Genomic DNA, 72,089 nt, shown 5'->3' on the forward strand with positions numbered 1-72,089 from the left:
GCACATGGAAGTTCCCAGGCCGGGGGTCAAATCGGAGCTGCAGCTGCCAGCCTACACTACAGCCACAGCAACACTGGATCCATGCCTCATCTACAACCTACACCACAGCTTGTGGCAACACCAGTTCCTTAACCCACTGAGCAAGCCCAGGGATCAAACCCGCATCCTCTTGGATACTAGTCAGGTTCTTAATCTGTTGAGCCACAAAGGGAACTCTCTTTGAATATATTTTAAATAGCTGATTTAATACATCCTAATATTTTGTTGGAAACTGGATATTTCAAATAATATAATGTACCAACTCTGGCAATCAGATTCTCTCCTATTTCTGATTTGTTGATGGTTTAGTGACACTTTTAAAATGATTTTATGGTCTATATTCTTTTTTGTATGCAGCCACTGGACTCCTTACTCAGTTAGCTTAGTGGTCAACTAGTAACTGGAAAGAGATTTCCTTAAATGACTGAAACCAATACATTTCTCAATCTTTCCTGAGAAGTTCTGTGGTTGGAGTTCCCGTCATGGCTCAGTGATTAATGAATCTGACTACAAACCATGAGGTTGCAGGTTCAATCCCTGGCATTGCTCAGTGGGTTAAAGATCTGGCATTGCCGTGAGCTATGGCGTAGGTCACAGACGCAGCTCGGATCTCACGTTGCTGTGGCTCTGGCGTAAGCCAGCAGCTACAGCTCCAATTAGACCTGGGGAGCGGCTCTAGAAAAGGCAAAAAGCCAAAAATAAAGAAAGAAAGAAGTTCTGTCGTTATATTGGAATACAGCTTAAAATTTATCCAGGAGGTTTGCAACTCTGCCTTAATCTTCACTTCTTGTTTGTGTAGAGTGTCCAGGTCAGAGGTGACAGTTTAGGGCCTTCTCGGGTCTCTCCTGACCATGTGCACAGCCCTACTCAGGCACATGGCCTCCTAGATCCCAGGAATATGTTGAAACTTCCAAAGCCCCATGGTCAATTCATTCCACAGCTTTTCCCTTTTAAGATTTTTGGTTAATCTATTGTTTGGCCCAACTGTGATTGAGGCTTGCTTTTAAGCTTTGTTAAGTGTGATTGAAAAGCTTTTAGTCTATAGCAATGTTTTTCCAATTCTGAGGCAACACCCTTCTGAGTTCTCTATGTTTTGTCCAGTGATATATTTAAGTTTTTCACTCTGGTTGGTGGGAACACAAACTATTCCAGTCCTTTTGGAGCCTCAGGAACTGTTCCTGCTAATAATTTCAGGAGGTTCTTTTGCTGCCCTTGGTTAGTTTCTTCACATGCACAGGATGATCAGACTCATCTGAAAACTCAGCGAGACCCTCTGCAAATCTCCATATTCTCCCTCTGTGCAGATCTTTCCTCTCTGGTACTCTGCTCTGAGAATTCCAGCTGGGCTGGCCCTCTAACTCTCAACTCCATTTCTTCAACTCAGTGAGACCACTAGGCTTCTGTTGAATCCCCTTCTACTGCACTGTGACCTGGAAACTCCCCAGACAGTAAGCTGGAACAATCACAGGGCTCACCTTGGTTGTTTTTCCACCTTACAGGATTATTAACCATGACAATGTCCAATACTTGAAAATCATTGCTGTATATATTACATCCTGTTTTTCAGTGGTTTCAGATGGCAGGGTAAATTGAGTCCCTGCTACTCCATCTTGGCCAGTAGCAGAACTCCTCTTGCCCTTATTACTGCTGTTATCTTCCTGTTTCTACCTGTCCAGAGTCTACTACCAACAACGTAGCTAAAATAATCCTTTAAAAATGTAAGTTAGATCATATTACTTCTCTGCTCAAAAACTGTCCAGTGCTTCTCAATTTCTTTCAAAAGTAAACAATGTCTCAGAGTTCCCGTCATGGCGCAGTGGTTAACAAATCCGACTAGGAACCATGAGGTTACGGGTTTGATCCCTGGCCTTGCTCAGTGGGTTAAGGATCCGGCGTTGCCGTAAGGTGTGGGGTAGGTTGCAGACCTGGCTCGGATCCCGAGTTGCTGTGGCTCTGGTGTAGGCCGGTGGCTACAGCTCCGATGAGACCCCTAACCTGGGAACCTCCATATGCCGCGGGTGTGGCCCTAGAAAAGACAAAAAAAAAAAAGTAAACAATGTCTCAGCAGTTATTTATTTATTTATTTATTTTTGTCTTTTTGCCATTTCTTAGGCCGATCCCGAGGCATATGGAGGTTCCCAGGCTAGGGGTTGAATCGGAGCTGTAGCCACTGGCCTACACCAGAGCCACAGCAACACAGGATCCAATCCGCATCTGCAACCTACACCACAGCTCAACACAACGCGGAATCCTTAACCCACTGAGCAAGGCCAGGGATCCAACCCGAGACCTCGTGGTTCCTAGTCAGATTCGTTAGCCACTGAGCCACAACAGGAACTCCAGTTATCTTTTTTTTTTTTTTCCGGTCGTTTTTTTTTTTTTTTTCAGGGCCGCACCCATGGCATATGGAGGTTCCCAGGCTAGTGGTTGAATCTGAGCAGTAGCCGCTGGCCACAGCCACAGCAACTCGGGGTCCAAGCTGCATCTTCGACCTATACCACAACTCACAGCAATGCCGGATCCTTAACCCACTGGGCAAGGCCAGGGATCGAACTCACAACTTCATTGTTACTAGTTGGGTTTGTTAACTACCGAGCCATGATGGGAACTCTTTTTTTTTTTTTTTTTTGTCTTTTAGGGCCAAACTCACGGCATATGGAGGTTCCCTAGCTAGGGGTCAAATTGAAGCTGTAGCTTCTAGCCTACACCACAACCACAGCAATGCCAGATCCAAGCCGTGTCTGCAACCTACACCAGAGCTCACGGCAATGTCAGATCCTTAACCCACTGAGCAAGGCCAGGGATAGAACCTGAATCCTCACTGATGCTAGTCAGATTCGTTTCCGCTGAGACAGGGCAGGAACTCCTCTACAGTTATCTTAAGGTCCTGTTTGATCTGGCCCTTCATTCTCTTTCTTCTACTACTGCCTTCTGTGCTCAATCCATATTGGCCACATTTCTGTTCTTCCCACATTCCAGGCACCCTTCTAGCTTAATAACATTTCCTATTTACTATCTGTTTCCCCTACTGTATTATAAAGTAAAGGACAGCAAGGATTTTGGATTTTTTTTTTCAATGATTTAACCCAACAAAAATAGCGTGCAGCACATAGTAGAGCCCTTAAATATTTGTTGAAAGAAAGTCTGAGCCCAATCACAGAAACTTTGGGGTATTAGGAAGGTTGACAAAACAGGCACTCAGCCATAGGGACAAAATAGAAATCCAAAGATCAAAAATGAATTATAAATGTCAGAGTCTTACCAGGAACAAAGATACCAGGAACAAAGATAATTTGATGCCAAGTGTTATTGTTGGATGAGAGATATCTAATGTGTTTTACCAAGGACCAGAATTTAACCTTGAGATTGGGCTGAGATGGGGATAAGTGACGCAAACTGTGGAAAGCAGGACCTGATATTAAGCTCAGCCTGAAATGCCTCAAAAACATGACTACAAAGGGCAAAAATGCCTAATAGCAGAACTTCAGGAAGACTTTGGATGTGTACTTAGAAAATATTACTCATACTAGAATTATTTGAAGACTTACTATATAATACCATCATTCTTCTTTAAAAGCCGATTTGTCAAGATTTTTTTTTTTTAAGGGCCACACCCATGGCATTTGGAGGTTCCCAGGCTAGGGGTCTAATCGGAGCTACAGCTGCCGGCCTATGCCACAGCCACAGCAACTCAGAACCTGAGCAGTGTCTGCGACCTACGCCACAGCTCATGGCAACGCCAGATCCTTAACCCACTGAGGGAGGCCAGGGATTGAATCCACAACCTCATGGATCCTAGCCGGGTTCGTTAACTGCTCAGCCACAAAGGGAACTCCCCTTTCCACCATTTTAAAGTCTAGAGTTCAGTGGCACTAAGTACATCACATGGCTCGGCAACCAACATCACCATGCATCTCCAGAACTGTTTCAATACTACTGTTCCTAAATGCAAAACAATGTACAGCAATAATTTTTTTTCTAAAAGTATTTATCTACCTATATAATTGTTGACTTAAAAAGAAACTGCTTCTTTCAATATCCTGAAGAGATTAGTAAAAGCAGGAGAAAGCCCCAATGAATACCAGAGACCCTTCCAATTCCTTGTGTGTACAGTCAAGCACATCTCATGTCCTGCCTTGAAGCACAAGGATTTATGGCTCCCTTTGTTCAAGAAGAAAAACATGTCCTATAATCAATCCTCTTTTATAACATCAGATCTCATTTTTCTTTCAAATATACCTTTCTAGGAAGATGGCTTGACAGTTCCTCCCCCGCCCCCGCCTTTTACTTTGTGATAGTGGCCAATACCAATTCTCCTGGCCTGAGAAGGGCAGAGTTCTACACAGCAGGCCACCTCGTTTTGAAGCTGGCAGCAGTCTGTGGGCTGAGGTCACTGACTGCCGAGAATAGTGGTGCATGGAGTACCCATAGAAAATCTCAAACATGCTTTTGCTTTTCAGGGTAGTAATTATCTTGTTTTCATTTAGGCCACAGAATTATAAAAGGTACAGGATATTTATTGTCAGCCATCCTTTGGCCATAAATTGACAAGTTCAGTTTCTCACAACACACATCCCAGCTGCATGGAGAAAGTCATGTCTTCCTCAAGTCCTTCCAGACTCCTATATAGAGTCCCTCTTCCCCATTCCTACCCCCCACTTCCATCTCCCTGTCCTCACCTCTTGTCTTTCCCATAAATTTGTTTCTGCTGCTTTTCTTCTTGGACCTGGTCGTTGTGCACTTGCAATACATTTTAGTTCTTGAATATATTTATGTCACCGCTTTGGAAAGCTTATCATCCCTCCCAGGTTTAACGACATCCTACGACATATAATGACATATTTAATATAGAAGGTTAGAGCTAGAAGGGACATCAGGATTAACCCAGTCCAATTCCTTTTTTTTCCAGGTGAGGAAAGTGAGGTTTCTCAGAGTTAAGGGATTTATCTAGGGTTACTCAATGGCTGAGGCAGCACATTGTACTCTTTCCTGATCTTTCAATCCAGGGTTCTTCCCATTACACAATGCACCGCCCTAAATCATTCAATGCCTAGACCTCCTCTGCCTGTGAAGCTATAAGCTATGCCCAGCATAGTTTATCCTACCATCAGATGAGGCATCACAATTCTGCCATAGAGCCTATCTACTATAAATATTTATATAGTATAAAATGTATGTATACATTATATTAAAATATATCAAATATATAATGTGTAAACATTCATATAAATACATTTAATAGGTTAGAGTGATTTTATATACATATTTTTACTGTACTGGCTTCCTGTTGCTGTATAATTCACTTCCACATGGTAGGGATTTGAAACAACTCACATGTATTACCTCAACATTTTCCTGGGTGGGGAGCCTGGGCACAGGTCTCATTTGAGTCTCAGGCTCCTCTTCCAAGTTCCAAGCATCAGTAGAATTCGGTTCCTTGTCAAAGGACTGAAGACTTTGACTCAGAGGTCACTCACTGTTCCCTGCCATATGACTCTGTTCTTCCCTCCATAAGGCAGTTTGTTCCAAGGCCAACAGGGTATCTCCACTGCTGCAAATCCCATTTCTCCTCTTTGTCTTCTAGAGCTTCTTTTAAAACCAGCCCACCTGATTAGGTTGAGCCTACCACAATCTCTTTTTTGAATAACTGAAAGCCAAATGATTAGAGGCCTTAACTGCAAAATCTACCTTTGTCCTGTAATGGTGGCCTAGTGGATTAAGGATCCAGTGTTGTCACTGCTGTGGCTTGGGTTTGCTCCCTGGCCTGGGAACCTCTGCAGGCTGTGGGAATGGCCAAAAAAATTTTAAATATATCCCATCATACTCAAAGGTCCCATTTAAGGGAGTTCCAAACATCATGGCTCAGAGGAAATGAATCTGACTCGCATCCATGAGGACACAGGTTCAGTCTCTAGCCTTGTTCAGTGGGTTAAGCATTTGGCATTGCTGCGAGATGTGATGTAGGTTGCATTGCTGTGGTGTAGGCCAGCAGCTACAGCTCTGATTTGACTCCTAGCCTGGGAATCTCCATGTGCCACAAGAGTGGCCTTAAAAAGACAGGGGGGAAAAAAAAAGGTCCCATTTAAGGGGAGAGAGCTAGATAAAGTATGTACACCAGGGAATGGGAATCTTGGGGGCTTCATTAAGGAAGATACATCATTCTTCTTACATTCTGAGTATACAGAGCTATTACAATTGACTTCCTAATTTACCAGATCATCATAAAACAGACCAAAATGCTTGAAATCTCCACTCTGAGAACAGAGACTAAGAGTTAACCAACCACAGGGTAGTTGTTTGTTTTTTTAATATTTTAGCTTTGCTATTGTGTGACCTTTGGAAGGTCACTTAAATCCTCTGTGTCTTAATTTTTCAACTTTTATCTGTTAGTAAGAAATAATAGTCTATATTAATATTCTCCATCTTCATTCTGTTAATTGTTTCTTCCATCTTTTTAGGGAAGAAAACTGTCCCTTTTCCTTTCATTCCTGTGGGAAAATCATTCTATGTGTATTAGCAGGGGCTGATCCATCTTGCCAAAACTCATTAGCCATCCTACTAGGCTTGAGGTGATATCTCATTGTAGTTTTGTTTTGTACTTCCCTAATCATTAGAGATGTATCTTTCCATGTATTGGCCATTTCTACATATTCATTACAGAAATGTTGTTCAGATCTTTTGCCCATTTTTGAATCAAGTTGTTTTCTGTTGTTGAGTTTTAGAAATTCTCTATTCTGGATATTAATCCATTATCAGATATAGGTTTGCAAATATTTTCTCCAGTCCTGGTGGGTGGCCTTTTTATTCTGTTGATATTGTTCAAATTTACTTCTAATTGTTAACAAGTATTTTTCTTCTCTCCATCTCCTAGCAGAATCATAGGCTAGTGGAGGACACACTGCCACTTACAGTCTTTTATTATTGTTCAGTGCAAAGGGAAGAGTGAAATTCTAGGAGAGCCATTTATTTAATATCAGTTATATTCCAAACTCTATTTGGATTGCTTTTAAATCAAAGAAAAACCTATCACTGATCATTTCTGCAGATAAAAAAACAATGAGCAAAGAGAAGTTAACTTCTTCATATTACAGAACTAGAGTGTGGCAAAGTTGAAATTTAGACTCAGTTCTAACTTGAGTTTTCTCACTCTACATGACAATACTTGTCAAATGATTAGACTAGGGTTATTAGAAGCTATTGGACAACTAATAGGCTTGACTGGTCTTATTAGTTTACTTCAATTGCAAATTCCCTGAACTGGGAAATCTGTAGAGATCTACTCTGAGTAAAATGTATTTATGTTATCTAAAGTCAAGTCTGTCCAACTAGACTAGGTCCAATATATTCAGGCTCTTTGGCAGAGATGCCTTACATAAAGTGGTCTGGAATTATGCTACTTCATCTGCTTACACACAAATTGAATTTATAAAAATGTTTATTACTTGTGCCAACGAATATATAGTAAATGTTCCTGACTAATGTTGGCATGTGTTTTCACTTAAATGAATTCCTGTAGACTTAGAGGTGGAAGGAGCATATACTGAAATAGAGAGATTATAAAAATTGTTTTTAAAAATATTGAATTGGTTGGCAGGCTTTCTTTTTTTTCCTGCTTTCATTATGATCCCATACCCTAATTATGCCAAATACTGATTCTGAATATGTTCCTTGAGTGTGTATTTAAATACTCAATTGATTTTTATTGAATTGGTACAAATGACTTCACTATTCCTATTGGCACCTTATAGTCAGTCTCTGTGTGTTCATTAGACTTGGCAATTCTCTGATCCTACCATAACCCTATTACATCCTCCATTAGATCTAGTGCCACTCAGGCCAATCCAAAAGTTCACCTGGTTTGTAGAATCAAGCCATTACTTTTTTTTTTTTTTGTCTTTTTGCCTTTTCTAGGGCCGCTTCCCACTGCATATGGAGGTTCCCAGGCTAGGGGTCCAATTGGAGCTGTAGCCACCAGCCTACACCACAGCTCACGGCAATGCTGGATCCTTAACCCACCAAGCAAGGCCAGGGATCGAACCCACAACCTCATGGTTCCTAGTCAGATTCATTAACCACTGCACCATGACGGGAACTCCCAAGCCGTTACTTTTTAAATCAACTCACATCTTTTTTTCGCATCTTTTGATAATTAATCATATGACCAAGTTGTGGGATTCACTTTAAATGTAACCGTGGAAAGCATCTCTAGTTTTCCCAGGTACAATTTCTTTTTTACCATTAGTTTACATATCCTGCACCCCCCCACCCCCGCCAAAAAAAAAGATTAGCTCTTCAGTAACACTCAGTTTGTGTTCAAATAATTTTCAATTGATTATCCTAAGAAAAATCTCTTAAAGTTTGTTTTCTTGTTCTCAGTCTCCTCTATCAGAATTTTTTGCTTGGATGTACTGAAACCACCTAAACAAAGAAGGAAAATCTGGAGTTTGCATTGTGGTCAGTGGATTAAGAACCTAATTAGTATCCATGAGGATGCGGGTTTGATCCCTGGCCTTGCTCAGTGGGTTAAGGATCTGGCGTTGCCCTGAGTTGTTGTGTAGGTCGCAGACGTGGCTCAGATCCCAAGTTGCTGTGGCTCTGGCATAGGCCAGCAGCTGTAGCTCTGATTAGACCCCTAGCCTGGGAACTTCCACATGCCGCAGGTGTGGCCCTAAAAAAACAAAAGACAAAAAACAAACAAAAAAATGAAGTCAGGAGCTCCCTGGTGGCCTAGCAGTTAAAAGTCCCATGTTGTCACTCCTGTGGTACAGGTTTGATCCCTGGCCTGGGAACTTTCCGCATGCTGTAGGTATGGCCGGTAAATAAATAAATAATTCAGAAATTCTGGTAGGATTTACGAGAAAATTTTAACAGTGATTCTCTCTAGGGAATAAGGTCAGGAGGAGGGGAAGAGGTGTTGGTGGATTTTACTTTCTCGTTTATTCTCTTCTTGAGAACTATTTATCCACCATGAGCACTGTGGCAGCCATACGAGTCTGTCAGTCAGACCTCTCTGTGAAAAAGAATGGCTTGCTGGCCTCCAGCTGCCATTCTTTGGGATCCACTTCAGTATTTGCACCAAGACCATCCTCTTCCTAGTTTACGCCTAGCCAATGACTGCACACAGCAGGGGCTAGGGCTCAATACGTAATATACATCCAATGATATGGTAAGTGAATTTTTTTCCCCCTACCTTCATCAAGAAAGAAGACTAGAACTAGTGGAAGGAACAATTCATTTATTTTCTTGTTCTCTGTCTCCTCTCTTGTATTAGAATTCTTTGCAGGAATTCCAGGGATATGTTAACCCTTACACTTTTGATGATATAATCTAAGTCACAGGCCATTTGGACATTTCACAGGATAGCCCATAAATGCATACATCAGTGACATCATACTTATTGGATATCTGAGCTAAAGGAAGCTTAGCATCCCATAGGCCTTACTGAGAAATATGTTCCAGAGGGTGGAAAATCAACTGTACAAAAATCCAGGGACCTGCTATTCCTATAAAGTTTTTAGAAGACCTGTACTGAAGGCCATCTAAAACATCTTCAAAGTAAACCACAGCTTGCTATATTTGCATCACTTGCTACGAGCACAATACCTGATGCATGTCCCTCCAGATTATGGAGGCAACACATTTCTCCCAGAAACACCATCCCAGGAGTTCCCTGATGGCCTAGCAGTTAAGTACTTGACATTGTCACTGCTGCAGCTCAGGTCCAATCCCTGACCAAGGAACTTCCATGTGCTATGGGAGGGGACAAAAACAAAACAATATATATCGTAGCCTATACATGGGATGATATGAAAGGTAACTAAGTTGGGTAGGGGCATATGGAGGTTCCCAGGATGCAATTAGCCCTGCAAGTTGAGCCATATAATCTGGCAGACCTTATGGTACTGTAGGTGCCACAGGTTAGAAAAGATGCAATGCAGCTGTTTATGTCAGAGCCTCATGGAACTGAGAAGCTGCTCCCCAAATTTATGTAGGAAGAGGTCTATGCAAACATATGAGAGATGGAATGTGGTTGCCACAGGTGTGCCATTCAGATCTCAAGACAACCTGATGTGAAGAACAAAGCTGGGACCACACTTCCTGATTTCAAACCTGTATCAAAAAGCTGTAGTAAAAATAGTATTGGAATTCCCATCATGGCTCAGCAGTTAATGAACCTAACTAGCATCCACGAGGACATGGGTTCGATCCCTGGCCTTGCTCAGGGGGTTAAGGATCTGGCATTGCCATGAGCTGTGGTGTAGGTCGAAGACGCAGCTGGGATCTGGCGTTGCTGTGGCTGGGGTGTATGCTGGTGGCTACAGCTCCAATTAGACCCCTAATCTGGGAACCTCCACATGCCGTGGGTGTGGCCCTAGAAAAAACAGAAAGACAGGAAAAAAAAAAGAAAAAGACCAAAAAAACCCCTCCTTTTATGGACTCAATGAACATAGACAATATTTTAAGTGATAAGTGCTAAAGAAATATAAATTGGGAAAAGTGAAAATAATGGTGCAATAGAGTTGAAATTTTTTTTTTTGTCTTTTTGCTATTTCTTGGGCCGCTCCCGCGGCATATGGAGGTTCCCAGGCTAGGGGTCTCATTGGAGCTGTAGCCACCGGCCTACGCCAGAGCCACAGCAACGCGGGATCCAAGCCGCATCTGCAACCTACACCACAGCTCACGGCAACACCGGATCGTTAACGCACTGAGCAAAGGCAGGGACCAAACCCGAAACCTCACGGTTCATAGTCGGAGTCGTTAACCACTGCGCCACGACGGGAACTCCTAGAGTTGAAATTTTTAAACTTAATTTTATTTTTGTCTGCCATGCCACAGGTATGGCCCTAAAAAGACCAAAAAAAAAAAAAAAAAAGTATGGCATTGGCATAACAACACGATACATAAGCCAATGAAAGAGAATAGATAGCCTAGGAATAAACCTGCATATATGTAGTTAATTTGCAATGGAGGAGCCAAGAATAGACAATGGGGGAAGGACAGTTTCTCTAATAAATGGTGTTGGGAAAACTAGACAGCCACATGAAAAAAGACTGAAATTGAACCCCTAACTTAAGCTATACACAAAAACCAACTCAAAATGGATTAAAGACTAGAGCATGAGAGTCGAAAAAATAAATCGCCTAGAAGGAAACATAGGCCATAAGCTCCAATGGTCTTGGCAATGATTTCTTGGATTTGACACCAAAAGCAACAACCACAAAAGCAGAAATAAGTGGGACTACATCAAATTAAAAAGCTTCTGCACAGTGAGGGAAACTATCAACAAAAGGAAAAGGCAATGTACTGAAAAAGGGAATATTTACAAACCATATAGCTGACAAAGGTTTAATGTTGGAAAAATACATAAAGAACTTTCACAACTCAACAGCAAAAATAATCTTATATATATTTTAAAAAATGATCAGAGGAATTTGTGGCCAACAGTACATGAAAAGATCTTCAGTATCACTTGTCATCAAGAAAATACAAATCAGGAGTTCCTGTCGTGGCGCAGTGGTTAACGAATCCGACTAGGAACCATGAGGTTGTGGGTTCGGTCCCTGGCCTTGCTCAGTGGGTTAACAATCCGGCGTTGCCGTGAGCTGTGGTGTAGGTTGCAGACACGGCTCGGATCCCGCGTTGCTGTGGCTCTGGCGTAGGCCGGTGGCTACAGCTCCCATTCAACCCCTAGCCTGGGAACCTCCATATGCCGCAGGAGCGGCCCAAGAAACGGCAAAAAGACTAACAAAAAAAAAAAAAAAGAAGAAGAAAAGAAAATACAAATCAAAACTACAGTGAGCTATCATCTCACACCTGTTAGAATGGCTAGCCTCAAGAAGAGATATAAATGCTGGCAAGGATGTGGAGAAAGGGAGAGCTCAGTGCATACTGGTGGGAATGTAAATTGGTCCAGCCATTGTGGAAACCAGTATGGAATTTCCTCAAAAAATTAAAAACAGAGCTACCATATGTTCCAGCAATCCCACTTCTGGGTACATATCTAAAGGAAACATTCTTTACAATAGCCAAGACAAGGAAACAACACAAGTGTCCACTGAAGGAGTGACTGGGTAAAGAAAATGTGGTAGAGTAACATTATTCAGCCGTAAGAACAATGAAATCTTGCCATCTGCAGCAACATGGAACTTTGGCGCATTATGCTAAATAAAATGAGTCAGACATAGAAAGAATAATGCTATATGATCTCATATGTGAAAATCTTAAGCCTTCACCTTTAAAGAAGTCTTCCTGTGTAATTAGTAGCTTCGTACAGAACCCAAAAAATTATACCAAGGCCATCTGTAGGATTGAAGTCCTTACCTACTGAGCTTTCAAGTCTTAAGAACTTTGAAGGATTCAGTGCCTTAATACTTTTTCATCATACAAGTTCCATCTGTTAGATATTTCTATTTTAGGCTAACTTACGTATCATCTATTCCCCCTTCTTTAAATGAACCAGCATTCTTGGTTCATTTAAAGAATTTTCAGTACTTCTGTTTCCCTAGCACAGCAAATAACCTCAAACTCTCCTGCTACCAAAGACCAATTTGTTTGTTTATCGTTGGGGTATTTTTTTAGCACCACACTTATGGCACATGAAGTTCCCAGGCTAGGGGTCAAATCTGAGCTGCAGCTGCTGGCCTATGCCACAGTCACAGCAACTAGGAATCTGAGCTGTCTGCAACCACATCACAGCTCACAGCAACACCATATCCTTAACCCACTGAGCAAGGCCAGGGATTGAACCCAAATCCTCATAGCTCGTAACCCACTGAACCACGGTTACTTGTAAACTTATCAATGATGGCCATTCTGATCATCGTGAGGTGGTACCTCGTTACAATTTTTTTTTCTCATTACAGTTTTGATTTGCATTTCTCTAGTATTTAGTGATGTTGCGTATTTTTTTTCATGTGCTTACCGGCCATTTGCATTTCTTGTGTAAATGTTTGTACGAGCCTTCTGTGCAATTTTCTGATTGGGTTGTCTTGTTGACTTGTATGAACTGTATATTTTGGAAAGTAAGCCCTCGTTGGATGCTTCATTTTAAAATATCTTCTATTCAATAGGTTGTCTGTTTTATGGTTTCTCTTGCTGTACAAAAACCTTAAGTTTGATTAGGTCCCCTTCTCTCAAAAAGAGAACATTTTGTCAGGGAATGTTTTGCCTATGATCTCTTCTATGAGTTTTACGGTATCATGTCATGTTCAAGTCTTTAAGCCATTTTATTTTTGTGTATGATGAGAGGGTGTGTTCTACCAAAGAACAGTGTCCTTTTTTTTTGCTCTTTAGGGCCGCACCCACAGCATGTGGAGGTTCCCAGTCTAGGGGTCTAATCGGGGCTATAGCTGCCAGCCTATACCACAACCACATCAACTCAGGATCTGAGCCACATCTGCAACCTACACCACAGCTCATGGCAGCGCCAGATCCTTAACCCACTGAGCAAAGCTAGGGGTCAAATCTGCAACCTCATGGTTCCCAGTCAGATTCCTATCTGCTGTGCACTGGTGCTGACAAAAGGCACTGGTGCTGACAAAATTTAGGGCAGTGGTTCTCAATGAATAAGTCATATGAGTCTGTCAAAATGCAGATTCCTGGCAACCCCAAAATTCAGGTTTAGGGCCCTAGAATCTAATATGTAACCTATATGATTATGACATTGGTGGTTCTACGTGACTTTGAGAAAAGATTTTTATCACTGGATCAGCTCAGACCTTCAAAAAGACTGACGCAGTGATGTTGGTAGATTATATTTTATTGTCATGATGTTGATTTGCATTGTGGGTATCTCATGATCAGGAAACATTTCTTTCCTTGCACAGTAAATCTGCTTCTATCTTAAGACTTTCTAATTATTTTATTCACCTCTCTGCCAATTTTGTTCCACCTCTAAGCAAATGAACCTGTTAGCATATATTTGCATTCTTAACCTTTGTTTCACCTTATTTTTGTTCTCTCTTTTGGCTTTATCCCAATCTTCTCTGCTTTAATATAAATGTATTAAGTCTCTTCAAATTATTTTTGGAAAAACAAGTCATATCACAGAATTATTCTTTATGGTACATGGTATGCACTGCCCTTATTTAATTCTCTGTTTAGGAGCAAGAAAACAATAAGGACTAATCAGTGTCTATCACTCACACACACAAAACGATCCAACCACAAGATCATGTAAAAGGAGCTTAAATAAGAAAACTGAAAATAAATCAAGAAAGAAAACCTTATAGACTTCAATTCTGAAATGAAAAGATTCAGTAGGTCTTGGTTAAGGTATGGATAACCAAAATTTACTATTTATTAAATACTCAATTATGTCCTAAGCACTATACATGTATTATAGCTGAGCTAAACCTTACACATTAACCTAGTAAAGTAGGTACAATTACTTATTTATTTTTTTACAAACACTCCTTTATGGCTTACAGAAGGTGACTTGTCCAGTGGCTAAACAGTAAATAATGAGATCAGAATTACTATCAGTATCTGATGACAAAGCCCATTCTTTGTCAAAATTACTAGGGCTGCCTCTGTATACACACATATGTTATCAGATCCCCTATAGTTCAAATAAACTAGATCAGGCATGGTCTCCAGTCTCAAAATTAAAATGTAGTGAGCACTGCTTATGACAAATGTGTGCCAAGCCTTGACAGAGTGAAACAGAAAAAAAGGCTGCACTTTTTCAGAGATTAAAAAAACAGCAACAATTATTCAGCAAGGACAGATAAACTGAGATCAAATGGGCCGGAGGAAATCCACATAACACACATCTTTGTGCCAAAAGGGGTAATCATATCAGAATATATTATAGAGAAATCAGTCTATCAAGAACCAAGGAGTTTCATCTTGCAAAAAGTAAAGAAAAAAAAAAAAGAAGAGAGAGAGAATGTCACATGTAAAGCTAGACAAGTCCAGATGTATGGGCTGAAGTGAATTCATCAAAATGGAGTGGGTAGAAATAGCTGCAAAGAGAACAAATCATACTCCATGATACTTCATTTCCAGTCTGGTGTCTTTATTTTAGAAAACACACTGAATTAAACAGGTTAGAGCTACTGCTTCCTTGTTCTGTGTATTTCTATCCTCCATTTGAAAAAACATATGGTCAAATCTATCTTCATCCATTCTGTGAGATCAAAAGAACCTGGGAGAAAACACATACAGCTCACTTATCACAAATTTCAACCATCTTTTTAATTAGAATGAGAAGAAAAAGAAAATAAAGAAAATTTAAAATGTGACAATTTAAAAAATTACAAATTATCTAGATCACCAAAAAATAAAAATAAAATCACAATCAGTTTTTTGAAATTACATCTCAGCTGACAACTCTGACTTGTAAGATATCTGAGGTTCTTATTATTAAAAATTAAAAAAGCTTGGAGTTCCCATCATGGCTGCAGCATATTGAACTTCCCAGGCTAGGGGTCCAATTGGAACTGTGGCTGCTGGCCTATGCCAGAGCCACAGCAATGCCAGATCCGAGCCACATCTGTGACCTACACCACAGTTCACGGCAACACTGGATCCTTAACCTACTGAGAGAAGCCAGGGATTGAATCAGAGTCCTCATGGTTACAATTGGGTTCATTAACCACTGAGCCACGACAGGAACTCCTTAGCTCAGATCTTTCTCACAATGGGCCTGGTGGATACTCCGATCCATTCTGGTTATTTTCCAAGTTCCAAATGCAAACTTGGATTAATATACTGTATAGCTGGCAGAATATCCACATTGGCTCACCTGTGGAGTGAGTGCTTTTATGGTGGGAAAGGCAGAGTGGGAGCCATCAGAACTGGCTCTACCAGGAGCTTCTGTCGTGGCTCAGTGGAAACAAATTCAGCTAGTATCCATGAGGATCTGGCGTTGCTGTGGCTATGGTGTAGGCCAACAGCAGTAGCTCCTATGTGACCCCTAGCCTAGAAACTTCTATATGCTGTGGCCCTAAAAAATCAAGGAAAAAAAAAAAAAGATTTAATCTTTGTTGGAGATCAATTCATTTTCCAAAAAAGAAATGAAAGGTGAGCAAGAGAAAAGGGAAAGGATTATCGGTAAAACTGATTTCATTCCTCTTCCCTCTTGACCATAAAAGAAAAACTTCTTTGCACTTTCTGTTAACCAGGGACACTTATTATCAAACCCTATAAAGATTCACCCATTAATTCTATGTACCATCTAGTATGGCTATCCAGAGACTGCCTAAATCTTTTTTCCTTTTCTTTTTAGGTATATACTTGTGGCATATGGAAGTTCCCAGGCTAGGGTCAAATCTGAGCTGCAGCTGCTAGGCTATGCCACAGCCACAGCAACACCAGATCTGAGCCATGTCTGTGACCTATGTCACAGCTTGTGGCGATGCCGCATCCTTAACTCACTGAAAAAGGCCAGGGATCGAATCCACATCCTCACAGGCCCTATGTTGGATTCAACAGGAACGCCAGCAGTGACAATTTCTAACATCACAGTGCTCTCAATGCGGAATACTTCACTTTTTCAGTGACTACAGTAGATTTTGAAGGGTATATAGTATATAATGCACTATGTTGGTAGTTAGGAGACTCGGATTGTAGTCCTGGCTCTGAAGTCTCAGCTAAATTACTAATTTTCTGCAAATCCAAGATTATATATAATCTTGACCTCTAAGCTTTCTATTTTAAAAATTCTAACCCTTCATGACAGGCCTCTGTAGGCCAATATCTCAATCTATTACTACAGATATTGATATATAAATAGCTATGTATAATTTATAAATCTAAAATATGAGTCAGAACTTTTTTCTTTTGCTTTTTACGGCCGCACCTGTTTGAGCTACAGCTGCCGGCCTATGCCACAGCCACAATAACGCCAGATCCTTAACCCACTGAGCAAGTCCAGGGATCGAAACTGCATTCTCATGGATACTAGTCAGGTTCATTAATCACTTAGCCACAATGGGAACTCCAGGACTTCTTTTCTTTAAATAATTACTTCTCATCTAGACATCCTGTTTTCACCATCTATAAAACCTGAAAGCAATTATCTATGTGCTACACAATGTATTAATACATATGAGTACTAATATACTAACAAATACTTCTAAAATGTTCATATTTATATCCTAGAAAACTTGCATTTAACTTTAAAAGACTGAAAATTGATTTTCTCCAATTACAAATAAGTCATAGGGATATAAGGTACAGTATGATGACTATGGTTAAAAATAATGTATTGCATGCGTTCCTGTCGTGGCGCAGTGGAAACAAATCTGTCTAGGAACCATGAGGTTGAGGGTTCGATCCCTGGCATGGGTGAGTGGGTTAAGGATCCGGCATTGCTGTGAGCTGTGATGTAGGTTGCAGACGCGGCTTGGATCTGGCATTGCTATGGCTCTGGTATAGGCGGACGGCAATAGCTCTGATTGGACCTCTAGCCTGGGAACCTCCATATGCTGCAGATGTGGCCCTAAAAAGACAAAAGACAAAAATACTCAATCATTATGTTTTAGACCTGAAACTAGTATAATTTCATATCGATTAACATTTCATGTTAATTTTCTCTAATAACCATCTATAAAATACCAACTTTGCCCATTTTCTTCTGATTTCATAATAAACTTTAAAAAAAATCAGTCATTTTGAAGTTAAAAAGACTAAGATATTATAGTAAGAACCACGTGACTTTCCTTCTTTCTGAACTTCCCTATACACCACAGTGACTTAGGGAACAGTGCTAGCAGACTGAAAGCACATATTTGAAACTAACTTACCATGCAGAGTCAAGATTTAGGAATCTTAGTCCTGTTTCCATTTTTGCCCCTCCTGCTTGACATGGTCTGTCAAATTGTCAGCAGCCATCAATCTGAAGAATTCTTCTTCTGCTGCCACCTACCAGTTTATTTCTCTGCTGCAGCAGAAGGGTATATAGAAAAAGTTCTTGCTTACTATTCAAGTTAAAAGAGAAAAATTCATTTCTTTAACATTTCATATTTTCAGATGTACATGAACTTCCTGTTTCCCTGAAACCTCCCCACCACAAGTTAAAACAAAATTCCCAATCACAGAAAATCAAAACATGTATGATCAATGCTCATGCTAAGCTGGGAGGAAAGGAGACTGAGACCCTCAGCAGTTGCCATCTCAAGTAGTCATTTCTTTTCTGTTATACTTTCCTTCTTCACCTATCTCTACAAATTCTTACAGGGTAGTCTACAAAGCCAGCAAAGACTACCAAACACTTGTGGAAGACATAGCAATAAAGGAGTTTTTTAAAGATAATTCTAGAAACTAAGGGTGCTTTACCTGCTTGAGTTTCAATGTTCTGGACTGCTTATTGCACAATGGCTCTGAATACAATAAAACACGAACACATACGCCACCTACATTTAAAATAGGGTAGCATTTGTATGCCCATATAAGCAGTGGGTATTATTTTTTACAAAAGAGTAATAAATGCATTAAGTCCTTTTAAAAGGACTGACCACAAATGCACATTTCCTCAAACTAGATACATACATAAAAGAGCGAGGGCAGAAAAAGGGAGACAGAGTGACAAATGCAATAGCCATTGTACAACTGGAAATCAACACCACATAAATGTTTTCTGTTTGTTAATATCCTGAAATTCATTTCTAGTCCCATTCTTATTATTGGGGTCTAGATTTGTCTTCTGTAATAACTACTAAGTAACAATATCCAAGAATGAGCTAGTATTAATAATGAACTAGAAACAATGGTTTGTTTCTGTTCTACCCTCCCACTACCTTTACCCCCAAATTTAAAAAAAAAAAAAAAAGAAAAAGCCAATTTAAACACTGACATAAGCAACAAATGCTTGTCAACAGTGGCATGGCACTGACATTGTTTCTGCTTTCTCATTCCTTCCCCCGATCTTAAACCCCACCCCTTTGACCTCTGTATATGGGATGAGCCTGAGCAGGAGAGGTGGTGATGTCAGGACTGCGCCGTTCCCACGGATGCTCCTAGAGGCCTGCTGTGCTTCTGGGAACTGGGGGCACAGGGATGGCTGTCTGACTGAAACCTAAAACAACAACAATTCACCCACCCCTCATGTTCCCAATACCCACAACGGCAGCCAGATATATATGCTACATATGGCCCAGCTAATATAGTCTGAATATGGTAAAATTTGGAAGCAAGATCATTCTTAACATGTCGTGGTCTTCACAGGGCAGCAGAGTAGAGACTGACAAACACTCCACATCCCATGCAGCCACACAGTGCACACGTTCTAACGCTGGCCCTTCTTACCAGCAAGAGAACAAGGTCCTTGCACACAAGCCTATTCAGTATACGTCACAAATTACTGCAGGGGTGTGGCTTGGATTTCCTTCTTAGTATATTTCAAGATATAAATATTTTTACCTTAAGATACTTAGGGGAATGACTTTCTATACCTCATTTGAGTGAACTGAGGCACAAAACAGGTTAATGATTTATCTTATGCCTTCAGCTACAGAAATAGCATTATAAGCCAGGATTTCTTATTCACAAAATAGTGGGTTACTGGACTTACGGCCTCCTTGGATAGGACAGGAGAGTACATATCCTGAAAAGGTCCTAACTACTATCACTAAAATTCTACTTGTTAGAAAGCAGATTATCTCCCAAAATGATATTAACTCATATTAGAGATAAAATTTTAGACAGAAAGGGAAAAGGAGGAAAAAGGGTAAGTGGACTGGGGTACACAGGAGGTGATAGTATATTAACTAACAGGAAGGCTATTAAAATGGATTATTTGTATTCTTATTCCTGCTACTAAATTTGTTCTTGGTTAATCGGCTTCATGATCTTGTGCTTCACAAACACTCTTCAATCTGCTCAAGCCTGTTAACTTTTGAATGTTTAAACCATTATCCTACTGCTCAAACTGCTGACATCTACCTCTTTGTTAGAACTAGTGTCTCAGAAATGCTAAAGTGATTAGTTCTAAAATCACACTGCTCCTAAAATAACCGAACTGTTTTCTTCTATCTTTGGCTCATCATTCCCTTTCATTCTTATAGTGAAATCACAGAAAGAGAACCACTAAAGTAAACTGAAAGCTATGGTGGATTTTTACCTTATATATAACCTAGAACCTAATTTTACCTTTTCAAAAGGCTAGTTTTCCATACCTGTCAACTCCTAATTGATGTCTTTATACTGTGAGCTCACTGTGTATTCGGAACACCAACCCCTGAAAAAGCTTAAGCCAGAATAGCACAATGGAAGAAACAAACAAACCCAAAACAAAAACAAACCCAAAAAAGTCACACTCTGAAATACTACAGACATATATGCAAGGAATGGAGAGGTCTAAATGACTAAAGCAAATCCCAAAAGACAGTCCTGAGTTCATCCCAACCAATTCAAAATTTACCCCCAAAGTTCTTCTATAATCAAAATTATTTGTTACATATATTTATATATTGCTTTTTGAAATTAAAATTATTACAAACCCATGAGTGCCTTCAAAGTACATCAAGAAAATAAATTTTTAAAAGAAAGTAAAGTTAGCCTTGTGATTAAAAAAAAGGAGAAAGAATCAAATTACCTGCCAACAGGCGGGGGCTGTGCCTGAATCCAAACCGCTGCATTTACCATTCATTCTACAGCTGCATTATTGGGGGAAGGGGAGTTTAGAAGGGCACTGACCCCGAAAGTTCTCAATACTTCTCACTCATCATCAGGAAGGGGGAAGAAGGAAAGTTTTTTCTCTGGGTATTTTTTTGTTTGTTTGTTTTTGTTTTTTTGGCTCCTGAAAAGGCTGGCAAAGAACAGTAATAGTGCAAGCAGTTAGAATATTTCTTTAAAAACAAATTAAAAAATGCAAAACATTAAGGAATTTAAAACACCACATTTTCGTTAATATAGAAAGAATTTTCACTAGAGTTAGGCAGCCACCCGAAAAACAGCATGGCAAAAGGCCATTGGTATAAAGGAAATAAAATACCACACAAAAATCCAAAACAAAACTAAAAACATTTCAAATTAAACCTGGAAGACTAGAAGATTCCAACAGCAGATTTCTTTCCACTACTGAAACATTCCAAAATCGAAGCTTCAAAGGCGCCTAAATGTATCTTAAATGAAACTTTTTGTTTTTTAAGAAAAAAAAGAAAGAAAGCAGTGAACCTTGTTATAAATCCTGCAATATATTACATTTTAAAACATCCTAGTACAACAAAAACAAATTTTAAAAGAAATTAAACAAACAAACAAACAAATAAAAACAGTAGCAGCAGAGGTTACCTGTCTGAGCACCTACATTTTCTTAGGAGGGGATCGTGTCTCACCAGCCATATAGCCCATAAACCTTCTCAAAAAGAGTGAGCCAGAAGAAAAATGTAACACAAGATTTGATTTCACAGTGTCTCTAAGCTCCCCAGACCCCAAACTAGGGATTCACTGAATGAAGAGAATTTCTTTTTCCATTGTTTTCTTCTTGAGAAAAAGAAGAGATGATCTTGACAGCCAAATTACTTCTTTCAATGCCTTCAGTACCTTCTCCAAAGTCTGACAAAGTGCTTCATGAAAGCCAAGTCTCTTGAATGTTGACCCAGGGCATTTTCGTAATTGACAGCATATACAGAAACATTTCAAAGTTCAGTGGAGTTAAAGTCAGCAAAAATGACCAATCAAAAGAAAATAACTATTAAAAAATTTAAATGCAATAGTTCATATTTGTGTGTTTGTGTATACATAGTCCACTTTTCATCATGGGTGACAGAAAAACAGTATCAGAAAGAATTACTTTTAAATACAATTCAGAATTACAATTGTAACAACACAAAATAGTTTTACAATAATTCAGATTTTGGCATGACAACATTTATACATATTTGATAAATACACATTTTTACCTCTCATAATAGCAATAAAGATTATACAAAAGTTATTAAACAATATGAAAATATATTTAACTTTCATTTAAATACCTGGGCTGTTTAATTTGGGTTCTTCCAGTATGATTCGTTCATATTCTTTACCTTACTTTGAGGGAATTCAAGAGGATAGTCATGTTTTTAAAGGCTTAAGATGACCGTTCCTGCCTTTTTGATTCTAACATGAGCGTATGATCCAGAAATAGGTTGCTAACTGTTTTCATATAGTAAGAATGCACAAAAGATGGATAGTGAGTAAAACTAAAGATGAAATAATCTCAGATACTTCTTATAATTATTTGGTTAATTCGATAACTTTTTAAAAGGCTACCTACATTTTTCCTGGTGCCTTATCCCACTCAACACAAACCTTGCTTGAGATTTTCAAATGGAGGTGTGCCGTGTTTTAAAATTCATTAATCTATATATATGTGATATGTAACTATGCAAAGTACATGTATCATAATCTACGTGACAACCAGATGGTCTCTAAACACATACGAATGATGATTTAATTAACCAGTTCTTTCTTCCTTGTTTATTTCTCTATCCCAAATAGTGTGAATCTTCCAAAGCATGGTCATTCAGCAAGTACCAAGTGAGTCAGAGGTACTTATGATATTCCACAATACGTCCCATAATAACCCTGTACAAGTCAAATTCTTTTAGATCAGATTAGAATATCCTAAAATAAATTAGAAACTCTTACGTATATTTTTCTAAGGTGAAATGAGACACTGCACAGATTAGAGGTACTATTCTATTTGTCAACAATCAACCTTTCACTCAATTTTAATATTATTTAATTCTATGGAAAAAACAAATTTTATTACATTCCTTTTTTAAATGGGGGAAAACTGTACAAGTAAGCATGATCAAACCTCTGTTAGAGCTGGTTAATACTGATTTTTAACTACTGCCTCAAAGTCTCTCTAGTAGTGTCCAAGAAATTATGTTTAAGGTCCATCTGAAGGGAAAAAAAGCACTGAAGAGGCAAGAAAGGACTCGGGTAAAAGCTTCAGAGGATTGGAGGGAGATGGAACTTGCTGTTTAGAAAAATTATGATGAACTCTGGAGCATCTCGATTTCTTAACACACCTTCCAAACCATTCACTGTGATAGCTTTACCTATGTTTAAAGGCTCATATATGCAGTCTTGGGGCTTTAATAAATTGAGAAACAAAGAAATAAAGAGTGGAGAGTACTGAAGGCTTGAGAGTAGGGCTATAAGAGACCCAATACCTTCCCAAACAAAAATGTTCAGTCCACCCCACCCCACCGCAAAACCTATGTGTAACAGGAGAAAATGTACAGCAAGAAGCACTGCAGAAAAGCATGTAGCCTTGAATAAACCAAACAATGAACAGTCTAGAACCAAAGGAAAAACCAAAAGACATACATATACACAAAAGCCTAAGAAGCATCTACTCTCCTTATGCCTTTAGGTATGTATGGGTACCTTTGGATAGTATGTCTACCCAGTGGAGTACAGTAAGAAAAAAACTTTCCCATCATAGATTTTCTTTCCACCTATCCTTTTTGATTGGTTGGTGTAAACAAAAAGCAAAACATATACACATGCATGTGTACACACAGGCGAGTGTACACACACACACACACACACACACACACACACACACATGCACGCGCATGTGCGCTCCCTCATTAAATGTGAAAAATGCAAATATATAACGCTGGTATTAGAAATCACTTCAGCTTTATACTTATAGGCCCTTGATTTGGCCCCTTAAAAATATTTTTCCTTGTCCTTATTCTTTAAATGCCCAACCACCAAAAGAGAAAAGGAAAAATAAAAGGCTTTAAATGCACATGTTTCAAGTCAGTGTCTTGTTAACAAAAAAGGTAGCATTTTCTTCACTTTGGCCATTGTTAAAGATGCAGGCATAGATCAGGGAATGTTAAGACTAGCATGTATTAAAAAAAAAAGTAACATAACAGCATATATCTTTCAAAAAAAACTAAAACACAAATACAAGTCAATGCACATATTTTAAACTAGTGCAATTTTATCTACAATGGAGTAAATGTTATTTTGTGTGCCAGACATTGCAATACTGTTCATTTCCCTTTTATCATGCAAACATGCCAATTTTGTCATTAAAAATCCTTTATTGGGTCACATTCACATTGCCCTCCCATCCAAATCAAGGGAAAAAAAAAAATCAGTAAGCATCCCTCAAGATTTCATAAACTATGAAATAAAGCTGCTAGTTAATAGAGTATAGACAGAATTTTTAGATTTGTATAAAAAACTGTAATTTAGGTAATGTTTTCCTCACCCATTATAACACAATGTGAAGTTATGCTACCAATTGTACAAAAACAAAGCAAGGGACCATGAAAAAAAGTTCTTCATGGCCTGAGAACCTACACATTGAGTAATTTAAAAAGGTAACTATGAAAGCCTGAAATTTTTCTCTATCTCACCTCTTCTGCCTCTCTCTGTAGGATTTGTAAATTAAGGTCAGTATCACCTTAAGAGCGGTCTTGTCTATCTCCCCCTTCTTTAACTAGTCCTACTCAATTTTTTCTCATCTTCCTGAGCATCTTCCATGAACAGCATTGCAAGTTGGTTAAAAAAAGAAAAAAGAAAAAAGAATAAAAAAAGGAAGAAAAAGAAAGTTTTACAAGGGTTTTTGTTGGTTAATTATTTACTGGTGGAATCACTCCACCAGGAGTTTGATTTCATTGGCTAGCAGTTGGTTCATGTTGAATAGGCCCCCTGGGAGCTTGGTGAGCAGCTCTCGCTCCGTGGTTTCTGGGTCACTGTCGACAGAGCTGGAACTTGCGCTCATGTTGTCGACAGCAGTGCTGGCTGGGGGACCCAGCTCCGGCTCACTAGTCTCACTGGCCGTGGACACCACGGAGAGCAGGGACATACGCCGGGTGAGCCGGCCAGAGGGCAGAAGGGAGGCGGCATAGTCCGCTATGATACCAGCTACATCTAGATTACAAGCCTTATCAAAGGCGATGAAACCTACATTTGCATTGGCCTCGCAGACACAGAAGGAGCCGTCGTCTTTCATCAACAGGTCAATGCCACATACATCCATTCCCAGGATGTTAGACACCTGGATAGCCAGCTGCTTCCCTTGTTCACTCAATGAGCACATCATCCCCACACCACCTGAGAAACAAGATAAGAACAAAATAATAAATTTTGAGTAAACTAAAGCTGGCTAACCCTTTAATTAGTCACAAAAACAAAGGTGTTATTCTAGTGTAAAACTGGGATTTTGAAGTCGAAGTTTCTTTCATTAGGGAGTCCCCTTCCAACCCAGTCTCTCAATAAATTGACAACTTTTCAGTGTGCTATTATTTCTGAAGAACTTTCACCAAAGCCTATCTTACTTGCAATAACATGCAACTTTTGCATAAACACTATAGCTGGCTGAGTGTAGGTAGAGTCTTGAGTTTTTCAGGAAGAAAAGCCTACATGGAAGAAAGAAATTTGAAAATAACATATAGATGGCATTTAAAGCCAAGAGCTAGGTAAGATTATTAAGAAAGTGAAATACAGAAGAAAAAACTCTGAGGCGCTTCACCAATAAGAGCTCTCAGAAGATACACATTTAAGCGAGTCAAAATCAGCAAGATTCTTTGGACCAATGGGTTAGGTAAAATGGTTAGAACACAGCTCCCAATTATACACAAAATAATATCTATTACCAAAGAGGGAATCTGATAGACATTTCATACATATGTGAATTGGGTTACAAATTCAGGCCTGGTTGAAAGCAAATTTAAGATTCAAAGAAATCCAACTTCACTACTAGAAAAACAACTCTAATATTTATTATATTCATGGTAAGCCTATTAATCATATTTACATGTTAAAGATATTTTTCAAGATCTGAGTTATACACGAATACTCACTGAACAAGCTTAAATAACGTTACTTTATATCCCAGAAAGACACCTGCATTGCTTTACCTAGTGAGCAGTTGCTTTGCATCCTCCCATCTGTTGAACAACGTAACATGGTGCCAACCACACGGCCTCCCACGACAATGACACGTACATCCCTTCCATGAGACTCTTTAATGTACTTCTGGAATAGGTACGGAGCTTCATGGCGAATAAGATGGCTTAGGTCAGCCAAATGATGTTTATCACGAGCCAAGAACACAGCTTTGCCTGTGATTGAAAAAGAATTAAAAAATGTATGTAACTCATCAAACCATGAGCAGTTGATACATATTACCTGGATCTTTTTGTGTCCCAATGTGCTCTTTCAGAAGCAATTACTTTTTTTTTGGCTGTACCCACAGCAATTGGAAGTTCCCAGGTCAGACTGAACCTGAGCCACAGCATCAGCTTGGGCAGATCCCATTAACCCGCTGTACCGGAGAATTCCAAAAACCAATTACTTTTTAAACAAAGTGATAGAGTTATGATAATTAGCAAGACAATGTAAAAACATGTATAAAGACAAAGTTAGTAACTAATCTCCTATTACCCCTTCAAGCCCCTGAATCTAGACTTTATTTTGATATGTACTATGAGGTGGTATTCTTCCAGGTTAGCCAATAATACCAGCCTCACTTAACAAAACATTTCTCTGAGTTAATGTTATAAATATGTAATATTTTTTTATATTTTATACATTATATATTATAAATATATAACAAATATGTAATGTTATAGAAATATTTTATTTGTTATAATAAAATATACTAAGATACAACACAGTAAAACAGCAATATGTTTCTTGTTTTATTTCTGAATTCCCCAGGCCTGTTTCACTGAGCTATTTTTCAACCTTTGTGCCACTAGAAGGGTTTCCTTTTAAAACGTTCCCATTGCAGTTCAGTGGTACCAAACCTGACTAGTATCCATGAGGACATGGGTTTGGTCCCTGGCCTTGATCAGTGGGTTATGGATCTGGCATTGCCATGAGCTGTTGTGTAAGTTGCAGACAAGGATTAGATCCCACGGTGCTATGGCTGCGGATCTAAAGCCTAGGAACTTCCCTATGCCACGGGTTCAGCCCTAAAAAAAAGCCAAAAAATAAAACAAACAAATAAACAAAACAACATGGTTATAAATCCTTTGACATTGTTCCTATCTAGAGGAGGGGGGAATCAATCGCCCATTCCTTGAATCCAGAAGGGACTGTAATTGCTTCAACACAGAATACAGAAGAGGCAACTGTAACTGACTTCTGAGGCTAGGTCATAAAAGTTCACATAGAGTCTTTGTTCACTGGAGCATTCACTGTAGGAACCCTGAGACCTCTTGGATGTCACAGTGGAGAAGCCAATTAGACACGATGCAATCCAAAGTCCCAGCTGAACCACGATCCAGCTATCACTGTCAAGGCACTAAACCTTGTGTAGCACCTGAATTTATGAATCATGTTATGCCTGAACTTATGAAGATATTTTTATACACTGTCTTCAAACTGTATAAACTAAGATGGGATGATAGAGTTAGTGATCTAAAGTTCTTGTATTGTTGAAGACGAAGACAAGGATATTAAGATTCAGTCCACATTAAGTATGCATCTTAAGGAGTTCCCACAGTGACTCAGTGGTTAACGAATCCGACTAGGAACCATGAGGTTGTGGGTTCGATCCCTGGCCTTGCTCAGTGGGTTAAGGATCCTGTGTTGCCATGAGCTGTGGTGTAGACTGCAGACTCGGCTCGGATCCCGTGTTGCTATGGCTCTGGCGTAGGCCGGTGTACAGCTCCGATTCAACCCCAGCCTGGGAACCTCCATATGCCACGGGAGTGGCCCTAGAAAAGGCAAAAAGACAAAAAAGAAAAAAAGCATCTTAAAATTTCTAGCAAAACCACTAAATGAACAGAAACTGATCATAGTCAAACTGAACAATTCACAGTACCTTCTATAAGTCTGAAGTACTAGGCACCCAGCAATTTCCCTCTAACAATTCTATTGAAGGTGTAAATTTTTTTTTTCTTTTTGCTATTTTAGCACTGCACCCAGGGCAAATGGAGGTTCCCAGACTAGGGGTCGAAATCAGAGCTATAAGCTGCCAGCCTACACCACAGCCACAGCCACAGCAACGCAGGATCCGAGCCACATCTGCAACCTACACCACAGCTTACGGCAATCCCAGATCCTTGACCATTGAGTGAGGCCAAGGCTTGAACCTGCATCCTCATGGATCCTAGTTGGGTTCGTTAATCACTGAGCCATGAAGGGAACTCCTGAAAAGGTATAAATTTGAATTGACAAGACTGTTTAGTCAATAATCATGAGCAAATATAAGGAAGATCTAATTAAGCTTCTTAAATATCTATTATAATCACTCTCATTAACTCCCAAGAGAAACTGCAATATTATGAATGGTAACAACAGCTCATACACACCTCTATGACCTCGTGTATTCTTCACAACCATTGGGAACTCCAGTACTTCTGCTTCATCAATCATTTTAGCAAAATTTTCATGACCACCTGGTTTGAACAAAGAAGAAATTTAGAAACAGTAACAGTGGTGTTTTGTAATAAATTCTACCCTAAGTTAGTAAGATAAGGGAGATAACCTGATGGCTAAATTTTGTTTTTCTTGGAGAAAGAAAGTTCAGTTAACTATCAGTTTAAAACAACCACATCTTTTAAAGTGTAAGTATTCTAATATCCAAGAAATTAAGTATCTTTCAGTTAAAACAAAGTATCCTAATTCTATAACATTTTTCATATTTTTATTACTTATTCCCCAACCATGCGAATAACAGAAGCCCCCAAATCTACTTTAGTATATAGAATTCTAGGCTTGGATTAAGAAATAAGAATGAGTCACTGAGAAGACTCATCCAAAGGTGAAAAGATGCTCCATGCATGCATACACACACATTCACTTGCTCTCATCAAATACACAAATTAATTTTTCTTATCTCCACTATATATCAGTTATTTCTACAGTGAGCCATCAGTTTCCAAGGGTTATGTCTTATTCTTTCTGTCCTATTGCCTAGGAACAAATGATACAAAAGCAAAGCTCATGCAAAAATGGTAGTTGTAAAAAAACAGCAAGACGACACAGAATAAATATACTAGAAAAGTTCATTAAACACCTGTAATATTTGGAGTTCCCGGTGTGGCTCAGCAGGATCAGCAGCATCCTGAGAGTGCTGGGACAAGGTTCAATCCCAAGCCCAGTGGGTTAAGGATCCAGCGTTCCCACAGCTTCAGGTTAGGTTGCCAACTGCGGCTCGGATCTGATCCTTGGCCTGACAACTCCATATGCCATGTGGTGGCCAAAAAAGGGGAGGAAAAGCAATATTATAAATTTGTAGCTTAGAGAAATTAAGATGATCCAGCCTCCAAATTCTAAATCGTCACCATTAGAACCTAGATAATGTTCATTAATTTGGTTAATATATTTTTCCTTTCCATTCTCTTAAAAATAGAACTATAAAAATTATAGATGAAATAAGCTATAATACATCAAAAGCATCAGGAAGAGAGAACTCTCAAACTACTCATATTTCTCTTCTTGTGCAACTGTTAAAAACTGCAATTGTATCCATATATGTCATACAAACGTGGGGAATTCCCTTCTTTAAAATATTAAAAGAAAAGGACAGCAATTTCTTTTTAAATCCTCATTAACTCTCCAAGCATTCCATTGGACATTTATCTGAAAAAATTGTTATGAAAAACTACAATGATTTATATTGTAAGTCTGACCCTTTCCAAAATAGAATAACTTGAATATCAGGAAATATATTAACAGAGCATTGTTTACAGCAGTGCTAAAGCAGTGTGGTCCAGGAACCCCTCCTGTTCATTTTTTTTTTTTTGCTATTGATGTGTCCAGATAAATACATTATTAAGAGTAAGCATAAAAAAGCAATTTGGCATTGCTCTGGTATTTTTATAGTACTTTATGTGCATTGATCAACAGCAAGTATGTTCTTTAAAAATTAAAAAACGATCCTTTATGACAGATGATTTTAGAAGCACTGGTCTAAAAGCATACTAGTGTAGTGGCATTTTCTTTAAAAATAAAAAAACATTTGAAGCATTATCATGAAAATGGTAATGAAGATAATCAGAAATTGTAGAGATATCAGATTCTATTACCTCAGGAGTTGCCAAATTAAGGACAGATTTGACACATACTCTTTTTTGTAATAGTTTTAGTGGGAAACAGCCATTTCATTATTTAAGATTTGTCTACAGCAGCTTTTCAATACAACGCTTTACTGGGGGTCACAAGAGAGAACTTATGGCCTCGAAAGCCCCAAATATTTAATACCTGACTCTTTACAGAAAAAGTTTGCTAAGTCCATTATACCCATACCACACGCAGAATAATTCTCTGGCCCAGATTGTTAAAACTGAAAGACACTCCTTGTTCTTTCATGATTATAAACTTCTTTACATCACACAATTCTATTAGTTTAGAATGTCTTTCAAAACTACTGGTGCTCTAAAATTTAGGCCATGAATACTTTCTTCTCTTTTTACGGCCTCACTTTTGGCATATGGAAGTTCCCAGGCTACAGGGTTTCAAATCAGAGCTGCAGCTGCCGGCCTACACCACAGCCACAGCAACACAGACCTACACTGCAGCTTGTGGCAACACCAGATCATTAACTCACTGAGTGAGGCCCGGAATCAAACCCACACCCTCATGGATACTAGTTGGGTTCCTAACCCACTGAGCCATAATGGGAACTCTAAGGTTATAAATTCTTACCAGTTAACTCACCATAAGAGAAAGTATCTGGCAGAGGAACACCATGACCTGCCAACTCTTGAAATGTCCAGAACTTATTAACACAGTTCAGGATGGCTTGAGGTCGGTTCATCAACCTGCATCCCATTTTCTCTAGATGGCGCAAAACAGTGATGTCGCTATCACTTTGCACCCATGGGGTTGGTACTCTAACTACCACCACCTGGGGGTAGGCAGTAATTAATTCTCCATTGATCCGAAGACCTGAAATACACAGAAGTGAAACCAAAACCATTAAAGGTGAATATACAATAAAATAGAGGAATAGCTATATACCAAAGCTTGGGTCTCAAAACTAAATGTACAATTTTGTTAACATTTCACTGGGACAGAGAAACATTCTTACTTAAATTATTTTCTTTTGCAAGAAAAATAAAACTTAATGAGAAGAATTTCTGTACTTGATAAATATGGTACATGACAACACAACAAAATATTTCATATTAATTAAAAATATCATAAATCACCATATTCAAAGATGGGAACTGCTAAGCAAAAGATAAAAATAGATTTTTGTAAAGAACATGCAGGCACTATCTATCCCAGCGATCCAATTTATCATCACTGATGATGGCACAAACTATCATTTCAGGCCTCCCAGTTAGGTGTACCATGAAGTATGTATCATTACCTAAGAGGTAATTGTGTGTACAAAATGGGTAGCCTGTACCTGATCAAGCCAACTCAGAGGAAGCTTTAGGAGACAGATATCACACACAAAAAACCACCAGACAAAGCCAAGATATAAAACACTAAATTGCTCTAACACTTCAAAAAAAGTGTCACTGAAAAAAATAAAGGTGGAAAGAATGTTCTAGAATTAGACTTGGTATTACACAGCCCAACTGGAAAGGCTATTTTGGTTTTAGGGTTGTTTTTTGTTTTGTTTTGTTCTTTGTCTTTTTAGGGCTGCACCTGCAGTATATGGAAGTTTCCAAACTAAAGGCCAAATCGGAGCTGTAGCTGCCAGCCTATGCCACAGCCACAGCAACACAGGATCCAAGCCGCCTGCATCTGTGACCTACACCACAGCTCACAGCAACGCCCTATCCTTAATCCACTGAGTGAAGTCAGGAATCTCATGGATACTAGTTTGGTTACCGCTGAGCCACGATGGGAATTCTTGAAAAGCATATTTTGGAACTAACTGTGACAATTTGATTCTACAGTACATATTAGATGACATTAAAGAGTTTAATTTTCTTAGGTGTGCTATGTTTAATGATATATAACAATATCCTATTTTTTGGCCACAGGTACAGAAATATTTGGTGCCCGACTAGTATCCATGAGGATGCACATTTGCTCCCTGGCCTTGCTCAGTGGGTTAAGGATCTGGCATTGCCGTGAGCTGTGGTGTAAGTCGCAGATGTGGCTCAGATCTGGTGTTGCTGTGGCTGTGGTGCAGGCCAGTAGGTGTAGCTCTGATTCATCCCCTAGCCTGGGAACTTCCATATGCTACGAGTGAGGCCCTAAAAAGCAAAAAAGAGGGAGTTCCCGTCGTGGCGCAGTGGTTAACAAATCTGACTAGGAACCATGAGGTGGCGGGTTCGATCCATGGCCTTGCTCAGTGGGTTAAGGATCCTGCGTTGCCGTGAGCTGTGGTGTAGGTCGCAGACTCAGCTTGGATCCTGCGTTGGTGTGGCTCTGGCGTAGGCCGGCAGCTACAGCTCCGATTAGACCCCTAGCCTAGGAACCTCCATATGCCATGAGAGCAGCCCAAGAAATGGCAAAAAGACAAAAAAAAAAAAAGGATTTATCTATCTACTTCTCTTCTCTCTCAATGGTTTCTCATTCTTTCTCTCACCAAAAATCCACTCACTGTTCTGCCAATGCCCCATTTCCTTTGTCATTTATGTTTCAAGTGTTACTACTGCAGTCAAATTATTTGTATTAGTTCCAGTTTATCTATTTTAGGACATTAATAGAAGATTTGAGCAAGAGGGCTTAGGTCACACAGAACTGATGTTCAACATAAACATGAACTGATGTTTAGCACAAACAATCTGCTTCACATCAGAAATATCCTTTTTGTAAAAATCACTGGCTTGTTTCTCAACCAAGCCCCAAAATAATAAGTAATTATCTAAATTTTGATGGTAATAGGACTATTGGTAATGGGTACCAAGAGTTATACAAAACACTACAAAGTTTTATTAAGGCTGGCTTAGAACTCATACATCTAGTAATTATCAAATATCAAAAAACAAGTATAGTATAAGAATCCATTCTTTTTGAGAAGATACATGTGTTTTTAATCTGCCTGGCTGCTTCCTAACAAGATATATTTTATGTTTTCTATGATGCCTCTTTAACATCCTTAGTAATCCTTTGCCTGTCCAATTTGTTTCCAAGCCTTACCTAATAATCCCAGATACCAACAAGTTTTTTTCTTCAGTGGTATCCTCTTTTGGGAAAGATGAGGAACCAATATTCCTTTCCCAGGCCCCTCATCAGTGGTACAGAAAGAAACAAAAGAGATTCTACTATAATAGTGCACCTCATTATTACTGAGCACTGCCGCCCTGCAGCTGACAGTCATGTGTTTCAAAAAAGAGAATGGGGCAAAGAAAGGAGAAAGAGATGAGGAAAGCAAACAAGCAATCAGATTATGTATCTTTTATTGAAGGAAATGACTGGCCAACTTCTGCTTTGAGTACCTTAAAAAATAAAACTCTACCCCAAAAATTGGCAAAAGGAGGTCAGAATATCAAATGTAGAGAAATGCGATGTCACTAGCTAAAATAATTCTTAAATTTTATAAATGCTGACATTCAAGCTTGGCATGTTTAAGCACATTCTCTTCACCTTTTTTGTAGACAGAAAAAAATGGCTTAGGAGAAAATACTTCATAAAAGTCATAAACAGATTATTATACCTTTAAAGGACTCATTCATTTATCCATTCATTCTTTTACTCATTCAAAAAGAGGAGTGCAAGGAAATTCCCATTGTGGCTCAGCAATAATGAGCCCGACTGGTATCCATGAGGATGCAGGTTTGATCCCTGGCCTTGTTCAGTGGGTTAAGGATCTGGCATTGCCATGAGCTATGGTGTAGGTCACAGGTGTGGCTCAGATCTGGTGTTGCTGTGGCTGATGCATGGGCCTGCAGATGTAGTTATGACTAGACCCCTAGTCAGGGAATTTCCACATGCCATGGGTGCGGCCCTAAAAAGCAAAAGCAAAACGTAACAAACCCCAAAAAAAGAGGAGCACATACTCTTTTTGCCATACTCAAGTAGGGCAAAAAGCTAGCCCTACTTGAAAGGTTTAAGGAGGATAATGAGGAAAAACGCATGTCTTGTTTTTTTTTGGGGGGGGGGTTGGTCTTTTCTAGGGCCGCACCACCGGCATATGGAGATTCCCAGGCTAGGGGTCAAATCAGGGCTGTGGGATCCGAGCCGCGCCTGCGACCTACACCACATCTCACGGCAATGCTAGATCCTTAACCCACTGAGCGAGGCCAGGGATCAAACTCACAACCTCATGGTTCCTAGTCGGATTCTTTAACCACTGAGCCACGACGGGGACTCTGAAAAATGCATGTCAAGTATTTAATTGACACAAAGTAAATGCTTAGTAATTGTTAGTGGCTCATAGTTTACAATGTTGGGTTTGGATAGGCTGATGACACATGTACTATCTGTTACTAGCAATACATTTTGAGAACTTCAGTCTTTTCTTTTTTTGTTGCATATGGAATTTCCCAGGCTACGTACAGGTCACAGTCACAGCAATGTCACATCCAAACCTACACTATAGCTCACAGCAACACCAGATTCTTAACCCACTGATCGAGGCCAGGGAACAAACCCAAGTTCTCAAGGATATTACTACTATTAGTTTGAGAGTCTGCTCTCTACCCTCAAACTTTGATGCCTAAGGTCTCCATATCAGAAGCAAAAAGATGTAATTCTATTTTGCTAATTTAGCATGAAAACTTGTTTTTTTTAAGTGTTTTTCTTGCTATTCTCCAAATATGAAACACTGTATCTAAACTAATTATTACATTTTATTCCCCCCAAGATGGTACTCTACATGAAAATGGTTTAAAAAAAAAAAAAAAAAAAACCCTGTACAGAAAAAAAATGGGTAAATGTGTGTGTAATTTAAGCCACTATTAATGAAGTCAGTCATAAAAATGTACTGCAGTATTCCAGCAACAGACTAGTGTAGACTGAGGGGGATGAAGCAAAATATCTTTGTGATAGCCTTTAAATGTCAAGTCCCTCTGTCCACTTTTGAAAAAGAGTAACTCCAGGTTAATATTTATTCTATCCAACTTTTGGCAACCAAGAGAAGCTGATATTTTCTCAATACAGCTGTAAGTAAATATAAGAATAAATTTACATATTTATACACCTATATATAAAACATAAGCTTATTATTTTTATAACTATATTTACATAATTTTAAATAAATATTGATATTAATTCAGATCAATGGAATAATAAAGAGGAAAACTCTCTAAATACTGAATTCTGGAAACTATAGGGAAAGTAAATTATGGTTTTTCCATGAAATGTTTTATTTAGACCTCAAATAGCAAGGTGACAATGATGAGGGGATAGGAAGACAAAAACAGATTCAAATCTTGCTACCACCCTCTCTACTGTGTAACTTCAGGCTAGTTACTGTGCCTCAGGTTCCTCATCTGTAAAATGAGAATAGTAGAAATAATTCCTTAATAAAGTTGTGGTGAAGATTAGCATGGTGAACATTAGTGAAAAAGTGCCTGGCACATAAGCACTCTCTGCCATCCATTTTCCCCTTTTGCAAAAGGAAAACTGAGAGCTAGAGTAAGCAGAAAGTTCCCCGAGAGCAGAAACAGGACTATCTTGTTCACAGCTATATCCCCCAGCACTAGCAGGCACACAGACTCAACTGATACTTACTGAAATTTGAAACTGTCTCAGTTTTTAAGAAGCAGAGCAGGTGTTTATAGTCTGAAGCTATGTGTCTAAAGCAAGATTTTCCTTATAAATGCTACAGAAAAACTAACCAACTCAAATTGAAAATACCAGAAAGTAAAAAGGTGGCCCCTAGAAATTTTTAAAATGAAATCACCCATTTTCACAACTGTCAAAAGTACTGTGCACAAGAAGTAAAAGAATATCATGTTTCTTAATTAACTGATTATTTACTATGTGTCAGACACCATACCAGGGCATTTTATATACATCTCAAGCCACCCTGAAAACATAGAGCAGGCCTTTTGATTTTTATTCCTACTTGCCCAAAAGAGAATTTATCAACAGGCTTAATTTAGCAGTAGGTAAATGAAACAAGACAAGCAGTCTAACCAACTGCAGTTTAGTTTTAAAAATTAGATTACCCAGGACAAATAGATGTAACTAGTTCTCAAGCTGAAGCTCTTTTCATTACAGTCACATGAATTCCCACCAAACTCCTGGCAGTATGACTCCTTTCAGTAAAACTATACTCTAATGGTTAGGTTAGTCCTAATTAGTGGAAAACCCCTGAATTCCATTATTTGCTTTGAAGGAAGAATTCGAGCTCATCCTCATCCCAATGCTTTCACAAGGCCATTCTCGTCTATTTCCAAATGCCTTACATTCTTTAAAAAAGTTTTCTGTGACAGCACCTAGCAGATTCCCAAGCTTTACTATCTTCACAATAAGACTAAGGACCCAAATGAATAAAAGTAATTACTTAATTACCAGTTTCACCGCTATGTGAATTATCATTATTATTATTATTAGATTCCCATTCTAGAATAATGGGTAGTCTTAATTGATTTCTGCCCCATCTTATGCCAGATAACCAAGTCTCTGAAAGTCTACTGTTGGCAATATGCTCTCTGGAATTAATTTCTCTACTGGTTAAGGTTATTTGATTTCTAAATTATTTCTAGTTAGCTTGAGCAGGAAAAAAATATTAATTCGAGTGAAACAACTTAGAAACATTTCTAAAGCAGTTATTTCTAAAGCAAAAATAATTGCTGATACAGTAGAAATTACAACACTGTAAATCAACTATATACTTCAATAAACTATAAAAAAATGAAAAATGAAAAATAACTGCTGAAAAGATACTGAGAATGGAACCAAAATGTTTAAGAGAGCAGAGTGATTGTTTACTAAAAGATTCTACTTATTTAAATCCATGATATCATGTTATTAATGAGTCAATAGATGCTGGATATTAAATAGCCCATGAATGAAATTACCCTACAAGAGGAGATTTGTACTTTGCATTATTGTTAATTCTCACAGTACCACCTTTTTCCATTTCCTTGGTGAGGAAATTAAATATATGGCCTCATTATGATTCTGGCCACAAAGCAAGTAAGTGATCTAGAATGTATTAAGTATTTGTCTTATATCCTTACCCAATACTATCACTAAACAACTAAGCATTTTCTAAAACTTAATTTAAAATGCTACTTAACATGTTACCATATAACTCCTGAACAGAAATAACCTTTTAGCTGTAACAAATCATAACTCTTCCAAAGCACAGATGCAAAGATTTCTGAAAGTCAGTCCTAAAAAATTTCTATACATTTCCAAAATATTTTCTGCTATCGCCATGAGCTGTGGTGTAGGTCACAGACACAGCTCAGATCCTGTGTTGCTGTGGCTGTGTTGTAGGCCAGCAACTGTAGCTCCAATTTGACCCCTAGCCTGGGAACCTCCAAATGCCGTGAGTACAGCCTAAAAAGCAAAAAAAATAATAACAATAAAAATAAATTAGGACATAGGACACCATTACTCAAAAAAAAAAAGTATCATGCACCATATGCATAAAGCATTTTATAAAGAAAAAAGAAAATAAGAATCACACATGGCTTTTGATTAATTTTCTAGAAGGACCCTGAAAGGGTACAAATTTCTGTAGAAGCACAAGGCATTTAAAACAAGAAGACAACAATAATGGAAGAAAACTAGGTTATCTTTAATTTTTACTTTAATTCTCAACTACTTCCTAAATAATACAATAGATGTTTATTTAATAAATACTGGCGTTTCCATTTCTTCCATAAAATATACTAGATTTTTAGATTAGATACTTAAGGCTATTAACAAATTATTTGCCCTAGTTATTCCTAGAACATGTAGGTTCATTCAACTATAGACTTACCTAGGTTTCCTTGCTCAATTGTTAGCACCACCTCGTCCATCACCACAGCCCTAAAGTCCAGTTCCTCTTCACAACATTTGGCCTTTAATGCTCGTAAGATCTCTTTCTGGGGATAGTCTTCCCTGATTCGACGATCTGTCAAAAACCATAACTTGGCAGCCACAGAGCTACACATCTTGATCTGCCTGTTTTTCCTTTTCCGGGATTATTTCCTCCTGAATGTAAACTCTAGATGGAAAAGAAGATACACATACAAAATCAATCAAGAAATCTAGTCAATTTTTTGCTTTCATGCAAATAAATACTGTGATTATATGCTAACTATAAAAAATAGGGAAATCCAATATCCCCATCTTTTCCACTACTACAATCTCCAACAAATTGTGCATATTCACATATATGTAGTTACTGTTCAATTTCTTCCCTTATTTCATATATATGTATATGTGTATATTACAAACATATATATGTACATACATGTATCATAAACATATTTATAGGCTTGTTTAAAAATGAGATGGTAAATTAAAAAATAAAGAAAAGAGAAAATAAAAAAATAAAAGTGAGATGGTAGCACCTTTACTACTTGATGAGCATCAACACTGAAGTCACTGACCTAGCAACTAAGTAAGTACACAGAGAATGTGGGGAAAAAAACTTTAAATAACCAAACTAAATGCCAAAGTTCATTCACAAAAAATTGTTTATTTCAGTCAGGAGACAGCATGCTCTTACTCAGTGTTTTTATTCTATTTTTAATTTTTAAAACAAACACAGCTTGTTTACTAGAATGCCAAAAAAGGGTGCTGCTTCTCAAGAGTTTATATCATGAGCAAGCAACTGCTGAAAATCATTTTCATGATAAGTTTTAATAACAAGCTTAATTGGTGATTTCAACAAAAACAGTATTATTCCAAATGACAATGGGAAACAAGGGTGAGGACTAGAGGAAGCAATGGCCATAGAGATGGATGGCTTCCAGCACTTTAGCAGCTGAAACTGGTCCCTCTTATACCATTCACATGCTTTCCAAGTCTCAGCCAGAAATGCCTGCTCCACAGACGCACAGAGTATAACCAGGTTATGGGGCACTACCACATAACATACACATACAAACACACACCACACCACCCCTCCCTCAAAACCTTAGCTTGTCCTGACTATCCAAGAACTAAGGTCTCAAAGGTATCAGTCACTAGAAAGCAGGCAAGGGAGTAAAGGAATGTGGAATACGCACTAGAAAGGGGCTTGGAGCTGTAAAAAAGCAAAGGAGAAAGGAGCTCTCAGCTGTGGCAATGCATTAGGGAGAGACCCAAGTAACTAGCAAAGAGGATTGCTGATGCCCAGAGCCTCCTGGCTCTCTGCGCCCTTGTTCCACAGTTGTCCTCAAGAACATACCCTAGGCTAGACAAAGTAATAACTCAATTTACACCCTAGGAACATGGAATGTGACCTTATAGGGCCTTCTAGGCCAGTGGAAAGAGTCTCACTCAGAAGGAAAAGCTCACAAGTCACACCAGAGTACCTAATAATGTAGAGATCCCGTTTCCCTTGAGAAGGAAGCTACAAAAATGCCCTTTAAAATGTTAACAATTGGGCTGGTTTTGACACACCCTGTCATTGACTTGCAATATTCCAAAGCCACCATCTCTGTGCCTCCACTGACACTTCGTTCTTGACCATCATCTGTTCATATGATCGATTTCACTGCATGAAATTGCACTGCATTACTAGGGCAGTTGTGGCTCCAACAGAAATCAGGATGGGGAGAAAAAGTAATCAGTATGGGAACTGGGAAGTGCTTATGGAATGTGAGCTTTCAGGAAAATGCCCATGCAGCAAGAGTAACACAACATGGTGTTCTCAGCGATTCTATAACAGAAAATAAAAATACTCCAGAGCAGCAATCTCACTGCTGTACAGCAACTCCTGAGAGATAATGCATGAGCGTATCCATCTTGCCCAGTTCTCAGCCCCACCTCTGATCTCTCGTGGGGCATGTCTGCACCTACAAATCTGAAAATAGATAGAGGAAGGCTCTCACCCTGCAGAACACTCTATGAAAGAGGTAAAGACTATGTTGAAGGTGTCAATGGTTGTGGTTGCTCAAAGCCCCCCTAAGTGGCAGGCAACATGGGGGCTCTCACCTTGTCATGATTTTCATGTTCGATCATGTAGAAAACATTTTCTTTATCATCTTCAAAAGATTTGTTTTATGCCTTGCTTTTCCTATAAAGATTTGTAGAGGTTGTGTTGCAACTCATTTTTCCTATGCACTAAGCAAATGACATCACCAGTTTATAAAAGGAAAGTGTGCCTAACAATCCTCAGTTTACTGTTCCATTGGTGTCGGTATCTTCAAGTGACACCTGCCTAGATTTTTCAATCCACACTATAATTTTAGTGATCTCTAGAGACCAGTTTATTGTTAGGGAGTGAAAGGGCACAACCTCTTTCTGCCCAATGGTACACGGTTTCCTCAGAAGGATGAATGGCTGACCTACCCTCGTCTCTAAGGATGCTGCTGTATGAAATGGCCATTTGCCTTTTCCAGGCTGTTCCTTTAGGATTCACATCTAACAATACCACAAAGAGAGGTTTCAAGTCCCCTACCACCTCCACCCCATGGCCCTCCTGGCCTGTGAGAGGCCACCAATACATTCCTATAAGCCAGGCAAAGACCAATAGGCTGGTGTCTCCTCCCCTAACTTTTATTTTAAAACATCTACTTTTGGAGTTCCCGTCGTGGCGCAGTGGTTAAAGAATCCGACTAGGAACCATGAGGTTGCAGGTTCAGTCCCTGCCCTTGTTCAGTGGGTTAAGGATCCGGCGTTGCCATGAGCTGTGGTGTAGGTCGCAGACGCGGCTCGGATCCCGCGTTGCTATGGCTCTGGTGTAGGCCGGTGGCTACAGCTCCAATTCAACCCTGAGCCTGGGAACCTCCATATGCCGTGGGAGCGGCCCAAGAAATAGCAAAAAGACAAAAAAAAAAAGAAATCAAAACATCTACTTTTGTTTTATTCCAATCTGTTAACATCAAGGAACAGACAAAAAAAGGTGATAAGAAGTCAGAAGTGTAACAGTAAATCTACACAACCTAGGAGCCCAAAGTATGCCAATAAAATGACAGTCCTGAAGTTCAAATCATATCCACTTTTTGTTTTTTTGCCTAGGGCCACACCCAAAGCATATGGAGATCCCCAGACTAGGGGCTGAATCAGAGATACAGCCACCAGCCACAGATCCGAGCTGCGTCAGCCACCAGCCAACAGCCACAGATCTGAGCTCGTCTTCGACCTACACCACAGCTCACAGCAATGCCGGATCTTTAACCCACTGAGCGAGGCCAGGAATCGAACCTACATCCTCATGGATACTCATCAGATTCGTTTCCCCTGAGCCACGACAGGAACTCCACATTCACTATTTTAAAGACAGGCAAGAGTCCCCTGTAAAATTCCTCCCCATTCCTGCAGACAATTAGTAAAGTGGGCTTTGCTACCCAATAATGTAACAATATAAATACAGCACTTGCAAATATTCTCTACACATTTCCCCCTAAAATATAAAATCAGATCTACTAAATCTCATCTTTATTTCCCTCGAAGTATCAAGGAATATGATGTATAAATATCAGATACTACTCATAAACTACTAAACTAGCCTATCTGAAATAGAAAAATTGATAAAATTTAATTCTATATTAGAGATAGTTTTCCCATGTAAACTTCACATCCATTTTTCTTGTGAGTCCCTTTCCAATAATGATTCCAGTAGGGAAAAATCAAAATCACAATCTGCCATCTGATATCAAGAGCCTCTCTTACTACTAGAAAGACTCTTTATTTCAGATAAGATATACCATATGAACTCAGAATCAAAAGAATATTAGGAAGAAAAAGATACATATAAAATACACATTTATATATATATATATTATAAAAATAGAATTTACTCCATTTGGCAATTACTACATATGTCCTTTCAGCGATATCACTCTGTCTTGGTTGTAAAATATAGGAGCTGGATTGAGTTTGTAGAGAAACATAAAAATGTATAAATAGGCACTCCTTCAGTATTATTTTCTGTTAACTCTTTTCTCCCAGCAGCTCTCCTGCTGTACATAATGCCCCGGGCTTATTCTTAAACCTGAGTCTTTTTTCTCTGTAAGCCCAGATTCAACTACTATCATTGACTTACTAAATATATTTTTCCAACCAGGAGTTTTCAACTGAATTTCAGATCCTATTTCAATGGGCATCCATAACTAAATGGAACTCACTGTTGCCTCAGTTGAGCAAGTAAAAAAATGAATATTTTTATTCACATAGTTTCAACACCTGGACCTTCCATTGAGATGGTAACATTTTATGTATTAGCTTGGCTAGGCAATGGTACCCAACTGTTTGGTCAGACACTAGTCTACATGTTACCATGACAGATTAACTGTGAATAAAGGAGATAAAATGAGAAGAAGGACTTGAGGTAGAAGACTCATAGCATAGAGATACTCCCTGAGTTTGCAGCCTACTGGACTACCCTACAGATTTCAGAATTGTCAGCCCCACATTAACCACTTCCTTAAAGTTAATTTCTCCCTTTCCCTCCCTCCCTCCTTCCCTTCCCCTCTCCCCAACACATTTGTTAGGGGATCACTGAGTAAAAAGTGTCCATCTTGGCCAGGCATGATAATAGCTGCTTGCATGAGTTGTCTTACATCAGGAACAGGGTGCTGTCCTAAAGACTAACCAGGAGGATTTGGGAGAGGCCAATAGGAGGGAGACAACCAGTCTCCCAGGATCCTTGGCACTGGACTCCATCTTGGCTGAAAGGACCCTTGGCCAGACCAAATACAGATTGAGCAAGACGACTGGACAGAGACAATCCAGAAACTAACCTTATTCTCATAAAACCAGAGACTGCAAGCTACAGGGCAGAGAGAGCAGTTCTCCTGGGTTCCCTTACCCTGTTGGTCTCTGACTAGGCACCCCTTCCCAATAAAATCCCTTGCTTTGTCAGCACATGCGTCTCCTCAGACAATTCACCCTAATTCTTGTTTGACAAGAGCCCATTCTCCAGCCCTGGAAGGGACCCCCCCTTCCTGCAACATATATACAAACACATACACACACGTAGACATAGATGATCCCTGAACAAGCAGAGGTTAAGGGGGACCAATCCTCTGGGCAGTCTAAAATTCCCATATAACTTAAGAGTCAGCCCTCCACATCCTCGGTTCTGCATTTGTGGATTCAGTCAACTACAGTCTGAGGTGTACTACAGAATGTAATTAATGAAAAAAATTCTGTGGGAGTTCTCATCATGGCACAGCAGAAACGAATCTGACTAGGAACCATGAGGTTGTGGCTTCGATCCCTGGCCACACTCAGTGGGTTAAGGATCTGGCATTGCCATGAGCTGTGGTGCAGGTCACAGACACAGCTCAGGGCTGGCATGGCTATGGCTGTGGCATAGGCCAGCAGCTGCATCTCTGATTCAACCCCTACCCTGGGAACTTCCATATGTCTCAAGCACAGTCTTAAAAAAGAAAAGGGAAAAAAAAATTCAGTGGATCAGTGGATTTGCACAATTCCAACCCATGTTATGCAAGGGTCAAATGTTTCAAAGTGTATGTGATATACAACAGAAGCATAATATCTGAAGCCTTTGAACGGCATGACTTTGAATGACAAACTCTGAATACTGGCCTAATTTACTGAACATTAGTACAACCACTATGGAAAACAGTATGGAGGTACCTCAGAAAACTAAACATAGAACTACCATATGACCCAGCTATCCCACTCTTGTGCATATATCTAGACAAAAATTTCCTTGAAAAAGATACATACACCCATATGTTCACTGCAGCACTATTCACAATAGCCAAGACATGGAAACAACCTATATGTCCATCTACAGATGAATGGATTAAGAAGATGTGGTATATATATGACCCAGCCATAAAAAAGAACACAATAATGCCACGTGCAGCACCATGGATGCAACTAGAGACTCTCATACTAAGTGAAGTAAGTCAGAAAGAGAAAGACAAATACCATATGCTATCACTTATATCTGGAACCTAATATAGGACACAAATGAACCTTTCCACAGAAAAGAAACTCATGGACTTGAAGAACAGACTTGTGGTTGCCAGGAGGAGGGAGTGGGATGGACTGGGAATCTGGGGTTAACAGATGCAAACTATTGCCTTTACAATGGATAAACAATGAGATCCTGCTGTATAGCACTGGGAACTGTATCCAGTCACTTATGATGGAACATGATGGAGGATAATGTGAGATAAAGAATGTATATATGTATGTGTGATCGTGTCACTTTGCTGTATAGTAGAAAATTGACAGAACACTGTAAACCAGCTATAATGGAAAAAATAAAAATCATTAAAAAAAACTAATTTACTGAACACTTTTATATATGCTATTTCAATTAAGCCTCAGGTATTACATTAAGATTAAGAAATGGGCGGAGTTCCCGTCGTGGCGCAGTGGTTAACGAATCTGACTAGGAACCATGAGGTTGCGGGTTCGGTCCCTGCCCTTGCTCAGTGGGTTAACGATCCGGGGTTGCCATGAGCTGTGGTGTAGGTTGCAGACGCGGCTCGGATCCCGCGTTGCTGTGGCTCTGGCGTAGGCCGGTGGCTACAGCTCCCATTCAACCCCTAGCCTGGGAACCTCCATATGCCGCGGGAGCGGCCCAAGAAATAGCAGCAACAACAACAACGATAACAACAACAACAAAAAAGACAAAAAAAAAAAGAAATGGAGTTAAGAGTTCCTGGTGTGGCTCAGTGGTAATGCAACCGACTAGTATCCGTAAGGATGCAGGTTTGATTCCTGGCCTCACTCAGTGGGTTAAGGATCTGGCATTGCCATGAGCTGTGGTACAGGTCGCAGGCACGGCTCATATCCTGCATTGCTGTGGCTGTGATGTAGGGCAGCACCTGTAGCTCTGATGTAACCCCTAGCCCCTGGGAACATACATATACCGCGAATGAGGCCCTAAAAAAAAGACAAAAAAATTTTTTTTAACCAAACAATACTAATTTCGGCCTGGATTTCAAGAGATTTTCTGATTCTAAGTCCCCAACAGTCTCCTTTTAAATCACATTATGTGCCTATATTGGCTTAAGAGGTAGAAGGACAAAAGCATTAATGATCAGAGAAAGAGAAGAAACACCTCTATGGGGGGGGGGGATTAAAGATACAGAAAATGAGTGATAAAATGAAAATCTCAGAAGAGTCTCAGAAACAACCAACGAATAGTCCAGTTAACCCATTACCAACTAATAACATTCATCGATAAGTGATCACAAAAGAATGTCCCTTTGAGATTTCCTCTACAATCTCATCCTTTGGCTAAGATGCCACTAAAAACAGTATCACTATTTTCTTTGCCACATTAACTTTAAGGTAGACTACAATGCTATGAAAATAGGAGCAGAAGATTAGTGGGGTTTGTTTGTTTGTTTCTTTTTAGGGCAATACCTGCAGCATATGGAGGTTCCCAGGTTAGGGGTCAAATCAGAGCTACAGCTGCCAGCCTACACCAGTCACAGCAACACCAGATCTGATCGGCCTCTAAGACCTACACCTCAGTTCACGGCAATGCCGGATCCCCAACCCACTGAGCCAGGGATTGAACCTGTGTCCTCACAGATTCTAGTCGGATTCATTTCCACTGAGCCACAAAGGGAACTCCGAAGGCTACATATTAATCCAAGTTGACTTTACAGTGACAGATTATTCTTGAAAGAGTATGCCTCGAAAGCAGCAAATATCTAACTTTCAAAAGTTCCCACTACACTTTCACTCATACTCTCTCTCCTTATACGTTTTTCATCTATGATAACCTTTTATTAAGAAGCAATATACATGAAATTGGGTGAAAAATGAGATAATCTTTTTTTTTCTTTCTTTCTTTTTTTTTTTTTGGTCTTTTCTAGGGCCGCACCCACAGCATATAGAGGTTCCCAGGCTAGGGGTCTAATCAGAGCTATAGCCGCCGGCCTACACCAGAGCTACAGCAGTGTGGGATCCGAGCCGCACCTGCGACCTACACCACAGCTCACAGCAACGCCGATGCTTAACCCACTGAGTGAGGCCAGGGATCGAACCTGCAGCCTCATGGTTCCTAGTCAGATTCGTTAACCACTGAGCCAGGACGGGAACTCCAAGGAGATAACCATTTTCTAATCCAAAATCAATATGGTCCCTTAATCAAAAGACTGAAGAAAAACAGTAAAACACTAAGTGTTTACAAAGACACAGAAAAGACAATAAAAGTAAGGAAAGGCAACACTTTTTAATATATAAACAAGTGCCTATGCACTCCCCTCCTTCATACAAAGAAACATACATAGGACAAAGGCAAAAACAATGCATAAAGGTGGGGTTAAAAACATTCTCCATTTATAGCTGACACAACACTTGCCACATATATTTTCTCATTTAGTCTGCAGGTAATTATGTGAGGAACAAAGATACATCTTATCCCATTTTAAAGGAATGACCTGCCCAAGATATCACAGTAATAGGTTCAAGATTCAAGTTTTCTGATTTCTGTACTTTTTTCTACTATCCCTAAAAGATATTGAAAGGAATTTAGACAAGAAAATAAATTCACTTTTTAATTTATTTTTCTGTTCTTAGGGCCGCACCCACAGTATATGGAAGTTCCCAGCCTAGGGGTCTAATCTGAGCTGTTATCTGGCGGCCTACATCAGAGCCACTGCAAGGTCAGATCCGAGCCTCCTCTGCTGCCTACACCACAGGTCATGGCCATGCCAGATCCTCAGCCCCCTGAGCAAGGCTAGGGATCTAACCCGCATCCTCATGGATACTAGCTGAGTTCATAACTACTGAGCCACTAAGGCAACTCCCATAAATTCACTGAGTGATTTTATAAATATATATGAAATACAGTTTATTTGTATCTTCTCATTTAATCCTCATCATCATCCCTATGACATTATTGTGTTCATTTGGCTATACTAGCAGACTGGTTACATGTCTAAATTAGAAAGTGACAGAACCCAGAATCACTTCAAATTCCACACACTCTATGGCAGAGACTGCCACTTGCCTCACAATATCCATTTTCTACATACTCCTTAGTAATAATATCTGACATTTAGCTGAGCACAATGTCATATGACTAAGATACTGTATTCCCTAGAGCTGAATGAAAGTACTGCACTCCAACCTTTAGGTAGCATACTAAAGAAATATACTCTTCCTTGGCCCTTCCTCCATCCTGCTATGAAATGTAGATGTCATGGTACACCTCTAACAACCATCTGGACTGAGGCAGGAGTCAACCATAGGAAAAGCATAGCTACAGTGTTAGAACTTCAATCCCTGACAATTGTGTAGTAGTGTGGCCTTGGATTGCTTCTACTATTTCTTGCATGAAATAAACTTCTATCCCATGTCAATGATATTTGGGGACTCTTTATTAGAGGCCACTGAAACAGCTTGACAAACATACTCGATCATATCATGCTCCATCAAGGTTTGCATGTCAGCAAGTAGTGGTACTGCCCTGTATCTGAGTGGGACTTACCTTTGTACACTACAAAAATCATCATTTTACATTTGATCATTTTACTTTTATATATATTTTCAAAACATCCCAGGAGAAATTTCTCTATAACCTGCCTACTGAAAAAGCAAACTGTTCCAAGGCAAAAAATGATCTGAATCTAAGAGAAATACTAAATACACAAAACTCAGCATTCAATTAAGAATTACATTTAACTACTACCTGAGTGCCTACTACATACTCTTCATAAAGATACCATGGTAAGTAAACACAGTCCCAGCCCTCATAGAGCTAAAAGTGACCTGATGTTAAAATGTCAGAGAGTTCCTGCTCTGGTGCAAAGGGACTGGTAATATCTCCACAGCACCAGGATGCGGATCTGATCCCCAGCCCAGTACAGCAGGGTTAAAGGATCCAGTGTTGCTGCAATTGTGGCCCAGCTCTGATCCCTGGCCCAGGAACTCCATGTGCCATGGGGAAGCCAAAAAAAAAAAAGGGTTATGAGTAAGAAAAAAGGTTCAACATCACTAAGCACTAGCAAAATGCAAACAAACAAAAAGCCATAAACCTACCCCCATACAGGATGGTTACTATCAAAAAGGAAAACAACAACAACAGGAAATAAGTGTTGAAGAGGACAGAGCCTTGCAAACTGTTAGTGGGAATGTTCAGTGGTACAGCTGCTGTGGAACAGTATGGAGGTTCCTCAAAAAATTAAAAATAGAATCACCACATGATCCAGCATGTCCACTTTTACCTATATACCCAAAACTGAAAGCTGAGTTTCAAAGAGCTACTCGTAGACTGTTCACAGCAGCTTTATTCACAATAGCCAAAAGGTGGACACAACCCACCTGTAGCTTCAGAGATGAATAAACAAGCAAAATGCAGTATATACATACAATGCCCTATAAGGTCCTTCTGATACATGCTTACAACACGAATGAAGCTTGAGGATATTACACTCCAGGATATCTGACTACTCTGAGGTAGTCAAATTCATAGAGAAAAGTACAGTGGTGGTTAAGGGCTATGGTGTTGGGAGACTGGGGAGTTATTGTTTTATGGGTATAAGTTTTTGGTTTTTAGTTCTGGAGATAGATATGGTGATGGTTGTACAATATGAACGTACTACCACTAACATATGTACTGAAAACTGGTTGTGATGGTAAATTTTATGTTGTATGTATTTTACAATTAAAAAACAAAACTGGAAAAGAAAAAAAAATGTCATGAGCAAATTCTAACATGTTTGTAAGTACAGTGGGTTAAGGATCTGGCATTGTCACTGCAGTGGCTAGGGTCCCTGCTGTGGTGCAGGTTCCATCACTGGCTGGGAACTTTCACATGTCCCAGGCAAAAAAAACAAAAACACAAAAATGTTTACACATACCCAACTAAGTGGTCAGGAAAAAATTTCCTCTACTTAAATAACCTGTAGCTTAGTTACTAAAATTCCTAAAATAGTCTGTGGTACAAAAAAACCTAAGTTTTCTCTGGAATCCAAGTAACATTTCTCATGATTTCACTTAAACAGAGAAATGTTACATCAGCATATCTCTGGGACATGGCACAAAATTTCAAAAATGTTCCTGAGATGCAATACACAGTATAGCTCAAAGTTCATTACATTTAACATGTTAAATGTTGGGACTTCCTTCCAAATTTTCTTTCTGCACATTATGTTGAAAAAGAGCTGGAAAGCTGTCAATACATTCAAGAAGGCTTTATAGACATGGCTAACTACATCACATGTAAAAGGAAGAAGCTAACAACTAACTCCAAAGCATCAGGGAAGAATTCCAAGGTTGCTATATTTGTGCAAACCTGCATGAATTTAAAATGTAGTTCTCTGAAGCATTTCTGAAATGCTGCCAAATATGGGATAGCAGAGCAGTTAAGACAGAATTGGTCTGATCTTATATAGCAAATCCATTCTAAGAACATGAAGCTAAGAGCTAGTATCAGAAGGGGTTCAAAAAAAAAAAAAGGAGAGCAGGAAATAATAAAGGGAATATAAAAAGCTGAACAGAACAAAAACTTTAAGGAGTAGGTTAGGATTATTTTGGGGGGTTGTACCTTGGTGATGTGCTGCCACTTTTGAAAGAAAGGTAGTAAAAATCTGGCATATCAATATTTACACAAACTTGTTTTGCTAATTCAGCAATTGGTACACATTTTATTAGAGTCCAGTAGACTCCTCCAGACACGTTCTGGGAGAAGTGACTGACAGAGGAAAAGTAATATCAATGATATTAGACTGTAAACTCTATGAGGACAGAATTCCTACCTGTTTTATTTCTATTATCGTCAATGCACAGCATAGAACCTCAGAAAGGACAGGGTTAAAGGTTAGGAATTACTTTAAAGAAGTCTGTTACAATGAACTATAAAAGAGTATGAAAATATTTAATATTATCAACATTAGACAGGCTAAAGAACATCATAATTTCTAAACATAATTACCTTTGTTAATGGTGTGGGGAGGGGAGGGGGAGGCGTGCACAGGCACATAATTCCAGTTAAGGAGGGGAAAAGATAGCAGCCTACACTCTAAGGGAGTAGAGCTGGCTAGCTCTGTGGCTTTTGTCCTCCAGGCCAATAGTGAAGGGGAAAAAACACTGGAAAAGAAAACACTGAAAATAACACCATGGTGTTACCACGAAGCCAGAAAAGCAGTCCTTTCTGCAAAACTAACATTTACACAGATTCATACGGCACATGAATCTAAAATACATTATGTACAGATATTTTGGGAGGTATTAAAAAATAATACACAAACCCTTAATAGGACAAGCAGGAAAATTCCCAAGTAATGAAAAACAATTTCCCCAACATCTGTACTTAATCTCCCCATTCAACCTCTCTTCAGATAACTGCATATGCCAATACAGTTATCATTTTAAAATAATACTTTCTTCACTGTCCTTATCACAATCTACCCCCTCATTAAAGTAGCATAACTATTATACTTTCTAAAGGGTCTTTTCTCATATGCTTATGACTTAATCCCACTGACAAAGAATATTCTTTGTAAATCAACCAGCCATAAAGTCTCTCTACAAATCCACATGATTGAATTAAATACCCCCCAAAACAAGTGTGTCAATAAGCAACATATGGTGAAACTCACCCTCCTTACTTTATGTTTGGTTTCTCTCACTCTTCATGGGCTGTTCCTGGGTATAGAAGTTCTTCCTCCACCCATTTTCATTCAGTTTAGGTCTCTACTATGCCTGCTCCCCAGAGGAAGATGATAAAAGCTACAACCCAAAGTGTGGAACAACTCACTCTGCTGTGTTCCCCCAATCTGTTTCACTGTTCACAGTGTTCAGTCCTTTAGCTTATAAGGAGGGGAGAAGTTTTGAGAAACTTCACCTAGTGACCCCAACAGCAAGTCCAAGGTGAATATAAATTGAGAAAGAACTGGGAGATATTTTAAAAGGTATGTCTCATCCTGTGCCAACAAACTAATGCCTGAGGACTGACTGATGTTCGACAGCCAGAGATTTTTTAAAAAGTATATTCACTTTAATGTGTTTCTTTACAATATGGCAAAGGAAGGATAGAAAAATTATGTCACCGGTAATTGCCCTCTGGTGAGGAAAAGGGGACCAAAAGAGAAGGGAAAAGGATAAAAGGGATAATTTCTTGTTGTCACTTTCTCCTCCACTCCCAGATAATATCATATTCAATAGGAAACATGAGAAAAATTTTAAAAGCTATCCAACCAGAAAGTAAGATAACTGCAATTTTAGCTGCTAACCAAAAGTCTAAAGGTTAGATATACAACTCCTTACCCCCCGCAGGGGGAAAATGGGGAAAGAGGAAAGTGGCTCTAGACTTAGTAGAGGACTGCATGTGACTGAATTTGCTGTTCCCCTTCTTGGCTATTTTCAGAATCACAAACTGCCCCCCTCCCCGACAAGGAGACTCCAGCACCTGGTGGGGGTAAGAGAAAATAAGAGAAAAAGGGAGACAGAGAAAGAGAAAAACATCAACAGCCATGTTGCCAAACTAACAACTAAATCTATGACATGAAAGAAGGAAATTAATAGCTGACCAAGATAGAGTGAAATAAACAAAAGATTACCTCAAAACAAAATAAGCCTCCTCCCCTTTGACACACTAACCAAAAAATATCCAATAACTATTAGAAAAGAAATTTAACTATGACTATCATGACTATATTAGAGGTTTTCATTCCAAAAGTTAGAAAATGGTGAATCTCCGACCGGAATTTCAGAAGGTATTTTGTTCCAAACGATTACCTTAAAGTATTTGGACCACTAATTGTTTAAGAATTTTTTTAAAATGACCTTGAAACTATCCAATGTTAGGTAATAAAATGAGACATTTACATTTTAATGGTTACTGTTAGAAATTCAATCTCCATGAATATAATCAATATATCAAGCCCACAAAAGGAAAATCTTCCATGTTAGGCTGCCCATAGTTTCCATATAGATTTAACTCAACCTCACGAAAATGTGGGAATAATTTACGTAATTAATGACAAAATAGCACAATGAAAATTTACATCGAAGTTACACTCAGCACGGTCAATATAATAATCCCATTCACAGAAGAGAATTAAGGCCCTATCTCCATTCATAAACACAAACGGGAGAAAATACGGGAGACTGCAAATCTGTTATCAGAGATAAGAATACATTAGTAAAGTAAATCTTAAGTTATTACCCCCTATTTTGGATTTATTGGGGAGGGATAAAGATATATGCATCATAGTCAAATGCTTTCAAAAAAAAATCAAACAAGACAAGCAATTACTGTCACCCCATTCTTAATCAGAGGGCTGTCACAAGGAATGGCTGTCACTCTCTCTGAAATATACACGCAGGGAGGAAAACGTGGAATTAAAACAGAATAACTGCAGGACCAACACCACCCGCTCCGGCCTCGGTCACGCACCACAGGCATCTGTCTGATGGCAGCAGGGGCGGCAGAGATCACCACGCTCCCAAGGACAGGTTAGCGCCACGCGTGTGGCCCCGCGGCGCATTCCCAGGCTTACCACACCCCCTCACCGACGGGGACGAGACGGCTCCCCCGCCGAGGCCGCCGCCTCCCTCCCGCCTCCCGCACCAGCATCCTCAACCCCTCCCGGCGCGCACGCCCAGCCCAGGGTCGGCCTCGCGCCCCGCCGCCCCCGGCTCTGAGGCGACCCCCCCCCGGCTCTGAGGCGACCCCCCCCCCGCCTCCACAAGCCCCGGGCCCCGGCCGCGCTCGCCCCCACACCCTCCCGGCCCGGCCCCGCTTATCCGGAGCCCGTTCGGCCCAACTCGGCCGCGGCGGGGAGGGCGGAGGGCGGCGGCACCTCCGCCTCTCGCCGCGACCCCCAGGGAGGGACGCGAGGGTCCCGCTCACCTGGCTCGATCGGCTCCTCCCTCACTCTCTGCCGGCGGCGCCGGGCTGGGGCCTCCGAGGGCAGCGCGGGCGGCCAAGGGGCTGGAAGTCCAAGAAGGAGAGGCGGGGGAGGGGGTCGGGATGCCGGGAGCCGCCTCCTTTCTCCGCCGCCGCCGCCGCCGCAGCGGCTCCCGCAGCCAGTCCGGGCGTCCTCGCCCACTCGCCCCCTTTCTCACAGCCGCGTGGTCGGCCTGGCTCTCCTCACACCCACCCACACACATTCACCTCACCACACACACTCACACACAGACACACACACACACACTCGGCCGCTCCTCGCTCCCACACCCCCTCACACTCCCTCACTCGCCAGAAGTGCGCGCGCGCGCGCGCGCGACCCTGCTCACACACACACAGCGCGCGCGCCGCCGCCGCCGCCGCCGCCGCCGGAGGCCGCCCCGAGCTCCCCCAGACCGAGGCGCCGCGCGCCGCCAGCCCGCGTGCAGAGGACCCGCGCGCGCCTCGGCCCCGCCCACTAGGCGCGGCAGGCGGGGGGCGGGGGGCGGCGGCCGGCCGAGAAGCGAGGGCCGGGCCAGTGGGCCGAACCCGGCCGAGCGGGTATGACACCTGCGTCGGGGCCCGCCCCCATCGCCCCCCCCCCACCCCCGGCGCCGGGTCTCCCACTCGCAGCCATCGCCGGCCTCTCGGGTGAAGAATCGCTGGAGCACGAGCGCTGGGGGCGGGGGGCGAAATGGGAGCGCGAGAGCGCTTCGAGGACGCGCTTCTCCCACCCGCCCCTAAACCGTCCTCACTGAGAAAGGGAAACGGGGGGCAGGGGGCGAGGTTTGTTCCCAACTCACAACCGCGTGATGAAGCCCTTCGGTTGTACACCCTCTCCGCCCTCACAGCCCCTCCTCGGGCCCCAGTCATCCACACTCTGAACCCTGACGCGAGACCCCCGGAGCCTCGCGGGCGCAGAGGGGCGGTGTCGCGTCTGCGCCTCCCGCCCGGCGCGGTCCGCTTCCCGCCGCCCAGCGGACGGCCTCCCGGTCGAGTCCTCCCCCGTCCGTGGTATCCCCTCTGGGGACAATGATCGTGAATACCTACGAGATTCCTCTCGGTGTACGGAGTAAAGATAATTCCACTGTATATCGTGAGGCCACTTTTTAAACTACATCATATATTCTCAGATCCAGGCGGGGTCGCGTGGTACCGCCGGCTCTGCCAGAAACTAGTGTAAACCTTAGTTACTGAACTTCCTCTGAGCCTTTGTTATGAAAAGAGAATATTCCAAGGTTGCCGTGAGAATGAAATGTGATGATATCCCCGAAAGCGTTTTGTAAATTCTCAAACTATGTAAAAAGGAATGTTCACGTTAGTGTGTTTCTTCATAACACCTCTGAGAAGGGGTAGCAGATTTTTAAGATGTTACTGGTAATTTCTCTCTGGTACAGAAGGTCCCACAACTCCTCCACGAAGGAAGGTAAGAATATAAATAGGTTTAACTGTATTATTACGAAAGGCAACAGATGACCATGCCAATTACATGGAAGATTCATTTCCAAATAACCTGTCATTTAGTACCACCAGGTAGCCCACATGTGAGAGACAGTGCCCGAACAAGTTTGCCTTCTTGCAGATGACATCCCCTTCTCAGCCAAATTCTTTTCAGCATTCCTTTCCCAATCTTCAAGGTCTGCCTTTTTTTTTTTTTTTTTTTTTTTTTTAACTGATTTACCTTAGGGAGACCTCAGAAATGTAGCATAACCTAGGGTGTTAACTTCTGGGCTGCACTGGATTTCTTTTTTTTGCTTAACTATGCGATACTTCTCTGAATCTTAATCAGCTCAACTATAAAATTTTACCTTTTTTAAAACTATAAAAATAGTTACCCACGTTCTTCAGTTAGGTGTAAATAAGTCAAGTATTGAGGTTTAATGCCTGGTACAAAGCAAGTGCTATTATAAGTGTTTACTGCTGTTACTACATATTATGACATTGAGAGTAACCCAGGATAGTGAACTATTTTCACCAAAGATATGTTTCGAGGAACAAATGTGCTATTATCTTAAGAAGAAAGGGGGAAAGATCTACAGAATTAAAATGTTGCTATTTATTCAGCTCTAATATTCATCTCCCAGAACATGAAGTACCTCCCTTATGATCTAAAGACCAAGACAATTATTTTGTGATCAAAAAAGCTTGATCACAAAGATATGAACACAATTAAAAATCTGGCACAAGATACTTAGGGAAATTGGCACGAAGTTTGCAGGACCCCCCCCCCCCAGAAGTTCAATAATACCTACCTCTCTGTCCCACTGTAAAGGATCCCATGCACCACACTGCCTAGAAAAGGCAGATTGTATTGCTGATGAGGGTATTAAGACTGTTAACTCTCTGGCTGCTTACTTACTATTTTTATTTTATTTTATTTATTTATTTACTTTTTTTTGGTCTTTTTGCCTTTTCTAGGGCCTCTCCCACGGCATATGGAGATTCCCAGGCTAGGGGTCGAATCAGAGCTGTAGCCACTAACCTACGCCAGAGCCACAGCAACACGGAATCCAAGCCACGTCTGTGACCTACACCACAGCTCACAGCAATGCCGGATCGTTAACACACTGAGCAAGGCCAGGGATCAAACCCACAACCTCGTGGTTCCTAGTCGGATTCGTTAACCACTGCCCCATGACGGGAACTCCTGCTTGCTTATTTATTATGAAAAAAAAAAAAAATTCCTCTCACTATAGGCCAGATACATCCTAAGAAATTCATAACGCATACAACTTTGCTTTTCATTTTAATCTATTCAGGGAAACCAAAAAAAAAAAAAGGCAAACCCAGAAGTACATTTTTTTTTCCCCCTAGGGCCCCACCTGCAGCATATGGAGGTTCTCTCTCAGGCTAGGAGTGGAATCGGAGCTGTAGCCACTGGTCTGCACCACAGCCACAGCAATGCCAGATCCGAGCCACACCTTCAACCTACACCACGCCTCATGGGAACGCTGGATCTTTAACCCACTTAGCAAGGCCAGGTATCAAACCTGCGTTCTCATGGATGCTAGTCAGATTTCCCTGAGCCCCAACGGGAACTCCCAGAAGTACATTTTTAAAAACAAAGCCAGTGATACGGCTTAAACAGATTGTCACTGTATAAGATAATATTTTTATATGAAGTAATGAGGGAGCAGAAATTATTTTTAGCATTTCCATAATGGGGAAGCAAGGTCCAGAAAGATTCAATCATAATTTGTCTCCATTCACGGTATGTATGTCTGGACAGCTATGGGCTTCCATTTCCTTTGGGTAGCCAAGTATGCTAAGTATTTTAAGTAGCTTATCTTGGTTTAATCATGCACCACTCACTTTTAACCCATAAATTAATATTCTTCAAGATGCTCTGGGGTCAGTTGAATCCCTAGAGAAGACATATTATAAGTAACCTAACATCTCTGGAGTCAGATAAACCTGATTTATCTGATTTGAAATCCCAAGTTTATTTACTAGCAACATAGGACTGTTATTTAACCTCTGTTTTCTCATCAACGAAATAAATAAAGGTTAACTATTTCATTGAGTTGTAAGGATTAATGAGGTAAATATAATGCACTACATAGTATAAGTGCTCAATAAATATTAGCTATTACTGTAGGATACCAATGTGGCCAAAGAGAAGCTATACAATGTATGTATGGTAATAATATAAATAGATTTCTCTGAGTATGAGACCAACCCCACCCTGACTAATATATTTGAAACAAATTGAAACATCCTTTGCCCAAAGCAAAACATTTCCAGATTTTTGTTCCTATACACAACAGAATCAATGGGAAGCTTAAATCAGAATATCTGGGATTGGGGTCCAGGGACCAACATTTTCTAAAGCTCTCTAAGGAAATTCTAGTGTGCAGCCAAGATGAAGACCAAAGTTTAGACAACAGAGATGCTGGAATTATCCATATATGACATAATGAAATGCATGCATTATCTAGACATTTGAATCACATGAGATTGCTGCAAGAAGCATTTTTTAAAGTTCTTGGAGGACAATATGAAGACACTGGGGGAGAGGATTTGATGAAAATAAAAGGTGCCCAGGTTCTCTTGCGTTGCATTGGTGTATAGCTACATCAGCCAGAAAAGCATAACTCACCTAGTATCTAGATTGTGGGTCAGCAAAGCATCCCACAGACACCATCTGGTGCATATCTGGGAGTGGGGGGTGGGGACATGGGGAGGTGTTCGAGACAAACTGGAATTTGATGAAAACTAAAGACTTAAAGTGGTAAAGAGAAAAACTGTAAACAGAAGGGGATCTCAGTACCTAAAATAGTTTTCTTCATGGGTCACCTAATGTGATTCCTGTGGGTGGAAGAAAGGTAGCAGGAGTCTTGAATCCGAACCTACACTAGCCAATACGGAACAGTAGCGGCAGCTGCCAATTGCTCTCTCTCCCCAGCTTCCTCTCCCAGAACCAGCCGGCTAGAACCAGCCCGGCAACAACAGTCTTCACAGCTAGAATAGCTAAACACTGATCTAACCTTTCTCCACCCACACCCCTCCTCCTCTGTCTCCACTTCGTTTCTGCACTTTCAGCTGAGCGCCTCTCAGAACTTAAGAAAATGCCGCTGCCAGACACAAAGGAGGATGAGGGGAAAGGGAGGAAAGACTGCACGTTGCCTGAATCAGAGAAAGAAAAATTGTGGAGAAAAATAAAAGACTTAGAAAGAGGGGTGGTATAGGTACCTCCCCTTCCTTTAATTGTACCTGGTTACTATTTTTTTCTAACTACTGAATAGGAATAAGTCAGCACGTTTAAAATGCAGAGTCCTTGGCCTTCACCCCAGACCTTCTAAATTAGCCCGGGTATCTGCATGTTTTAAGCCAAACTCAAAGCTTATGGAATCAGCCAATAATCCACACTTTTAACCAGTTTATCAAAGTGATTCTGAAAGTTGCATGAAAGAAACATGCAAGTTTGAGAATAGTATCTCAATAGACAACCATTTGTAAAATGATCTTTATTTAAAGCACTTGGCATTTATAAACCCATATGAGTCAAGCAAACTTGTAAATATTGAGCAAATATTGTGAGTCTCCTTGGACAGAAGAGAACACTGAGGCAATGAGATAAAATCATTGGTGGCAATTTCCTAGTCTCCTAATTCCGTGTTCCTAGTCTCTTGATTTCCTGTCTTAAAAGTGTATCAACCTGGGAAGAATGGAAGAGAGAAAGGAATAAAGTAGCATGTTCTCTTCAAGGAATAGAGGAAGCCTCAAGTAATAAGAAAGAAAGGAATAAAGTAGCATGTTCTCTTCAAGGAATAGAGGAAGCCTCAAGTAATAAGAAAGAAAGGAATAAAGTAGCATGTTCTCTTCAAGGAACAGAGGAAGCCTCAAGTAATAAGGGCAAAAACAAGTGCAGGGAAACATGATTGAATTGGTTGCCATTTCAATCGTAGAAATGATGACATTCAAAGCACACATGGGCTGTATGGGTCTATGTCAACAGCAGCACCCTGAATGATGAACCAATATTTACAGATTGAATGCCTGTAAATATTTACAGGCATCCTAATGACCTGGCACCATCTTGCTTGTCCTGGTCCACTTTGCTGTCTTTTGCACATTGAAAAAGTCAACCATAGGGAGTCTCAATTTGTGTAATCATCTTTGATGCAAAGAAACAGAACATATCTTTTCTGTTCAAATCCCCATCTGCCCTATTCCTTCATTTTTTTTTACATCATTTGTTTTCTGTTTAACCCTCCATGCTTTTTCTATTTAACCTTCCTTTCATCAACTCCACCTAAATCCCCCAACTGTTTCCTTGATTTTTTTGTCTCTCTCCCAGTGCCTTTCAATTTGAGATTCATCCTAGCAGCATGATAAAAGAGGAGACAATAAAGACAAAAGAAAAAAATGGAAAAAAACCTATGTTGAATGACGCAGTGGAATTACTAGGCAAATCTGTAATATATGAGTTCCAATCCTTCTTGCTAATTTCCCAAAACTTATCTGGACAACAAGGGCAGACAACCAAGATAGAAGATCTATAATACTGGCTTGCTTGCTTAGTAAATAAATGGTACATAAAATTTAGGAAACTTGCCACAGAAATATTTGAAACATATGTGGTTATATATCTGTAACCAGTTTCATAATAAACCTAACGTATCTTAGGACATGAAATGTTCTCAGAGCTAACAGTTTGATCCTCCAGATAACCCTATGGGGTTTGAGTATCTTGTGGCTACAAATGGGCAAACTGAGGAACAGAGACGTTGAGTAACTTTTCCAAATGCACACAGCTAGCAAGTGGCAAAACCACGATTTGAATTCAAGCATCAAGTACATACTTTTTTTATCCCCCTTATTTAGGACCACCTAATAGCAAATGGAGCTCCCAGGCCAGGGATCAGATCTGAGCTACAGACCTAAGCCACAGCTGTGGCAACTTGGATCCCCAACCCACTGTGCCATGCCAGGGATCGAACCTGAGTCTCAGAACTCCCAAGACACCACTGATCCTGTTGCACCACAGCAGGAGGTCCCTCAAATACATACTCTTAACCAACTTCTTATAATCCCTCCAAGGATATGTAATTGAATTTGTCTGCAGTTTCTCCCCACTACTTAATATGTAAAATTTTATTTACATATCATGGCCTGTTGTTTTGGCTTATGTCTCTATCATCGTACACAAACATATAATAGGACATATATATTAGAATTTGTCACAAAGGATCTAAGAGTCCATTACTCAAGCATACCTATAAAGATTCAACAACAAAAATTATTAATGTTATTCTCTAAATATAGATTATATTGTGATTATCAAAGTACAAATCCACTTAAATTCATCATAAGTGAATTCACTAAATTCTTAGAAGCTTTTCATCATTACGCTTTTTCTCAAAATTTAGTTACTAAAAATACATCTATTATTTTGTGGGAAACCAAAATGTTTTGAGGTTTAAAAAGGGACCCGCTGACATGTTTGGGAAAAGGGGTTTAGCAGACAAACCAGGGTTTAGTGCCCAATAGAGAGGGCAAAAGTAGGTCAGTGTCCCTGGCAGACACAGAGTGATGTCACCGGAGAAATGGGGTGGGAGGTAGGGGAGGAGGAATTTAAGGTGGGGAAGTGGAGAGACACTTTAAAGGGGGGGGGACTGTAGGTCAGGAGGGGAAGAATTTATAGCGGTGGCAGACTTAAGTCAGGCTTTTATAGGCTGATCGCAGAAACAGCTGAAGCCCCCACTCCCTCCTCCCTCCTCGCAGCCTGCTTTCTCCCAGGCCTGATTCCCTCCCTCGTGTCACCAGCAGACCCCCTCTGCTGGAGACAAAAGACACCAGAGAAAAGAATCAAGAAAAAGACAAGCCTGAGAAGGAATAATTTCAATAAAGGGGAGAGTGGTACAGAGAGTGAAGAGAATTTTAATCAAATCCAGGGAAACATGATGCAAAAGAAAAACAAAAGAGAGGGGCAGATGACAAAAAATCATGGAAAGAAAGAGAGGAAAAGATGGCTGAATGAAACAAAAGACATATTGATGCATGGAGCAAAAGTAGTCCTGGAGATACAATTGTCGTAATTTTAATTGCTCATGTGTAAAAAATGAAGTGAGCAAGACATGGTAAGGTTGCAATTTGAATCCATCAAAAATAGGAGTTAGTGTTCTTGCAACAAAGCAAAACTGGGATCGTCCCAGCTAGGACTTGCCTCCCCAGCCCACATCCAAGTTCAAAGTTACGAGACCTGCTTATCTGTTGAGATCTAGACATTCTCATGACTAAGTTAAATATCTCATTCCAGGTGTAGGTAGCGGAGAGTAGGTAGTTAAGAGTAACCATATTCAGAATGTGGAGATAGGATGTATTTCAACATTCCTGCTTTTGAAATGTACTATTTTAATTACTAAAAAAATTAATTGTCTAAACCTATTCAATTAATCTCTGATCAAAACTGAATGCCTTTCCATTATGTCCAAATGCTCTCCTGTCTAACAACAACCACCCTCTTTCTAATTTAAGAACTGGTAATATTCCCTCCTGGATAATTGTTTGTACATATCCTCTGGTGTAATCAAAATATATGTGTAATACATACGTCGAGGAGTTCCCATCGTGGCGCAGTGGTTAACGAATCCAACTAGGAACCATGAGGTTGCAGGTTCAGTCCCTGCCCTTGCTCAGTGGGTTAACGATCCGGCGTTGCTGTGGCTCTGGCATGGGCCGGGGGCTACAGCTCCGATTCGACCCCTAGCCTGGGAACCTCCATATGCCGCGGGAGCGGCCCAAAGAAATAGCAAAAAAAGACAAAAATGTATATATATATGTCGAGATAAACCGTGTCTAGAAAGAAACGAGAGAGAAAAACTGGAAAATAACTCAGCTAGGTACCAGAAGAACTAGGGATACTTATGTAGTGCCTACATCTGGAAGAATGTTGCTTTTCTTTCCCTCTTCTTTCAAATTCCTTCCTTTTCTGAGAGAGGAATTTTTATTGTTGATCTTCTGTTTTCTCACTCATCTCCCCTTTCTCCAAATCTCCTTTTCTTCCCCCTCTGATTGCAACAGCTTCTGTCTTCTATCTATTCTCAGGTTGCCCCCATATTTCCCTTCTGACTTTGTTGTGTCTTGGCTTAGTCAGCCAGACTCCCACTAAACTTTCAGAGCTGGAATCAGAAGAGCACATTTGGCAAAAAGTCAGTCACACATACCACACAACCACAAACAAGCACTTTGACTGCAAAATCCTTTCAACAATACATTCCAGTTTCTGGCAGTCAGCAGTTCGCACAGACCCATGATCTGAAATAAGCAACATATACATTCACATACATCCCGCATGCACATGGCCTCTGCAGCCAGCTCACAAAGACACAGTATCTGCAGAAAGGTCTTGCAGGCAGCAAATCCAGGCAGGGCATTCTCCGCCCCTTTGCTAGCTCTTTCTGACTGGTTCTTTCTCCCAGCCACCTCCTCCCCTCACACTGCCTGGCAAGGACTCCCCTCCTTTTCCGGCAGTTCTGCAGTGCCATCCATCACCCTCCCAACAGATCCTCAGGCAAAGCAATTGTGTCTTGAAACTCTTTTCCCCTAACTGGGAACCAGTTCCAGCCAAAGAACAGAATCTCCTTCTGGAACACAATACTGTGGGCTGGTCCCTAGTGCCCTAACTTGTTTTTACAAATCTTAATTTTGACAGGGAAGGCTTGGGGAGAAGGAAAATGAGAAAAAAGAAAACAGAAGGGAAGGATGGGGAAGAGAGAAAGCCCCGGTAGATATGTCAGTGAGAGATAACTTGAACAAAAGCAGAGACACAGGCTTCAGAGGAAGGGGGAGAACAGGAGAGATGCAATGGAGATGTGAAAGTAAAAAGAGAAACGAAAAAAAGGTCATAGAATGAAAGATTGGGAGCTCCCGTCATGGGGCAGCGGAAACAAATCCGACTAGGAACCATGAGGTTGTGGGTCCGGTTTGATCCCTGGCCTTGCTCAGTAGGTTAAGGATCTGGTGTTGCCATGAGCTGTGGTGTAGGTCCCAGACGCGGCTTGGACCCCGCGTTACTGTGGCTCTGGTGTAGGCTGGTAGCTACAGCTCCGATTAGACCCCTAGCCTGGGAGCCTCCATATGCCGTGGGAGTGGCCCTAGAAAAGGCAAAAAGACCAAAAAAAAAAAAAAAAAAGATCACTAGGAGATTCAGAGGTCATTCTCTTTAATAATCTCCTGATGAGACTGTATATTTTGAAGTTTCCAAAAAAGATAAAACAGACAGGAAATCATAAATATCTGCCCCCCGGAAGACTTAAATGGCTAGTTTGAAAATGATGCTTAGAAAGAAAGTACATTTGAGTTTCAGTTAAAAGAACAGAGATGATTTGTCCCAAATATTGCCATTTTGAGATATGCTAAAAATGTATCTGTTGCATATGTAGATTCAGATTTACCTGACTATCCTGTATTTCATCTGTTGGTCATATCCTCAGGGGATTCTGTTACATGGTCCTTTGAGAAACAGTCTGTATTTAGTAAGGCCTACATTTAGTAAGAAAACCTGGAGGTATTTACAAAGCACAGATTCTTACTCCCACCACATACAGGTTAAAATCCCCAAGAAGCTCAAGAACATTCACTTTGGAATTTTCTTGTGGCCAGAGGGTTAGGGATCCATCATTGTCACTGCAGCGGCTCTGGTTGCTGCTGTGAGTTGGGTTCGATCCCTGTTCCAGGAATTTCACATGCCCTGGACCAAAACCAAAAAGAACAAAACCTTCATTTTGATATTCATTGGATATTAATTTTGATGCACTACAGTTTGATAAACACTAATTTCACCACAGTACTATCACGGAGCCCTCCCTGAAGCTGAATAAAATGTTAAATTTTATTATTATTTTATGAAAAGGGGGGCCAGTGGACTGAATTAGCTCTGTGGCTGAGGCAGCCTACAAAAGCAGACCAAAACCAGCCGGTATGGAGTTCCTGTCGTGGTGCAGTGGTTAATGAATCCGACTAGGAACCATGAGGTTGTGGGTTCGATCCCTGCCCTTGCTCAGTGGGTTAAGGACCCAGCGTTGCCGTGAGCTGTGGTATAGGTCGCAGACGCGGTTCGGATCCCGAGTTGCTGTGGCTCTGGCTTAGGCTGGCGGCTACAGCTCTGATTGGACCCCTAGCCTGGGAACCTCATATGCCGAGGGAGCGGCCCTAGAAAAGGCAAAAGGACAAAAACAAAACAAATAAACAAAAAAACCAGCCTGTAGATGGCTCAAGGTTATAACTGACAACCTAAGAACAACCAGTCACAAACTTCCAATTAAGCTTTTGGTTCCAGCCCATCAGTAAAATTTCCTTGCATCCACCTTGCCCCATGAAAGTTCCTCCCCAGTTCCCATGAATGAGTGCTCCAAACCACTTTTCAGTTTGGTGTTGCCCAACTAGAATTGGTTTTTGTTCACTTAAATTCTTTTCCTTCCTTCCTACCTTCTCTCTCTCTTTCTTTTCGCTTTTTAGAGCTGCACCCACGGCATATGGAGGTTCCCAGACTAGTGGTTGAATTGGAGCTACAGCTGCCAGCCTACACCACAGCCACAACAACTCCAGATCCGAGCCGCGTCTGCCACCTACACCACGGCTCACGGCAATGCCAGATCCTTAACCAAGTGAGGCCAGGGATCAAACCTGCATCCTCATGGATCCTAGTCAGGTTTGTTACCACTGAGCCACAACAGGAACTCCTTTTCACATAAGTTCTTTTAAAAGAAATTGTAATATGCAGTTCCTGCTGTGGCACAGCAGGATCAGAGGCATCTCTGCAGTGCCAAGGATGCAGGTTCCACGCCCAGCCAGGCACAGTGGGTTACAGATCCCACATTGCCGCAGTTGTAGTGTAGGTCACAACTGAACAGATCACAGAGCTGATCCCTGGTCTGGGAACTCAAACATCGAGGGAAGGCCGGGGGGAAAAAAAAATTATATATATATATACATATGTATATATATATACATATCTTCTTTAACTGTTCTGTTTTCAGAAGAGGGAATCAGAGGCGGCCCCAGGAGCAATGAGGAACCAGAGGAAGGTACCCACTTAACCCACTGAGTTCACTGCTCTTCTCTTGGTCTTAGGTGAGTCCCTCTTGGATCCTAGCTCTCAGCCTTTACCTGAGCAGACTGGGTCCAGAAACTAGCCAGAGTCAAACTAAGTCCAAACTGAACTGGGTCAGGAGTCAGACGGACTGATTTAAACTGGACCCGGCGCCAGGGTGCGGCCTCTGGTGAATACAATTTTTGCTTTAAGGCTGAACAAGAATGTTAACCTCATCAAAGATAATCTTGAATTACAGAGGTCCCAGTGGGAAACCTTTAACCTAGATCCATTGAAGAGGTACCCTAGAGAAAAGGGTTCTCAGCCAAGCACTCACTACCAAGAATAGAGGGGAAATTCATTTTCCTCCTTGAAGTTTCTAGTGACCAGACCTGCTGGAATACCCCATTTTCTCCTGAGTCTTCAGACAGGACCCTGGGGAAACTGGCAGAAGCCGCCAAAGGGTGAGAATTCTTACCCAGGTCAGCTCTCCCCTATCTGTGATGCCTGGTCAAGAAAGGAAGGTAAAATTTCACATGGTCTCTTCTTTTCCAATTCATGCTCTCATGAATTTGGTTTTGGGATACCCACTCGTTATCCATCCTTGCTCTTACTGGAACAGCTACCTCATTGTCTTATTTTGTGTCTCAGAACCAGGCTTGGCTCTCTGCCTGCCTGGGGCATTCAGGGTATTTTTTCTTGTGTAGGCAGCTCAGGCCTCAGACTGGGGGCCCCAAAATACAGCCAGACATAATTGTGGCTAGGCTTCTTCTGACTGATTCTCTCTTTTGGATATTTTTGGATGTGACTCTGAATCTTGGAAAGGTGGTATCTTTTGCACCCTCTTAGTGGCCAGCCACCTCTTGCATCCAAGAAGATCAGTCACAGCTGAACCCCAACAAAAAAAAAAATTTTTTTTTAAGTAGCTCTTTGGTCAGAAGTTGACCTAATTGGAAGCTGATATTCAAAGCCTTATGTTTAGCCACTTTTTAAAGGCATTCTCTCCTGAACTAAAATGAAACTATGTACCCAGAGGGAAAGAAAAACATTCTCAGGCCATTGAGGAAGCATTTACAAAAACATTCCAAAAACACACAGCTCTAAATCTGGAACATGGGAATCTGGATTTCCATCATAGTTGGAAATCTCCCTGATATAAAGAAATAAATTGAAGATAATGTGGTTAAGTGCATGGGTCAGCCTCTTGATCTCATTTAGGGAGAGATCTCACCCAATTCTTTGAGGAGTTAAAAACAAGTATACTCAGAAGAAGAGAACGGCAGGTCTCAAAGCAATTTAAAGCCCAGAGGAAAATAAAGGTTGACTTTGTGGAACCAATAAAGCCTCTTGGGAAGAACTGGCCTGTTATCCTGTTTGCAAGATTCCTGGCAGCACTGCCAGGTGAATAAAGAACGTCACTTCCTGTCAGGGCCTTAACTTTGGCAATCATCCCTGAATCTATAAGGCCACAGTTGCACAACAAGAATCCCTACTTTCTTGCTAGGATGGTTTTAGATGAAAGAATTGCTTATCAGCTAAATAAGGAGGAAGGTGTCATAGCAAATGACACAACCTAGATCAACACTGCTGGTATTAGACCTAATACAAGAGATTAATAAAAAGCCACTTGGCTAAAGCAGGTTGATGACACTTTAGGTACATTCTGATTTATTTGATAACAACTGGGTTTGGTTCCTGGGAGGTCCCTATTAAGAAATATACTTTAACCTTGGTATTATCCTCCTAATAGCCATCATCACTGTTTTCTTGGTGCACCGTGTTCTCCTAAAGGTCTGAAATGTGTATTCACAGCTATCAGCAGTACATCAGATGATCTCACTGTGCTTAGAAAATAGAAGCTGACATCCTAATCAGTTTCAAAATGAGGCAAGAGCAACTTAACTCTGATGGTGACTGAGTACCAAACTTTTCAATCTTTAGTGTCAAAAGGGAGAAATTAATTTTTTTTTCTTTGCTTTTCAGGACCGCACCCATGGCATATGGAAGTTCCCAGGCTAGGGGTGGGTCCAATCACAGCTGTAGCTGCTGGCCTACGCCACAGCCACAGCAATGAGGGATCCGAGCTGTGTCTGCGACCTACACCACAGCTCACAGCAACACCAGATCCTTAACCCACTGAGAGAGGTCAGGGATCAAACCCAAACCTCATGGTTCCTAGTCAGATTCGTTTCCCCTGTGCCACAATGGGAACTCTGGGAGAAATTCATTTTAGTTAATTATATTAAGTGACATTAATTAAACAAGAAGCCATTAGACTGAGGTCTCTCTCATTCCAAGCAAACCAAAATATAAACCTGTAAATGCCTCAGGATTACAAAATTGAAACCTAAGGATAGCCAATCACAACAGCTTTAAACTTTGCTTCTACCTTTTTTCTACAAAAGTCTCTTCCCAAGATCCAGTTGGTGGAGTGCACCTAGCCACTTCCAGTTTGGCACTACTTTGTAGGCAGCAGAAAAAACAGTGTGGAGTGGGAAATTTGTCACTGAATGCACATATGAAACAAGAAATTTCTAAGCTCAAAAATTTTTCACCATAGGAAAAAAAAGTGGTTAAAAAAATCCAATTATAGCAAAGGGAATAAGAATTAGAGCCAAAATCAATGAAACCAACTCTCTATAAGCTCTTTCAGTGGATAGAAGCAGAGGGACAACTCCCTCTCTCATTCAACATTACTCCCTCACGAAACATTACACCAGATACTGACATTACAAAAAATAAAAGACCAGTTATCTTTCATGAATGTGTATGCCAAAAAAAATCCTCAACAAAGTATTCACAAATCAAATCCAACAATGTCTAACAATTCTATCTCATTTCTTGGTTCAACATTCAAATATAATCCATAGCATTAAAAGGAGTTCCTGCTGTGGCTCAACAGAAACAAATCTGACTAGTATCCATGAGGATGTGGGTTCGATCCCTGGCCTTGCTCAGTGGGTTAAGGACCCGGCATTGCTGTGAGCTGTGGTGTAGGTCACAGATGAGGCTCGATCTGGCATTGCTGTGGCTGTGGTGTAAGCCAGCAGCTGCAGCTCTGATTCAACCCCTAACCTGGTAACTTCCATATGCCATAAGTGCGGCCCAAAAAAAAAAAAAAAAAAGAAAAAAAAAAGAAAAATTGCATGATTTTTCCGATAGATGCAGAAAGGGCTTTGGCAAAAATTCAACATTCATTTCTGATGAAAACTCTCAGGAGTAGAAATAAAGAACATTTATCAAAACCTATAGCTAAAAAAAAAAGTAACATTTTTAAAAACCCCATAGCTAGCATCATACTTTCCTACTATGATCTTGAACAAGGCAAGTATGTCCTATTTCACCATTTTCAACATTATACTAGAAGTCTAGCTGTTGCAATAAGATAAGAAAAGTTGTATTGATTGAGAAAGAAGAAATAAGTCTTTGTTTGCAGATGACATGACCATTTACATAGAAAATCTGAAAGAACTGACAAAAACAAAACCTCCTGAGAGTTCCCGTTGTGGCTTATTGGGTTAATAACCCGACACAGTGGCCCTGAGGATTCGGGTTTGATCACTGCCCTTGCTCAGTGGTTTAAGGATCTGGCATTGCCACGAACTGCAGTGTAGATTGCAAATGCAGCTCAGATTCAATCCTTAGCCTGTGAACTTCCATATGCTGTAGGTGTGGCCTTAAAAAGAAAAAAGAAAAAGAAAAAGAACTCCTGGAACTAATAAGCGACCATAATGATGTAGAACACAAGGTTATTATGCAAAATTCAATCACTTTAGTATATACTAGCAATGCGCAAGTGGAATTTGAAATTAAAAACACAATACCAGAGTTCCTGTCATGGCTCAGGGGTTAATGAATCCAACTAGGAACGATGAGGTTGCGGGTTCGATCCCTGGCCTGCTCAGTGGGTTAAGGATCCGGCGTTGCCATGAACTGTGGTGTAGGTTGCAGACGCAGCTCGGATCCTGAGTTGCTGTGGCTCTCGTGTAGGCCTGCGGCTACAGCTCCGATTCAACCCCTAGCCTGGGAACCTCCATATGCCGTGGGAGCAGCCCTAGAAAAGACAAAAAGGCAAAAAATAAATAAGTAAATAAAAACACAATACCATTTATATTATCACCTGAAAGGAGAAAGTTGTTTCCTTTTTAATCACAACAAACCTGACCCCAAATGTGTTGGGGGGTGTTCCCTCACACTTCCCAATTTTCAGCCACCAGCTGGGTATCCCACAATTCAGTTCCATTCTGATACATTCTACCTGGAGTTATTGTCAGATCTCTCAAGTTCAGGCCTTAGAACTTGATTCCAACAGAGATACCAGTTACAAGTTCTGCCTCCTGTATTTATGACCAACTGGCTATAAATCAAGGGTTCTCGTAATGCCCTCCTCAAGTTCAATATTTGTTAGATCGGTTCACAAAACTCAGTAAAGTGCTTAACTTATTAATTATGACCTATTTATTATAAAAGCTGTAAACTCAGGACCAGTGAAATGGAAGGGATGCATAGGGCAAAGCATGAGGAAGAAGATCACAGTCTCACTTCACCCTTTTAGCACTTGGAGGTGTTCACCAAACCAAAAATCTCTCCAAACTCCTTCCTTAGATGACTTTTATGGAGACTTTTACAGCATAGAGATGATTGATTAACTCACTGTCCATTAACAATTTCGCATCCCTGAAAGTGGGGATAGGGTTGAAAGTTCCCAGTCCTCTGGTCACGTGGTTAGTTGCCCTGGCAACCAGCATTCATCCACAGACTGTCCCGGAGTCCCTAGCCACCAGTCATCTCATTAGCATACAAAAAACAAATTACTTATGCGTGCTCTACTTCCAGGAGTCCCAACAAAATGAACTACCTAGGTATAAAACTAACCAACTATATACAAAAACTTAGAAAACTCTGAAAAAAACAAAAATGCAATGAGGAATTCCTGTTGTGGCTCAGCGTTTAACAAACCCAATCAGTAAACTTGAGGGTGAGGATCTGGCATTTCTGTGGCCGTGGCCCAGGCAGGCAGCTGCAGCTCTGATTTGACCCCTAGCCTGGGAACTTCCATAGGCTGCAAATTCCTCCATGAGTGAATATTCCATGTTTTTGGATAGGAAGCCTCAGTATTGTCAAGATGTCTGTTCTTTCTAATTGATTCAATACCATCCCCATCAAAATCACAGCTAGTTACTTTGTGGATATCAACAAAATTACCCAGACCCAGAAGGGAAAACTCAATTTGGAGAATAACCAATTTGGACTATGACTTCAAGACTTCCTACAGTAACAGCCATGGGTTAGATCCCTTGAACTGTAACTTGCTTAATAACTAATAACCTGTAAGCTACCTTCACTGATCAAGCTCACTTTAATTGTTCCTGGGAATTGCATACCTGCCAAGCTTCATGTAGATGAAACAAAACATCTGTAAGATTTATTCAACAGCCCCCATAGATAACACCTCTGACGTACATGGTAACAATTGCTTGAATTGTTTTTCAGAAACAGGGAGTTAGTCTTGTTCAGTTCAAACCACTAGACTATTCAACTGGGCCTGTTTGATGACCTTATTGACACCAGAGGGCCGAAAGTTCCCTCCTCAGATCATGCTGATGCCACAATTTTCTGAACCTGAAGAAGCATGTAATTCAGATGCGTCTGTGCCAAACACCTCACCTTTATCTTGCCTCCAATCTCTTTCCCCACACCTCAGGCCACCCTGCCTCTTCACCTCTTAAATATGCAGAGCCATTCATCTCTGGGGTGGTGGATTTCAGCTTTGTTCTCCTCGCTTGGCTGCCTCATGAATAAACCCTCTCTGCTGCAAACCTCTGTGTCTCAGCATTTGGCTTGCTATGCATCAAACACTAGAAAGCCACAGTAATTAAGACAGTGTGGTAGTGGTGAAAGAGTAAACAAATAGATCAGAGGTAGGTACAACAAAGGGCCCCCCCCAGAGACAACAGACCCACATAAAAACAGTTACCTAAACTCGAACAAAGGAAAAAAGGCAATACAATGGAGCAAAGACAGTCTTTTCAACAAAAGGTGCAGGAAGAACTGGACATCCACATTAAAAAAAAAAAAAAAGAAAAAAAAAGAATCTAAGTGTTCCCTTCATGGCTCAGAGGTTAACGAACCCGACTAGGGTCCATGAGGATATGGGTTCGATCCCTGGCCTCAATCAGTGGGTTGGGGATCTGGCATTGCTGTGGTGTAGGTCTCAGACGAAGCTCGGATCCTGAGTTGCTGTGACTGTGGCGTACGCCAGCGGCTATAGCTCTGATTCAAACCCTAGCCTGGGAATTTCCATAGGCTGCAGGTTCGACCCTGAGAAGACAAAAATAAAAAAAAAGAAAAAAAAAAGAATCTAGATACAGACTTGATGCCCTTCTCAAAAAATTTAATTCAAAATATGTCGTAGACCTAATGCAAAAACTCCTGTAAAAACTCTTGCAGGAGTTCCCGTTGTGGCTCAGTGGTTAATGAACCCAACTGGTATTCATGAGGATGCAGTTTTAATCCCTGGCCTCACTCAGTGGCTTAAGGATCTGGCGTTCCTGTGACCTGTAGTGTAGGTCACAGATACAGCTTGGATCCCAAGCCGCTGAGGTGTAAGCCAGCACCTACAGTTCCAATTCAACCCCTAGCCTGGGAATTTCCATATGCCGTGGGTGTGGCCATAAAAAATAGAAAAGAAAGAAAAGAAAAACTCTTGGAAGTTCCCAGGCCAGGGATTGAACGTGCGCCATAGGAGTGACGACCCAGATCCTTAATCTACTTACCCACCAGGGAACTCCTGGTGGTTTCTTACAAAACTAAGCATTAACTCAAAGGAAAAAATTATGTTCATTGCATGTGGATGCTTATCACAGTTTCATAATTGCCCAAACTTGGAAACAATCAAAATGTTCTTTGGTAGGTGAATACATGATTTAACCGTTTTACACCCAGAAAATGGAATAACATTAGTTCAGCACTAAAAAGAAATGAACTGCGACACCATGAAAATCAGAGGAACCATAAATGCCTATAACTAAGTGAAAGAAGCCAATCTTGGGAAAACAAAACAAAACCCTACATACTGTATGATTCCAACCGTATAATCTAGAAAAAGACAAAACTATGAGGCAGTAAAAAGATCAGTTGTGGCCAGGGCTTAGAGGGAAAGGAAGGGTTAGTAGGCAGAGCACAGAGTACTTTTAGGGCAGGGAATTTGTATTCGTATGTACAAAATACAGTGTACAACAGGAGTTCCCTAGTGGCCTAGCAGTTAAGGATCTGCTGTGGCCCAGGTTTGATCCCTGGCCTGGGAATGAGGGGGAGGCAAAAAAATAAAATAAAAAGAACAAGGTACAACAGCGAGAGTGAGCCCTAATGCACTTGTTATAACAATGGACCTCTGTGGTACCGGATGTTGATAGAGGGGAAGGATGTGGGTAAGTGTGGCAGGGAGTATATGGGAATTCTCTGTACTTTCCACTCAACTTGGCTTTGAACTGCTCTAAAAAGAAGAACCGGAGGGGAAAACTGGGCTTAAGATGGGGCATACATCTCTAGCTACCCTAGAATTACTTCAGATAGAATTATCGGGGTTGGTTATTTGCACCCAAGTTGACTTTTCTACCCTCTTAAGCAGCTAGTGCTACTGATGAACATTCGTTTCTTCTATGTCAGGGAATAAAGAAAGTTCAGAATCTCTTCTCTTTCCCACCAGATTCTTGATTCCTTGAATGTAGGAATTGTGCCTGATTCATCTTTCTAAATTACCAGTACATAGTAAAGTGCCAGCACTGAGAAGTTGGCCAGAATATAAATGAAGTG

The 72,089-nt window shown here is 40.6% G+C and overlaps 1 protein-coding gene across 2 annotated transcripts; it reads right to left on the bottom strand.

The window, feature by feature from the left end:
- Positions 1-15,037: 15,037 nt before the first annotated feature.
- RIMKLB (ribosomal modification protein rimK like family member B) lies at positions 15,038-53,065 on the bottom strand. Of its 2 annotated transcripts, none has more exons than XM_047787599.1 (8): positions 52,703-53,065; positions 37,748-37,975; positions 30,616-30,846; positions 28,266-28,352; positions 25,863-26,066; positions 20,579-25,056; positions 17,790-17,926; positions 15,038-15,187 (listed from the first exon to the last, which is right to left on the bottom strand). In XM_047787599.1, exons 2-6 carry the CDS (start codon positions 37,920-37,922, stop codon positions 24,593-24,595), a joined length of 1,161 nt encoding a protein of 386 aa, XP_047643555.1. In that variant the 5' UTR covers positions 37,923-37,975; positions 52,703-53,065; the 3' UTR covers positions 15,038-15,187; positions 17,790-17,926; positions 20,579-24,592. The 2 variants fall into 2 exon arrangements, with proteins under 2 accessions (XP_047643555.1, XP_047643556.1); XM_047787600.1 differs by lacking the exon at positions 52,703-53,065 and adding an exon at positions 52,247-52,296.
- Between the last annotated feature and the right edge of the window lie 19,024 nt (positions 53,066-72,089).

The sequence above is a fragment of the Phacochoerus africanus genome, chromosome 7 (genome assembly GCF_016906955.1).
Source record: "Phacochoerus africanus isolate WHEZ1 chromosome 7, ROS_Pafr_v1, whole genome shotgun sequence".
Classification (NCBI taxonomy): domain Eukaryota; kingdom Metazoa; phylum Chordata; class Mammalia; order Artiodactyla; family Suidae; genus Phacochoerus; species Phacochoerus africanus.

Excerpts from the sequence above, each read along its gene's own strand:
- RIMKLB (XM_047787599.1), bottom strand. The coding sequence starts at position 37,922 with ATGTGTAGCTCTGTGGCTGCCAAGTTATGGTTTTTGACAGATCGTCGA. Across the intron at positions 30,847-37,747 it reads AATTGAGCAAGGAAACCTAG|GTCTTCGGATCAATGGAGAA; the intron begins GTAAGTCTATAG and ends TGTGTATTTCAG. Across the intron at positions 28,353-30,615 it reads GCCAGATACTTTCTCTTATG|GTGGTCATGAAAATTTTGCT; the intron begins GTGAGTTAACTG and ends TGTTCAAACCAG.